Consider the following 72089-nt stretch of genomic DNA (forward strand, 5'->3'; position numbering starts at 1 on the left):
ATGGCACACACACATCAATAGCACTAAAATAGCTCTCTATGACACAGTTTACACACAGTGGTAATACACAGGGACAGCTTACACTGATAACATTCATACTGAGACAATACCCTGTCACACTAAGACCTCAGCGAGCATAAGAAGAACTCCTGTTGTTTAAACATGAACTAAGGCAAATATCCAGCTCATCCTCAGACTCCAGAGACCTCTCTCTCTGGGTGATTGCTGATTGTCTAGCTGGGAGACAGGACATGATATACTTGTACAGTACTTACAGTACCTTGTGTGTTTCCTTGCCACATTCAACAACAGAGATTTGACTACCAGTGTTGGGGAGTAGTGAACTACATGTAGTTCAACTAGTAATTTAATTTTACTGTAGTTTGGTGGTAGTTGAACTAAATTCAAATCTTGGTAGTGTTTTCAGTAGTTAATTACTTTTTTGCCATGCAGTGGTGTAGCTAACTACTGGATACACACAACTTTTTTGCAAAAAGAAGAGAAAATATGGTAAAGTAGGTAATCATTAAATTTTTCGGCATCAGACCTGCCTAATTATTTGCCTGATGACTTATTACGCTGCTCTACTGACAGCAACAAACATTTGGTCGGAGCGATGTGGATCAGTGGAGGCTCCTCAGAGGAGGAAGGGGAGGACCATCCTCCTCAGTGAATTTAATAAAAAATGAAATTGTAAAACAGCCTCAACAGCACTCTGTAGGGTAGCACCATGGTGTAGCAGATACTTCCGTCCTTCTCTGGGTACATTGGCTTCAACACAAAACCTAGGAGGCTCATGGTTCTCACCCTCTTCCATAGCCTTACACAGTAATTATGACAACTTCCGGAGGACGTCCTCCAGCCAGAGCTCTTGGAGCATGAACTGACATGTTTTCCACCCAATCAAAGGATCAGAGAATTAATCTAGAGCTGAAAGCATAAGCTACAGCTAGCTAGCACTGCAGTGTATAAAATGTGGTGAGTAGTTGACTCAAAGAGAGAGAAAGACAATAGTTGAACAGTTTTTAACAAACKAATTTCTTCCAAAATGAAGGAGAAGCAAGAGAGTACTTTTTTTCACTCAGTTTCACTTACTTAGCAAGCAAATGCAGCTAGCTAGTTAGCCTACTCAAACACTCTGCTCAAACAGAGGGATGCTATGTTAGCTAGCTGGCTATGACTTTCCAACACAACACTGGAACTCTTCCAAGACAAGGTAAGCTTTTGGAATTACTCATTTATTGCCACTCGGGACCTCCGGTGTCACTGCTTACACTGTAATGTTACTGCATGATTGTAGGGGGTTTACTAATGCATTAGATCTATTAGCTATACTGACTATGACGTTACTTTAACTAATATGGTGACAACAATGTAGGCTGTGTGTTTGGCTTGGAAAGTTTTTTTCGCCATATTACAGCTGATGTGTTGAGCATTGAAGTCCACAAGGGAAGGGAAGAGGTGACAGGAGGAGAGCGCATAGATGTGATAAGGAATACAACGTGGCTGCTATGAAACTGTAAACCGTGTTTACGCGTCAGGGGTGTATCAGGGGTGTATTAATTCCGCCGACTCTGTTGAAAGACATTTCTTAAACGGAAGCAAACGGAACAAAACGGGGATAAACATACCTGAATTTGTCCAATAGAAACTCTCGTTTGCAACTGTTAGATTAATGATTGCACCCTATATCAGCTAGATGCAGGCAAGAGTGTGCAAGGCGGTTTTGAATGTCACTGTCTGTCCATGTGTCCCTGTCTGTCATCTCAAATTTGTTTCTCGACCTGTGTGCACCTATGTTGTAAAATTTCATTCATAGGCTAGGTTGTAGCAACCTCATGATGGGTATAGGGAAAATTTGAGTATCATGTAGTAGCCTAAACCTATCGCTGTTACATTGAGCTGGGTGAATGGAATATGAATAAGAGTCATCCAATATGCTGTAATAGAAATAAGGCCATGCTCATGAAAATAAAATTGTCCTCCCTCATCTTAAACGGCACTGACCGCCACTGATGTGGATGGGTAGCCAGGCAACCTAATTCTCACTCACTTGATTTTTGTGTTTAATAGGCTAAATGACACATTCTGTTAATATCTGACTCTCGAGTGATCTGTTCTTGCAATTTGTAGTCTGACATTTCAGATTTAGATATGATAATTGTTCACAAACTAGTTTTTCAAAGTAACTTTAGTTAAGTAAACTATATTTTCCTTAAGTGTAGATTTAATGTAGCTTTAAAACTCTTCTAGTGTGACGTGCTTGGTAAACTTTATTTTCAGTGTAGCTTCCCCCAACACTGCTAACTACATCTCACTATGATGACAGAGACGGACACAGACACATCGCTCACAGAGGTTACTGGAGTGTGTGTGTGTGTTTGCAGCGACATCAGTCAACTGTCGTCAGCTATTTTTCCTGGCATCCGGGTGGCGTGGGTGTATGACAGTATGTCACAACAAGGTGGCAATGTGCTAAACATGTTGGTAGGAGGAGGCATCAGCTACAGTTGCAGCTGACGACACCACCAAGCTGTCTCCAATTAGCTAATTCGATCAGATAAGATAAGGAGTGCAATCAAAAAACGTTTATATCCATTTCCATTAAGGCCCAGAATCACACTGTGTGTGCAGATTGTCACACTGATTTAAGTTTCTCAGAACCACATTTCCTTTTTCAGATTCCCATCTCCATTAGAGGTGGAGTAATGCTGTTGCATTTTATGATGATTTTTGAGAACAATATCAGATCTTACAATTCCAGATCATCTTACTATAACAAGTGCTATAACCTAACCACAATGAACTGTCCAGTCCAAGTAGACTGTGGTTGGGCAGAACAGAGTATACTAACATGTTTGTGTGTGTTTTTAGCCTTGTGCTGTTTTGGGGATCTATTCTTTATCTGACTCATGACATGACCCAATTAGACTGATTAAATGAATGATCTTATCCAAATACCCAATGCCCACAGTGTCCCTATAGCACCCGCCTCATACCGGCTGCTCTTAGTGCAAAAGAGTTTACTCTCCATTTAGTCCAGATGAAATAACATGACAAGACAATGTTTGTGCATCAAAATATCTGTAGGCCAGATAAAAACCTTTTCTGCCTTCCAACAGACTACATAGTATGGTCATACTGTATCATATCTGCATAATAGAGTCACATAAGATAGTCTCCTTCCTGGCTTCTTTCTGGATCCTTTTCATTCATTTAAACAGTCATCTAATCATCCCGTACTCATATTTTATTCATCCTTCACTGAAAACGGACTCGCTGCTAATTACATGCTGTCTCTCCCTTCAACAGAATGAATAGAGATGGATGGAGGGATGGAGAGAGATGGTGAAAGAGGAGAAAGAGGAGAGCGAGGAGTGCATGTTTATCTGTGCATGGTGTTCCCAGAGGGATATGTGGAGCTGCAGCTCTGTGATCTGAAATCTAATAACCACAGGAAATGCCACAACGCCTTTCCTGGTAGAACATAAACACATAAACACATACACACACACACACACACACACACACACACACGCTCAACTCACAAATAGCGCAGGAAAATGGGGTGAAATTAGGATTGGTTTGTTTGACCTTATAGGTCGAGAGGTCAGCAATCACTGAGTGACTGCTGAATCCACTCAGAACGCTCTCAATGTTTACCGAACTGGGGAGAGTGGGAGTGATATGTTTATATTTCAGTCAATATGTCCTTCATCGGACGTGCATTACTCAACTAGGGTCAGCTCGATATATGGTCAATTCTGCTGACTCCATCATAACAAAAACATTGCTATAATAAATGCAAGGAAAGACATCAGAGCTATTTGAATAGCTTAGTGAAGAAATATTTAAAGCTTTTAAGCTTCAAAATCTTATCCACAAAATGGATTTTAACAAATAAAAAGTCAATACATGTTAGAATCACTTTTGTCAACAATTACAGCTGTGAGTCTTTCCAAGAGCTTTCCACACCTGGATTGTACAATACTTTCCCAATATTTTTTCCAAATTCTTCAAGCTCTGTCAAATTGGTTGTTGATCATTGCTAGACAACCATTTTCAAGTCTTGCCATAGATTTTCAAGCAGATTTATGTCAAAACTGTAACTCGGCCACTCAGGATTCATTCACTGTCTTCTTGGTAAGCAACACCAGTGTAGATTTGGCCTACGGTAATAGAGTACGGTCATGCTGAAAGGTGAATTAATCTCCCAGTGTCTGGTTACCGATTACAAGCATACCCATAACATGATGCAGTCACCACTATGCTTGAAAATATGGAGAGTGGTACTCAGTAATGTGTTGTATTGGATTTGCCCCAAACATAACAATTTGTATTCAGGACACAAAGTGAATTGCTTTGCAATTTTTTTTTGCACTATTACTTTAGTGCCTTGTAGGAATATGTTTTATTCTGTACAGGCTTCTTTCTTTTCAATCTATCAATTAGGTTAGTATTGTGGAGTAACTACAATGTTGTTGATCAAAACTTTCTTAGGAAGGACGCCTGTATCGCTGTAGTAACTGGGTGTATTGATACACCATCCAAAGTGTAATTAATAACTTCACCATGCTCAAAGAGATATTCAATGTCTGCTTTTTTTTACCCATTTACCAATAGGTGCCCTTTGCGAGACATTGGAAAACCTTCCTGGTCTTTGTGGTTAAATCTGTGTTTGATATTCATCGCATGACTGAGGGACCTTACATATAATTGTATGTGTGGGGTAGAGAGATGACGTAGTGATTCAAAAATAATGTTAAACACTATTATTGCACACACAGTGAATCCATGCAACTTATAATGTGACTTGTTAAAGGAAAATTCCACCCCAAAATGTTCTTTTGGTATTTYTCTGCAGCAAAGTGATGAAATCTGTTGGTGTCATCAGAGAGATTATTGGTTTAGTTCATCGGGCTTGCTTCCTAACTCGATACTATAGCTAAATTTACCAATATCTCATTTAATATAATATTGTCATACAGAGCATTCGGAAAGTATTCAGACCCCTTGACTTTTCGTTACAGCCTTATTCTAAAATTGATTAAATTGTTTTTTCCCTCATCAATCTGCACACAATACCCCATAATGACAAAGCAAAAACAGGTTTTTATAAATGTATGTTTTTAGAAAAACATATTTATATTTATTTWAAAAAATGAAATATTACATTTACATAAGTATTCAGTCCCTTTACTCAGTACTTTGTTGAAACACCTTTGGCAGCGATTACAGTCTTCTTGGGTATGACGCTACACGCTTGGCTACACCTTTATTTGGGAAGTTTCTCCCATTCCTCTCTGAAGATCCTCTCAAGCTCTGTCATGTTGGATGTGGAGCGTTGCTGCACAGCTATTTTTAGGTCTCTCCAGAGATGTTTGATCAGGTTCATGTCCGGGCTCTGTCTGGGCCACTCAAGGACATTCAGAGACTTGTCCCGAAGCCACTCCTGCGATGTATTGGCTGTGTGCTTAGGGTCGTTGTCCTGTTGGAAGGTGAACCTTCGCCCCAGTCTGAGCGCTCTGGAGCAGGTTTTCATCAAGGATCTCTCTGTACTTTGCTCTGTTCATCTTTGCCTCAATCCTGACTAATCTACTGCATGATGCTGCCAYCACCATGCTTCAGTGTAGGGATGGTGCCAGGTTTCCTCTAGACATGACACTTGGCATTCAGGCCAAATAGTTCAATCTTGGTTTAATCACACCAGATAATGTTGTTTCTCATGGTCTGAGAGTCTTCATGTTCCGTTTACTGAGGAGTGGCTTCCGTCTGGCCACTCTACCATAAAGGCCTGATTGGTGGAGTGCTGCAGAGATGGTTGTCCTTCTGGAAGGTTCTCCAATCTCCACAGAGGAATTCTTGGGTTCTGTCAGTGACCATCATGTTTTTGGTTACCTCCCTAACCAATACCCTTCTCCCCCGATTTCTCAGTTCGGCCTGGTGGCCAGCTCTAGGAAGAGTCTTGGTGGTTCCAAACTTCTTCCATTTAAAAATAATGGAGGCCACTGTGTTCTTGAGGACCTTTAATGCTGCAGATTTTTTTGGTACCCTTCCCCAGATCTGTCTCAACACAATCCTGTCTCGGAGCTCTACGGCCAATTCCTTCGACCTTATGGCTTGGTTTTTGCTCTGACATGCACTGTCAACTGTGGGACCTTATATATTTAAAAAATGTACGATAAAAAGATTGTGGGGGCTGTTTTGTTCAACTTCAGTGCGGCTTTTGACATTAACGATCATAGTCTGTTGCTGGCAAAACTTATGTGTTATGGATTTACACTCCCTGCTATATTGTGGATAAAGAGTTACCTGTCTAACAGAACACAGAGGATGTTCTTTAATGGAAGCCTCTCCAACCCAATCCAGGTAGAATAAGGAATTCCCCAAGGAAGCTGTCTAGGCCCAGTCATTTTTTCAATCTTTACTAATGAATTGCCACTGTCTTTGAGTAAAGCCAGAGTGTCTATGTATGAGGATGACTCAACATTATACATGTCAGCTAATACAGTGACTGAAATGACTGCAACACTTAACAGAGAGCTGCAGTTAGTTTCAGAGTGGGTGGCAAGGAATAAGTTAGTCCTAAATATTTCTAAAACTAAAAGCATTGTATTTGGGTCAAATCATTCACTAAACCTCAACTAAATCTTGTAATAAATAATGTGGCAATTGAGAAAGTTGAGGTGACTAAACTGCTTAGAGTTACCCTGAATTGTAAACTGTCATGGTCAAAACATATTGATACAACAGTAGCTAAGATGGGGAGAAGTATGTCCCTAATAAAGCGCTGATCTACCTTCTTAACAGCACTATCAACAAGGCAGGTCCTACAGGCCCTATTTTTGTCGCACCTGGACTAGAGGTTGACCGATTAAGATTTTTCAACGCCGATACCGATTATTGGAGGACCAAAATTAATCGGACGATTTTTTWAAATGTATTTATTTGTAATAATGAAAATTACAACAATACTGAATGAACACTTTTATTTTAACTTAATATAATATATCAATAAAATCAATTTAGCCTCAAATAAATAATGAAACGTGTTCAATATGGTTTAAATAATGCAAAAACAAAGTGTTGGAGAAGAAAGTAAAAGTGCAATAAGTGCCATGTAAAAAAGCTAACGTTTAAGTTCTTTGCTCAGAACATGAGAACATATGAAAGCTGGTGGTTCCTTTTAACATGAGTCTTCAATATTCCCAGGTAAGAAGTTKTAGGTTGTAGTTATAGGAATTATAGGACTGTTTCTCTCTATACCATTTGTATTTCATATACCTTTGACTATTGGATGTTCTTATAGGCACTTTAGTATTGCCAGTGTAACAGTATAGCTTCCGTCCCGCTCCTCGCCCCTACCTGGGCTCGAACCAGGAACACATAGACAACAGCCACCCTCGAAGCATCGTTACCCATCGCTCCACAAAAGCCGCGGTCCTTGCAGAGCAAGGGGAACAACTACTTCAAGGTATCAGAGCGAGTGACGTCACTGATTGAAACGCTATTAGCCCGCACCCCGCTAACTAGCTAGCCATTTCACATCAGTTACACCAGCCTAATCTTGGGAGTTGATAGACTTGACAGCTCAATGCTCAATGCATAAACAGCTCAATGCTTGAAGCACAGCGAAGAGCTGCTGGCAAATACAGGAAAGTGCTGTTTGAATGAATGCTTACRAGCCTGCTGACGCCCACCACCGCTCAGTCAGACTGCTCTATCAAATAYAAAATCCTAGACTTAATTATAACATAATAACACACAGAAATACGAGCCTTAGGTCATTAATATGGTCAAATCCGGAAACTATAATTTCGAAAACATTCATTCTTTCAGTGAAATAAGGAACCGTTCCGTATTTTATCTAACTGATTGCATCTATACGTCTAAATATTCCTGTTACATTGCACAACCTTCAATGTTATGTCATAATTACATAAAATTCTGGCAAATTAGTTCTCAACGAGCCAGGCGGCCCAAACTGTTGCATATACCCTGACTCTGCTTGCATTCATGTTAGCAGGCAATATTAACTAAATATGCAGGTTTAAAAATATATACTTGTGTATTGATTTTAAGAAAGGCGTTGATGTTTATGGTTAGGTACACATTGGTGCAACGACAGTGCTTTTTTCACGAATGCGCTTGTTAAATCACCCGTTTTGCGAAGTAGGCTATGAGTCAATGATAAATTAACAGGYACCGCATCGATTATATGCAACGCAGGACAAGCTAGATAAACTAGTAATATTATCAACCATGTGTAGTTAACTATTGATTATGTTAAGATTGATTAACATAATCAATAGTTAACTACACATGTTTTTATAAGATACGTTTAATGCTAGCTAGCACCTTACCTTGGCTCCTTGTTGCACTCGCATAACAGGTAGTCAGCYTGCCACGCAGTCTCCTCGTGGAGTCCAATGTAATCGGCCATGATCGGTGTCCAAAAATGCTGATTATCGATTGTTATGAAAACTTGAAATCGGCCCTAATTAATCGGTCATTCCGATTAATCGGTTGACCTCTAACCTGGACTACTGTTCAGTCGTGTGGTCAGGTGCCACAAAAAAATTACAATTGGTTCATAACAGGGCAGCACGGCTGGCCCTTGGATGTATACAGAGAGCTAATATTAATAATATGTATGTCAATTTCTCCTGACTCAAAGTGGAGGAGAGATTGACTTCATCACTACTTTTATTTATGAGTGGTATTGACATGTTGAATGCACCGAGCTGTTTGTTTGAACTACTGGCGCACAGCTTTGACACCCATGCATACCCCACAAGACATGCCACAAGAGGTCTCTTCACAGTCCCCAAATCCAGAACATACTATGGAAGGCGCACAGTACTACATAGAGCCATGACTACATGAAACTCTATTCCACATCAAGTAACTGATGCAAGCAGTAAAATTAGATTTAAAAAACAGATGAAAAAACACCTTATGGAACAACGGGGACTGTGAAGCAACACAAACATTGGCACAGACACATGCATACACACACACGATAACATTCACACTATACACACACACAACATGGATTTTGTACTGTAGATATGTGGAAGTTGTGGAGTAGGGTCCTGAGGGCACACAGTGTGTTGTATAATCTGTGAATGTATTGTAATGTTTTTAAAATTGTATAAACTGCCTTAATTTTGCTGGACCCCAGGAACTGCCTTGGCAGCAGCTAATGGGTTCCATAACAAATACACATATAAACAGGGTGTGCCTTTCCAACTCATGTCAAATCAATTGATTTTACCACAGGTGGGCTCCAAGTTGTATAAACATCTCAAGGATGATCAATGGAACCAGGATGCACCTGAGCTACATTTCAAGCCTCATAGCACTGTATGCTTTCTACCTACACAAAATACTCATCATACAAAATAAATTTGCAAGACTAGCCACCTCCTCTAATTACCTGGCTCCATCTGCACCTTTGCTTAAGAAATTCAATATCTTGTCTATTTATGACATTAATGTACGCCAATTATGCACTTTCATCTACAAATGCTCATACCTCCCAGACAGTTTACCTAAACCCTTCAATTGACTCTTAATTCTGAAATCCATCTATATAACACAAGACACTGCGAGAACCTTCACCCTCCCTACTTCCGCACCTCACATAGTCAATTCACTATCAGATATAGAGGTACCATACTCTGGAATTCTTATCTTCACATTGTCAAAATATCACAATCCCTCCATATTTCAAGCGAAGACTGGGGGTCAGCCTGATGAACCAAATGACTCAGTTATCTCCTTCATATAGCCTATCTCTTACACACTCACAACCACACACACATTTAAACTAAACAAATAATATATTTTTACGTGTTTACTGATCAATTAATTTATACATTTATAATTATTAGGTTTTGGTATCTGTTTTAACAAACCTATTATAATTTTTTTTTTTTTTTTCATTTTTTTTTTTACTTACAGTTGAAGTCGAAGTTTACATACACCTTAGCCAAATACATTTAAACTCAGTTTTCCACATTCCTGACATTTAATCCTAGTAAAGTAAAAATTCCCTTGTTTTAGGTCAGCTAGGATCACCACTTTATTTTAAGAATGTGAAATGTTAGAATAATAGTAGAGAGAAGGATTTATTTCAGCTTTAATTTCTTTCATCACATTCCCAGTGGGTCAGAAGTTTACGTACACTAAATTAGTATTTGGTAGCATTGCCTTTAAATTGTTTAACTTGGTTCAAACATTTCGGGTAGCCTTCCACAAGCTTCCCACATTGAGGTTTGAGGTCAGGGCTTTGTGATGGCCACTCCAATACATTTACATTTACATTTAAGTCATTTAGCTGACGCTCTTATCCAGAGCGACTTACAATTTTGAAAGTTCATACATATTCATCCTGGTCCCCCGTGGGGAATGAACCCACAACCCTGGCGTTGCAAGCGCCATGCTCTACCAACTGAGCCACACGGGACCTTGACTTTGTTGTCCTTAAGCCATTTTGCCACAACTTTGGAAGTATGCTTGGGGTCATTGTCCGTTTGAAGACCCATTTGCGACCAAGCTTTAACTTCCTGACTGATGTCTTGAGGTGTTGCTTCAATATATCCACATAATTATCCTCCCTCATGATGCCATCCATTTTGTGAAGTGCACCAGTCCCTCCTGCAGCAAAGCCCCCCACAACATGATTCTGCCACCCCCGTGCTTCACGGTTGGGATGGTGTTCTTCGGCTTGCAAGGCTCCACCTTTTTCCTCCAAACATAAGGATGGTCAACAGTTCTATTTTTGTTTCATCAGACCAGAGGACATTTCTCCAAAAAGTACAATCTTTGTCCCCATGTGCAGTTGCAAACCGTAGTCTGGCTTTTTTATGGTGGTTTTGGAGTAGTGGCTTCTTCCTTGCTGAGTGGCCTTTAAGGTTATGTCGATATAGGACTCTTTTACTGTGGATATAGATACTTTTGTACCTGTTTCTCCAGCATCTTCACAAGGTCCTTTGCTTTTCACACCAAAGTACGTTCATTCTAGGAGAACAGGAACGCATCTCCTTCCTGAGCGGTATGATGGCTGTGTGGTCCCATGGTGTTTATACTTGCGTACTATTGTTTGTACACATGAATTTGGTAGCTTTAGGCATTTGGACATTTGTGGAGGTCTACCATTTTTTTCTGAGGTCTTAGCTGATTTCTTTTGATTTTCCCATGATGTCAAGCAAAGAGGCACTGAGTTTGAAGGTAGGCCTTGAAATACATCCACAGGTACACCTCCAATTGACTCAAATTATGTAAATTAGCCTATCAGATGCTTCTAAAGCATTGACATAATTTTCTGGAATTTTAAAGGCACAGTCAACTTACTGAATGTGAACTTCTGACCCACTGGAATTGTGATACAGTGAATTATAAGTGAAATAATCTGTCTGTAAACAATTGTTGGAAAAATGACTTGTGTCATGCACAAAGTAGATGTCCTAACCGACTTGCCAAAACTATAGTTTGTTAACAAGAAATTTGTGGAGTGGTTGAAAAACGAGTTTTAATGACTCTAACCTAAGTATATGTAAACTTCTGACTTCAATTGTATATTGTTTTTTGTGGTGTGGCTGAAAGTAATGATGGACTGTCATTTCTCTTTGCTTATTTTAGCTGTTCTTGCCTTAATATGGATKTATAGGGCTATATTCTGTTGTCACAACACAACTGATTGGCTCAAACACATTAAGGAAAGAAATTCCACCAATTAACTTTAAACAAGGCACACCTGTTAATTGAAATGCATTCCAGGTGACTACCTCATGAAGCTGGTTGAGAGAATGCTAAGAATGTGCAAAGCTGTCATCAAGGTAAAGGGTGGCTATTTGAAGAATCTCAAATATAAAATATGTATATTTTTGTTTAACATGTTTTTGGTTACTACATGATTCCATAAGTGTTATTTCATAGATTTGATGTCTTCACTATTATTCTACAATATAGAAAATAGTAAAATAAAGAAAAACTCTTGAATGAGTAGGTGTTCTAAAACTTTTGACCGGTAGTGTATATAAAACACATTTAATTTTGTGTATATTTTTTTCATTATTATAATAACATTTTTATAGACCATCAAAATGTTCGAAACCAAAAACATCTGGGTCTGAAGCCTTGAAAGTTCAGGCTTAATGACGCCCCTGTGTCTTTTCATTATAGGATAGATACTTGTGGATTCTAGCTGCACCAATCAAAGCAGTGGAGCCAAGAGTGTAGTGAAGCAAAACTTTAGTGGTTAAAACCATTCATCTTGGGGCGACTAGGGGAGTGGGGTTTGCAAAATTCAATCGTATCACGCATTTATACCATTTATAAAATAGTCAGGTATACTGTATATATTTTTTATACAGCCTAGCTCAACAATAAGTGAAAAACATGTTTGGACCCCCTATTTGTATTTGCTCCATTGYTCAGGCGGCCAAGTGGACACAAGGCTGTTTGGTTCAGCTCAGTTGTGAAGAGGAAGAACATTGCAGCTGTTTCTGATTAATAAACAACGCTATGCAGGTGGGTGGTAACTGGTAACGATCAAATAAAACCTAGCCCTGAAATGAAACATGTGCAAATTCTTTTCAGCCTGTCATCTCATAGGAAAAGACACGGCATTGACACGGATTTCCACGAATGTCCCACTTCAGATTTCTCTCTTCAAGACCAAATATATCATACTTTGACTAAAATGATGACCTATTGATGTACATCGTTATACAACRTGATGGGTAAGCTCTGGCCATTGTCTTTCAGCTCAAAAAATTKGATTTCTGCTGGTGTGGGCTCTTAAATAGGGATGTGAAAACCACCGCTCTTGCTCTTGCTTTCTGAAGTTGTCTTGTATGGATCCGTTTGTTGATCATACATTGAAGTGCAAAAGCTAGAGAAAGCRAAATATTGATTCAAATAATTATTTGGTATTTTTAGGTATTTTCTTAACTGCATTGTTGGTTAAGTGCTTGAAAGGAAGCACATCACTATAAGGTCTACTACACCTGTTGTATTTGGCGCATGTGACAAATATCATTTGATTTGACGATGATGTTCAATGTGAATAAAAGTTAGTATGAGGGCTCAAGACATTGAATCAATGACCAGAAAAAGTGTGACAATCGCTGAAATGGTCTATCAGATTTATGTTCTCACACATGATGTCAGGTTGTTCTGACTTCATCTGATTTCTCCACCGAAGTCTGTGACCCTTTACCACTCAACAGTGCAACCTAACATGCCAGTACAATATCAACAAACAGGAGAAAAGCTGCACTCATCCTATCATGTCTGTCTCAAGCACAAGAATGATCCCACTTGTGCCTTGCAAGGTCCTTCAGTCTCAATGCATCAGCTCAGGTGGAAGCAGGCAGCTTTAAGAGATGAAACAGAATGTGATGAAGCACTGTCACTTCAAAGCTATCCTAGGAGAAGAAGGAAGGAAGCAGAAAGAGAGGAGAGAATGTTGACAGGTGGAGAGAGAACATAATCTCTGAACTGCACATAAATGTAATTTTATTGTGTGTGTGGCACACGTGCATGTTCTCTATATTGTGTGCTGGTAAGGTTATATATCATAGCTGTGTAGTGCTATTTTAGTCACAGATTACCAAGACATCACACATCCAGACAAAGTGGAATTAGGCCTATAATTTGACATCAAAATATTGCCAGACCCTAGATTTACTGTACACCTCAACATAACTCAAATCCAGTAGCCCGATACTGAGCCATATGCCACCAAACCTTTTCCAAGATCATTATGTAGATTCAGTGTAGGCTAGGTATTTGGATTCATGCGAGATTAGTTAATTTTAGAGGTCATTGACTCACTTCACCTTACATTGGACACTTTCTGACAAACACTGGAACTTCTAAAAAATGAGTGTCGAAAATGTTCGACATTCGACACTCAGTAAACCCTTTTATCCCTTGCCACGCCAACCTCACCCTTGCTTCGTAGTTTCCCACAGCGAGTTTCTTTTGTTCCCATCACAGCAGAACTCGAGCAGATGGTGAGGTCGTCTAGTTGGGCACCAGGCAGTGATGACATACACTGCCGCACGACCAATCTCGCGTTTGAAATCAGTTGACAGGACTCGCTGCTCTGGTCAGCGCCAGGTGCTCTCTGCATGTTTACTTGGAGGAGGGTACGAGCTCAGAGAAGCGCGAGCTCAAGGCAGGCGCTGTGCCCGGGTTACCAGTGGCGATGATAAAGCTATTCAGTCAGCCGCGGGCGAAGCACGGAGGACAGAAGAACGGCTGAAGAAATCAAAACTAAACCTCTATGAAGAGACCTCGCTTTTTGCTAAGTTAAATATTGTATTATTTATTTTTCATAGATATAGTAATATTATCTTTCAAGACTGAGCGCTCAAATTGCCTGCTTTTCCTGGAGCAGCTAAGTGTGTGTACAGGGGAGAGGCATTCTTGTGGTTGATAAAATGCTAAGGTGAGACCAATTGCTCATTTTCATATGTAGGACCTATGCTACAATTTACATATCTGGTTAACCATTGTGAAATAAGTCAATTAATGAGAATCGCATGCTTAGCTTTTGAATATTATTCACAGATATAAAATCATGAACTTAATTGGAAACGGTAATTACGGAATAATTAGGCATGGTCTGAATATTTTATTTTATTTCTGAAATTATCTGCGCCTTGCCAAAGGATTCAAACAAATATGCCTCCTATATTCACTGCACTCCTCACGTACTGAAGTGAATGCGACTGTCATTGAGGAGAGGAAAGATGTTGCATTATTCTTTCTAATGTGGTGGTGACAGCACAATTGGCATATCGTCCAAATAAAATATGTAGGCTATGGTCTTATATGTAGGCTAAGCTCTTTGTTTATTTAGGTCTACGGAACCCTTGCTGTTCATATTAATATTGTAGAAGCTGGCTGAATCTCACATCAAGTGGTAGGGCTAGCTACAGCATCAGTGCACCCATTGGATTTGCAAGGGCACTGTGATCCGCATTCAGTAGCCCACATGTGGCAAATAATATGGAGGATGTAGTCTGATATGTGTGTGCATATAATTAATTCATTACTATCAATTGAGAATGCGAATTCATATCGATTTTGTCTGAGGGATGACACACTGACACAGGAAATTGCACAGAGTTACCTAGTGTTGTTTTTTCAGTGTCACATTTCTAGTGTTGATTGAGGTGTTAAATTAACACTCATTGATGTAAATGAACCCCAGTGTTGGTGTTAATAACCAGTGTTAAACCAAAACCACACCAATTGTAATCAAATTTCCCAGCATGCTCTATTGGGGGTAGATTTTTTAAATTGTTTGTTTCAATATGTATGTTTTTGATTCATTCAATTCATGTTATGCTACTCAAATATACATACCATATATTTTTTTAGAAACGAATCTGTTATTTGTGCTTATTGCACCCGTATCTGAAATGGTTGTTCCAGTTTATAGCTTTAGGTATCTTAGTCTTCCCAACTGTAGCAGTCATTCTGAATAAAAATTCCAAACGTTGGATAGCCCCACTCCGGCTGGATTCTAATAGGAATTATACATCACTTTGCAAGCCAGCATAATGTGATTTGCAGGCCTGATTTTGCCTGTAAACCATGAGTTTCAGACCACTGTATTAGGGTAAAACTAAGCCCTTAAAATAAGGCCTTATGACAGGGTTCACCAACTGGCATCCTGCAGGCTGAATTTGGCCCGCAAGTGGTTTTATTTTGCCCTCCCCCCAGTAAAAAAAAAAAAGATCCACTGTCACGCAATAGCTGCAACAACAGAGGATGAGGAATCAATTTACAAAGGTGATTTATGTTATTTTAATGGACAAAAAATTAGCTTTTCTTTCAAAAACAAGGACATTTCTAAGTGACCCTCCCCCAAAAAATATACACTATCGTTCAAAAGTTTGGGGTCACTTAGAAAAGTCCTTGTTTTTGAAAGAAAAGCTATAAAAAAAATAGTGCATTTAAAATAACATCAAATTGATCAGAAATACAGTGTAGACATTGTTAATGTTGTAAATGACTATTGTAGCTGGAAACGGCTGATTTTTTTGTGGAATATCTACATAGGCGTACAGAGGCCCATTATCAGCAACCATCACTCCTGTGTTCCAATGGCACGTTGTGTTAGCTAATCCAAGTTTATCATTTTAAAAGGCTAATTGATCATTGGAAAACCCTTTTGCAATTATGTTAGCACAGCTGGAAACTTGTTGTGCTGATTAAAGAAGCTGTCCTTCTTTAGACTAGTTGAGTATCTGGAGCATCAGCATTTGCGGATTCGATTACAGGCTCAAAATGGCCAGAAACAAAGACCTTTCTTCTGAAACTCGTCAGTCTGTTCTTGTTCTGAGAAATTAAGGCTATTCCATGTAAGAAATTGGCAAGAAACTGACTCCCTTCACAGAACAGCGCAAACTGGCTCTAACCAGAGTAGAAATAGGAGTGGGAGACCCCAGTGCACAACTGAGCAAGAGGACAGGTACATTAGTGTCTAGTTTGAGAAACAGATGCCTCACAAGTCCTCAACTGGCAGCTTCATTAAATAGTACCCGCAAAACACCAGTCTCAACGTTAACAGTGAAGAGGCGACTCCGGGATGCTGGCATTCTAGGCAGAGTTGCAAAGAAAAAGCCATATCTCAGACTGGCCAATTAAAAGAAAAGATTAAGATGGGCAAAAGAACACAGACACTGGACAAAGTAAGATTGGAATAAAGTGTTATGGACAGACAAAAAAGGGATCTTGAAGAAGGAAGGCTATCACTCCATTTTGCAACACCATGCCATACACTGTGGACGACGTTTAATTGGAGCCAATTTCCTCCTACAACAGGACAATAACTCAAAGCACAGCTCCAAACTATGCAAGAACAGCTGGTATTCTGTCTATATTGGAGTGGCTGGCACAGTCACCGAATCTCAACCCTATTGAGCTGTTGTGGGAGCAGCTTGACCGTATGTACCATACGGTAAGAAGTGCCCATCAAGCCAGTCTATCTTGTGGGAGGTTCTTCAGGAAGCATGGGTTGAAATCTCTTCAGATTACCTCCACAAATTGACAACTAGAATGCCAAAGGTTTGCAAGACTGTAATTGCAAATTATTTGTAATTATGTTCCAGCCCCCAACCATCTGTGGCCGAATCTAGTTGATGATCCCTACCTTATGAAATATGTATTGTATTGTGTTTCAAGTAATCTAACTTTAAAGATAACATGAACATGGCTGAATGCAACAACCATGTCTCTGTCACTAACAAATACAGTCATGGGTGGTAACTAATTCACAAGAAAGGTACTGGGAAATATGGGAATAAGGCTTTACACTAAGCAGTGTGTTAATTTAACACTGAAAAGTGTGGACCTGTATAGACACTGAACCAGTGTTAAATGTAACACTCTCAGTGTTGATTTAACCCTGTGGACAAACGTGCACTCACAGTAAAATAACCCACTATAAACCGCTTTATAAACAAGAGCAGAAAAAAATGCTAAACAGATAATCTGCCATAATGTCGCCTATATTATTGCAACACACAACACGATCACAGGGAAAGCAGCTGAAACAGCTGACTGGCAGCTAAGGTCTCTCATGCCCTATCACATTAATTTGCATACGAAAGTGTGAGGATCCTGGCAGATGTCTCGACTGCTCTGTGGAGAAATTCGACAAGGAGTCTTTGGAGGAAAAGAAAAAGACAATGGGTTGCTCAAGATAAATTGGGGGCAGAGCTGGTAGGGGCGGTGACAAAAAATGTTGGGTCACCTTTGTAAATTGATTCCTCATCCTCATCGGGTCTGTTGCAGCTATTGCGTGACAGTGGCACCTGTTACTACTCTCTCTGAAGCTGAAGCCACAGAGCTAAATATGCTTTGAGTGACTCAGGGCCACATTCAATCAAACCTTCACAAGTTAAGTCTTGGTAATGTGGAGGATTGGATTAAAAGCTGGATCATAAGTTGTAATATTTGGTTTGATGAACAGTCCTACAGTTAGAGGCAATCAACATAAAAGTTAAGCAGGGTTTCGTTTTTCAGTTTAAGGCATTTGTTTTCAAGGAATTGCAGTTTCTGTCATTTTTATTCAATTGAGCCTGATTTGGCAATGTGCGAAATTCATTGGCCGAGGCTCAGTTGATTTAAATGATCCTGTTATTCACTTCTGTCCTCTTTAGGCTTGCCAACTGAACCAGGGTTTTGTCTTGGGAAAACTTTGAGAATGCTGACATAAATGGATGTACTCTAGCCAGAGTGGTGAGGGAGGAGGGGGGAAGAAGCTATTAGGTATAACCCGCTTTAGGAAGAAGGCCTGGCACAGGCAGTGAGTATGCCGTGCCCCACCCACACGCGCAAAGCAGTATTCTCCGCCAGCAGTTCAGGAGTCGTGAGAACCAGCCAACTCAAAGACGTGTTTTACACGGTATGTGTGTGTGCACACTCGCATGTGTGCATGTGTTCACCACACAAGTCGTTGAGACCCATTGAGAGAGCCTGGGACTGACTCTGCACTGTGGGCTCTAGTTTTGGGGTTCAGTGGGGTGTTTGAGGGTGGATGGCTGGGGATGACTTAGGTGCTCCAGCTCAACCCTCTCCCATTGTGACTGCAAGTTGAGGGGTGAGGGAAATATGTCACGCCATTGTGAGGTTTTTGTAAAGATGTTTCTGACTGAGGCAGCTGTTTATCAAACTCTACCCATCTAATGTCTGGGTAGGGAATTAATTAATGGGCATTATTCTGAGACAAGTAGCTGCTATGACTCAAATCTCAGAGAGAGAGAATGGGCATTCAGAGATGCTGACTGCTTGGTTTTGCTCTCATACCACTGTATGTGGATTGGTAATGGATCCTAGCATCTCTGTACTATATTTCTGGTTACAAAGAGCACTTACTGTTATTGGGGTACTCAGAATCAGAATATGGACTGAGAAGTTATGATTGGACTAGTATATTAATGCGTAAAGTGTTATTGGTCCACCAAACTATTTGAAAATGCTTACTTAGTAGAATTTTATTGTGTAATCTACATGCATGACTGTGCTGTGGTGATATTTTTAGGCTTTGTCCCACATGGGTATCCTTTGAGATATTGGACTTGCGTCTCTCTATTGGTGCAATGTTGAAGGACTTTGCCAAAGTCACCATGATTGATCCATGCTCAGAGGACATATTGGCTTTTTGCCGTTGCAGATAGAATGAGGGGGAAAAAGGAGACAGAAGATATATATATATATATATATACATATTGTGATATCTCTCTCTCATATATATATATATATATACATATAGAGAGAGAGAAAGATTGTGTGAGAGAGAGAGAAATTGTTACTGTCAGCACCATCTCTGTTCCATAGGGAATTAGGCATTTGTGAAACGCCCATGTTGGATCTGAATAGCTTCAGCTACTGAAACATACAAGACTGCCTCACATTAGCCTACCTAACCTTGTCACATTAGATGCTGTTAGCATAATTATATTTGTTTTATCTGTATCTTGTTAAAAGTGATATCACCATTACAAATCAAATGTTATTTGTCAAATGCTTCATAAACAACAGGTGTGGACTAACTTACTTACAGGCCCTTCCCAACAATACAGAAAAAAGAAATTGAGAAATAATAGAAAAATAAAACACGTAATAATAAAAGTAGTAATAGATACACAATGAGTGACAATAACTTGGCTGTATACAAGGGGTGCCAGTACCGAGTCAATGTGTAGGGGTACGAGGTAATTGAGGTAGATTTGTACATATAACTAGGAATAAAGTGATAGATAGTAAACAGTAGTAGCAGCGTATGTGAAGAGTCAAAGTTAATGCAAAAAGGGTTAATGCAGTCCGGGTAGCTATTTGGTGAAATATTTAACTAACTATTTTGCAGTCTTATGGCTTAGGGTTAGAAGCTGTTCAGGGTCCTGTTGGTTCCAGACTTGGTGCCGTGCGGTAGCAGATTGTCTTTGACAATTTTTTAGGTACTTCCTCTGTGTCACGACTCCTACCAAAGGTGGCTCCTCTTCCTGTTCGGGCGGCGCTCGGCGGTCGTCGTCACCGGTCTACTAGCTGCCACCGATCCCTTTTCCCTTTTCTGTTGATTTTGTCTTATTGGTTTCACCTGTTTCTTGTTTAGGTTTTTAGTTGGGCTATTTAAGCCGGTAGGCCTGCCTGCTCTTTGCGCGGGCTTATTTTTCCACTGTGTTTATGTGTGGCAGTGTGTTTCATGTTGGGTTTTTCTCCGGACTAGTTAGGTCCTGTTTTTGGGCAATGGTGGTTGTGCGCCCGGCATTTTGGCGTATACGATTTTCCTTGTGCCGTAAATAAAGCACTATTCTGTACCTTCAGCCTCCTGCGCCTGACTCCGCACCCACTACGCCTGAGTGCGTCACACTCTAACACCGCCTGGTATAGAGGTCCTGGATGGCAGGGAGCTCAGCCCCAGTGATGTACTGGGCTGTGCACAGTACCATCTGTAGCACCTTGCAGTCGGATGCCAAGCAGTTGCCATACCAAGTGGTGATGCAGCCAGTCAAGATGCTCCCAATGGTGCAGCTGTTGAACTTTTGGAGGATCTGGGGACCCATGGCAATTTGTTTTCATCTCCTGGGGGGAGGAGGCATTGCTGTGCCCTCTTCACAACTGTGTTGGTGTGTTTGGACCGTGATAGATCCTTAGTGATGTGGACACCGAGGAACTTGATGCTCTCAACCCGCTTAGCTGCAGCCCCGTCGATGTGAATGGGGGAGTGCTCGGCCCTCCATTTCCTGTTGTCCACGATCAGCTCCTTTGTCTTGCTGACGTTGAGGGAGAGGTTGTTGTCCTGGCACCACACTGCCAGGTCTCTGACCTCCTCCCTATAGGCTGTCTCACCGTTGTCGGTGATCAGGCCTTCCACTGTTGTGTCGTTGGCAAACTTAATGATGGTGTTGGAGTCATGGATGAGCCAGACAGTCATAGATGAACAGGGAGTACAGGAGAGGACTAAGCACGCACCCCTGAGAGGCCACCAATTGCTTTATGGAAGAGCAGAGCAGAGAAGGATTCCTATTGGCTCAGAAGCAGTAGTGCTCCTCAGAAGGAGAATTGCTCCTCAGTCCCCTCCCCCTCCTTCCTCTCTCTTCCTCCTCCTCTTCTCAGCTCCACACCTCTGCTCTGCCTCCACCAGCTGCACCAAAGCCCTGTGTGATGTGGAGCGGGACGCCTGCATACTAATGGTGCCCGAACAGGGTGCTTCACAGGCAGACCAATGCAGGAGGAGCAGCATGCCTCTCAGGTAGGCCAATGCAGCAGGAACAGGGTGCCTCTCACTCAGACTAATGAAAATGCACTTAGCCAGGCTACTTGCTTGTACATTTCCCTAGCTATTTGCTGTTGTTTTTTAATATTTGATTTTGTTTGTATGTTTTATGACTGCTGCAAAATGAACCTATGAGCACCTTCAAGTGAAGTTCATAGGAGCATGTCAAATTGGGTATCAAATGAAAGCTAAGAGTCTATATTTTTGAGATTTGAAGGCATACAGTATATACATTTTTCAACCATTTTCCAGGAATAAGTAAAGGCTTTGATTTCTGGTCAAACAGATGGAAAAGGGGTCTTAGACAACATCTAACAGAAAAAGTCTTAAAAGGTATTAGAAAAACATCAAAACACAATAATGTTGGATCAAAGACCCCTGCCAACTAATATCAACACATATTTCATTTTGGATGAATTAAGTTTAAGACACAATGCCTTTTACTTTGTAATTCTGTTACCAAAAACCCACATATCTAAGATATTTTCTTATTTCTCTCCCTCATGATGATGAAGGATAATGAACGTTCACAGAAGCAGCAAGTAAAGGAAGACCCTTTTTATATCAAGTTTGTTTATGAATAATTAAAACTCGTAATTCTGTTACCAAATCGGTAACATAATTACTGACAAATCGGGAACAGAATTACCGAAAAATCGTTAACGGAATTACTGCAGTTGAATTGGCTACAATGGGAAATCATAGTAGTCACAAACCACAGTTGGGTCACCTGCTACTGTACACCCTTCCACTGGCATACTGTTACTGTATGTTCAGCTCATAATAGTCTTGGACAGTATCCAGATTGTCATACCTTCATACTAACCTTGTGCCATACCAGGATATCCAGTCATACCAGCACTGAACACAAGGGGTGCTATTTTCAAACCCCACATAGCCTCTGTAATGCGAAGGTTAGCAATGCTAACAAGTACATGTAAAATCCCATAGAGAAAGCATTTGCAAACATTTTATACAGTCTCTGACCGAAACTATTTGCAAGACAGACATCCTAGCTCATAAAGGTATACATGTAACTCAGAAATGCTACTCACAGTTTGCTGCACAAAACAAATATTAGACAGCAAGGCTCTTGATCCAGGACTGGATTCTTTGGTGTTACCAAGCGAAGATTGATTTTGGAAGAAGCCAACTACTTAGCTAGCTAGATAGCTAGCTAGCTACTAAATTAGCAAATCAAATGTACAACGGCAGAGCTTTTAGCACATTTTAGACAATTAACTTAATAGTTAGAAGATATCTAGCTGGCAAACATTTAGTTGTGAATTCAATACTGTAACTAGATCACCTTGTGAGTGACTCACAAGACTCTGGTCTCGTGTCGTTGTGTGCTTGTAAACAAACTTTGCGCCTGGGCACTACCGGTAATAATACTTAATAATACAAAATTATGTGACAGGTGAAATGAAGAACGCAATCTTCTTCATCTCATAACGTATATCACAAGTTGACTGCAGGTATTTACTTAAAAACTAGCTACAAATATTAACATTTATGAAAACACTTCATATATTATCAACGGTATTGACGATATTGAAAAACCCTCCCATGGCTATTTCCAACTACCCTGGTGGTATACGGTATATATTATATACGGTTTACTGCCCAAGCCTAGCTCATAACAGTTTTTTTTTCTCATTCTGTTATCTGGTGGTCAAACCAAGACTGTGACAACAGTATAGACGTCTCGCTCGCTCTCTCACTCTCTCCAGTTAATGTCACCTCTCCCGGCTCTTACTGACACCTACCCTCTTTCCATTTACTGTTACAAGCATCCTCACTCACTGAGCACCGACCGACACCGGGTGAAAAGTAGTTTAAAATTGGCCAGCCTGCACTGGCAGCCTGCAACAGCATCTATGTTTCACAGATTTGGAAAGCACAGTACTATACAGTAGAGCATAGTAGAGAACAGAACAGTAAAGTGCAGTAGAATAGAGTACAGTACGTTATAGGGCATTAACGTAGACTACAGTATAATGTACTGTATTTAACTACTTTACTGAACTGTACTCTGCTGTGCTGTACTGTACTCTACTGGGCTGTACTGGGGTGTCCAAACTTGTGAAGCATAGACATCTATGATTGTTTCAGATTAGGTCTGGTCCGGACCAACCAAATGTGGTGTTGTTTGGGGGCCGAGCTCATTACAATACTAGCCAGTGTGTAGAACAATACTCAAATATGCAAAAGAAGGATATTGCATATTTCTACTTTTGTGTACCTATTCAGGATACATAACCATGAAGAGAATGATATTCATATCCATAATTATGCATTTCTATATATTACAGATCAGGGACCCATGGTGTAATTCTGTTACCGTAATTTCATTACCGGATGTAAATCCACTTCACCTACTGTAGTTCAATAACCGCAAAAAGTATTTCTTAACTCAAGGTGTCATATCATAGCACAGCTGACACCCCATTGTTTCTGCAGACATCTTTGAATCTTAATCTTACCAAACTTTGCATCAGCATAGTTCTTCCAGTCAATGTGTTTTTGTGACATTTTCGGTGTAAATTGCTCAAAGTAGTCCTGTTGCATAAAGTTGTATGGTTTGTTAAACTTTGAAATCAATGGATTTGGTTGGCATACATTTTAAAGTGAAAAATCTGAGTCAAAGTCTAATTCTGTTTTTCCGTGGAATTGCCCAGCAAGGACATGCAGTGCCCATCAGCTACACACGCCTGGCAGGCCGGCTGTYAGCAGCACATGGCGGAGCTGGGGACTCGTGTATGGAGCTGTAATATAGGAGTATTGTGACTGAAAACTAATAATAGTGATGGAATGGTAGGTTTGGCTGTGCTTGCTGTATTGTGATATGCTGTGTTTCATCAGTAATGGTTGTTGTTTGGGAAGGAGACATGCTGCGGTGCGTTTGTAGATGTAGTCAGTAGAATCTACTAGGTAACAGCAGTCCCTTGTTTCTTTGTTGTGGTAGTGGGAGACTGAACGTAGCCACGCTATAGTGGGAGCCATTGTCTGCTGGTATAGCAATTATCAGCCTTTTCGTTTGGTGTCTGTTGTTTAATCCGGTCATTGCATATGGATGTTTATGGTTGTGATCTCGTGCTAGCGGCAGTTCTTGTTCGCTTTTCGCTCTACGATGCCTAATGGCACACACAGCTGTCTCCTCATTTGGGTATGAAACAGACATGTGGCATAGCCGGTTACCATGGTGACGGCATGAATGTGAGGGAGCCTGTTGTGTGGTTGCTGATTGGGGAACACTGCTCACATTTTAGGCCCAATGAAAAGGGCCGAATGAATGAGGAGAAACACATTATTCTTCCCTGTGAAAAGTGCTATCATGTTCTCATTAGACCCAGTTTCCTCTTGGCAGTACCAGCCAGCATCTGAAAGCCGAAGGTTAAGTCACTGAGCAAAACGGATACTGAAGCCAGCACTCTGTATACACGGTCTCCTCCCCAATGGATAAAAAGCAATTTGGCTCATTTTTATTCATATGCGTGTCTTTGTGTACTTTGGTGTCCAGATTCGGCGATTGAGAAGGTTTTATCTATTGATGTCTTTGTGGAGCAGTGAGTGCTTATGTTGGCAGAGTGGACTCAGCCCAAGGAAACCTAATGCTGTGACGAAAGCTCAGCAGGACAGGAAAAAGAGCATCCATCTTTGGTCTAAGACTTCCAGACCTCTGTTCAGAGCTCTAAACAGGGTGTCTGTTAGCTTCTTACCCCCAGAACCAATGAGCTCTATGTGGGTACAGAGAGAGACCCACACAGCCTAACCCTGGATAAGGGACCAGATCTGTCTTCTCCTGGTTGTGTGCTGCTGCTGTGGCTTTGATGAGCTTCATTAGTACCTGTGCTGTTTGGAGACTCGGGTAATAAATGCATTTATGAGGCCTTGGAATCAAATAGACAGGGCTGATGATACCTAAATGACATCTCGTCCAACTTGCCTGCCTTATCCTTTCTGGAAGGCACTAAGCTGGGTGAACATATTTACAGGGGTATGAGGTGTGTATGTGTGTGTGTTTGGTGTATGATTTTGTGTACAGTATGGTTGTGTGTTTGTGTTGAATGTTTGTTTGTTTGTTTGTGTGTGTGTGTTTTGTGAGTTTTTAAGCTTTTGTGTATGGTGTGCGTGATCATGCATGTGTGTTTTAAGGAAGCTAAAACACATAAAGGCTGTGACAGAATGAAGAGGCAGAGTAAATCCCCCCTGCATGCCTGAGGCCTGCTCTGAACCAGCTGGATAATGCCTGGATGATGAGGGATTTCTGCCCTTTCAGTGTACTACTGGTTTGTGGAGGTGTGAGTAGGAGTGTGTGTGAAAGAAACTGTTTGTGCACCAGTACTAGGACCAGGACTATGTATGCAATTTAAGTACAACCACAGCATGTACAGTATGAGTGGGTGGTGGTGTTCATGATTCGCAGGCACTGGTTTGCTGATGAGGTGCCTGTGTTCATGTTGTGGTATACGTCTTTATGTGTGTTTGTATGTATAGCTCTTAAACTCTTTGTGTGTGTGTGTATTGTTGAGCGAGTTATGTGTGTGTATGCGGGCCTTTGTGAGCTTGTGTGAGAGCATAATCGGCGTGTGTGTGTGTCTGTGCGTGCCTGTGTGTGTACCTCGGTGTAAACTGTAAATGAGTGTGCTGTTCTGTGCTTCCCCAGGCTGTGAGATTAGCTTCATGGTTCAGGCACTCAGGCAGTGGCGACCCATCATTCATGGAAGGTTGGGCAGAGCTTCACCTGTTTTGAGCCCCACAATTTTAGCATTTTGTTTTTTAGCATTTTATTTTGGCATTAATATGTGTCACATATCAGCTTTCAAACAATGTAAAAAAAATCTAAAATCATTGAGTTAATAAAGTGGCATACAAACCTCGTCTCCTTTTTGCTTTCTTGAGGATGGCAGCTCCAAAATGCAGGTGTTTCAGCCCAGCTCAGTGCTTTCTGTGGTGGTGGAGCAGCCAGCAGAAAATACAGAGTGTAGGGGTTGGAAATGTTCTCTAGTTACGCCATGATTAGCTCAGTGTTCTGTCACTCATGGGGACACTACGTCACCGCCAAATCTAAGGGTAGAGCTCGAAAATTCAAGTCCCTTGGGTGCTGCTATAGAGTTACATTAGAAGTGCCCATCCAAGAAGGCTCAAGGTCATTGGTCACAGATAAAATGACGAGAAATCACTTTATATCTACAGTAGCTTTGATTGGACTGATCATATCAACATCATACTTTCAAAATCTTAGCTAATAGACATCATCATGAATCAAGTCGACAATCTACTGGCAAATCCTTTTTAATCCTTGTCATATGAAGAGAAATAATGAAAATAAATTATAAATACAACGTATTGGACATAAACATTACACAACAAGTTGGAAATCGCAAACTCAACAATGAGTGGTTTGGAAGGAATCAGTGGCTAACTGCAAGCATTGCAAAGCAATCACCAGCCTGCTATTCAGTGGAGTGGCTGTGTGGTCCCAAGTCTGGGTTTAAGGGTCTCTTTCCAAGTTTAAAATGTTAAACATTCAACATTGGCCATGCTGTCAATCCAGCATGATTTCTACCTCGCTCAAAGCAACTGTTAACTCGGAACAGGGAAATCTGACTTCAGTGAGTTGAAGACAACTGGGAACTTGGGAAAAAATTTGCTTTGACTGGGAAAATATGTTTTGGTCATCCAACTCAGAATTGCAAGTCAGGAACTCAGGCCTCTTTCTAAAGCTACGACCTGAAGATCACTGACGTCATCATGATTCGCCCTTGTTTTTTTCAGAGTTCTCTTGAAAGCACCATAAATCCAGATAATGCCAGACTTTGATGACAAAATTAGCCACTGAAGGACCGCCGCGCCACCTTCCTGTTCAAGAGAGCACAGCACAAGGTGAGCCCAAAAATGTATTGTATGCTGCTGCATAAATGATCTAATATGCCAGGGAGATATGTATCCTGTAGCTAAGAAAGTAATACTAAGTGTATGTTGTGTAGTAAGCTGTTAGTAGCCCATGTACCTCACCCTAATAATTTGATATATTTCCCCCTCTTAATTTCGCCTAATGTTCTGACTTGGTGGTGCACATGTAGCCTATAACCTGTTTTAGAGATATGTAGTCATCGAATATTGTAAGAGCTTTCATCGTCTGCTTATATGCCCCTTTTATTTATCCTACGGTTCTGACTTGGTGTACAGGGATAACACTGTAAGAACGGCCCATGTTCTGAATTCTGTCGCTGTACATTTCAAGAGTGCTGAACAAATAGTTATATTGACTATATCCGTCCTAGCTCGATCATGAATGTCTTAATCGAAATTACGGATTGCCTCTTATTTGCTTGTCGTCCCCTTATGCCATAGTTTGTACATCTCAATTGTCAATAGAAACCACATTTGTTTAAGCAAGTCAGCCTTATCAGCTATGTTTATTTTAAAGGCAGTAAATGAGGCTGAATGAACTGTTTCGTTGCCAGACAAGGCTCCGCTGATAGCCAGGTGTAGCAGTGGGAAGGTTTTGGGACTGCTGTTGGGACTCTGCTGTTGGGACAGCTTTATGTAGGCCCTAACAGTTTGTGGGCACTGTTTGTCACTGTTATAGTGCAATTAATATATTGTTTAGTGTTGTGTAGTGGCTTTGCTGGCATGCATCCCCAAATGTTTTTGTTTTGTTTGCCCCACCAGATGATGATCGATGCTTGGCTGCCGTTTGACAAATAAAAATAATCTTGCTCTTATCCATAATAATCTCATCATGTAGGTAGCCTTCCCACACTGTCTGCGAGCTGTTGGCTAGAGCACATGTTCCAAGACCAGAGTGGGCACATTCGCCATGTAACACAACATTTGTTGTGACAAAATCATCAGTAGAATTGAAAATGCGATGGAAACCCATTTAACTTGTATTTTTTATTTGGTACATGGGAATTTAACCGCAAAACTTATTTTTAAGTGCACTACGTCATCACACTCAGCCTTCTATCCGCAACAAGTCAATTTGATGGAAGCATCTCTGGTGGGAAAATGGGCATATTGTTTTTATGAGGATTTTTGAATATTCCCATGAAAATCTGTCACCAATTGGATTGAAACCTAGCTACTGAGAGTGTTAAATCAACACTGAAAGTGTTGAGTCTGTGGACCCATATAGACACCAGAAGAGTGTTAAATTAACACACTGCTTAGTGTAAAGCCTTATTCACATATTTCCCAGTGCCTTGCCTTTCAAATACATTGTAGAGTTACCAGCCATGACTGTATTTGTTAGTGACAGAGGCATGGTTGTTGCGTTCCTCCGTTTTCAGTCTTATGGACTTCACTAAGTGAGATCCCAAGCAGATATGTTATTATTTTTTATTATTATTTAACCCAATACCGTATGTATTTCATAAGGCTATATTTTGAGGCCCAGTTTTACTCCAGTACAGGGGCCTGAAACTCATACACATCACTTTGAACCAAAACCACACCCATCATATTTCTCAGCATGCTCTATTGCAGGTTGAGTTTTAGAATTGTTTGTTTCAATATCTATGTTTGTGCATTGATTGATTGATTAATCTTATGCTACACAAAGATAAATAGAATGCATTTTTCTAAACTAATCCAATCAGTTAGTTACACTTTTTGCACCCATTACTGAATTGTTTATTCCAGTTTAATCTCGTAGGTAGTTTCCTCTCAATGATCCAAAACCTGGTGGTCATTCTGAGTGCAGGTTGCAGGTGAATACAAGTTCCAACCCTGGCTGGATTCTAATAGGAATAACACTTAATTTTGCACCCCAGCAAAAAATGTTGAACACTGGACGATTTGCTGTACCCAAATGCCTCAAGCTCTCACACAAAATGCCAGGGCCCCCGAAGACACTCACTATAGGAATATAGTTGAACTAGGTTTAAAGCAGGGCTGGGGTCTCCTTCTATGACGAAGGCATTTGTTTGTGTAGTGAGATATGATAGGTGAGTGTAAATTCAAGTCAATTTTTTTTATTTTCACATACACCAGATAGGCACAGAGAAATGTGTTGTTTTACAGCGTAAACCATAGTAGTAGAGCACCCCTGGAGCAAATTAGCGTTAAGTACCTTGCTCAAGGGCACATCGGCACATTTTTCACCTTGTCAGCTCGGGTATTCAAACCAGCTACCTTTCGGTTACTGGCCCAACGCTCTAACCACTCTAGCCGCCCTACATTGCTCTGCATCTCTGCACTCTCTCCTTTATCCCTCACCTCTACCTGTTTTTCCTCCTTTGGGCTGTTCTGGGTTAAGTTCAAAGAATGTGTGAACACTGAATCTCTGTGTATCTGGTTTAAGCAGTTTGGCCTCTTCAGCATTTAGCCACCACATCTGAAAGCAGCAAAGCTGAGAGGAAAGGGTCCTGTCAACAGTGCCTAGTGCTGCTGTGTCAGTGTGAGCAACGTCTGTTCCCCTCATTCAGACCACTCTGTGGGTTGGGGAGATGTAATTTTGCTTAGTGTGACAACTTTCATTACACTTACCACTGACAGTCAGAGTGTTCTGTTTTCAGGCCCCAATGGACAGCTTGGTAGTCTCTCAGGGCTATGATGATTAGAGAGGGCACCTCTGGCCTTGTTTGCCTCCAGTTTCCATGGGAGGTGTCTAGGGCTGTGGCGGTCATGACATTTTGTGAGCCGGTGATTGTCAAGCAAATAACTGCTGGTCTCACAGTAATTGACCGGAAATTAACATAAACACGTTCTCCTGGCTTTCACACATAGCCTACTAGCCACTGATGCAGACCTTTGGAACATCCTACATTTTAAAAATCAATTTAATATAGCCTACACCATCACAATAAATCAATTATTTGTTTCAGACAGGTCTAAAGAAACATGATATGAAGAAAATGTAGTCTATTTCAGAAGAGCAGAATAGCATACTCTGAGTTTTCCTTATGTTAGGCCCTGATATGGCTATGGGCTACACTAGTTCATTTAGCAGACAAGATTTGCTTAGAATTCCGTGGCATTATTTTTTATTATTTTATATTATAAAGAATACAATTGAACATAGCTGAATGAAATAGAAATAATATATTCTCCAAATGATTTCCAAGGAAGTGCACACATGTGGTTATTCTGTGATAAGCAGTTAACAAAGAAACAGGTCCACCTATATGCTTGATTTAGAGCTATTTATTCAACTTTAGTTGTGACACAAAAGTTGGGCTATATGTTTTGATTTTTAATCCATTCTAAGGCTGCATGATGCAACTCTAATTATGATTTGAAAAAAGTTGCATGAAAGGCATGAGTTCTGATTTTGTTTCTTGTGCAGGCTGCACACACTTCATCAGTCTCTCATTCACAATTTGACAAGCACTTGATAATATACTCACCAGGCCTCGAATTTACCGGCATCATCCCCCTTGTGTGGCCGTATTGCCCCCTAAAAAATCCATTCCTTTTGCGGCCAAAGTGGCCGTTGTGTCCTTGGGCTGAATATAATAATTATAATTCCCTTCTATCCCCGGCTGCTGTGCTCCGAAGCACACTCACTCACATTGCAAAATTGAAGATGTTAGAAGAATGTTCCACATTTTGCCAACTTTTCGTCAGCCAACAAGATGAGTAGGCCTAACGAACAGCAAAAGCACTAGCCTATGTCAATCTACTATCCCCCATAGTACAAAAGTTGACCTATTCTATTGGTCAACTTGTCCTTCTGTGCAATAAATAAATATTCCAAACATTCTCTGGGACACTTGTGAGATGCTACAGTTGAAGTCGGAAGATTACATACACTTAGGTTGGAGTCATTAAAACTCGTTTTTCAACCACTCCACAAATTTCTTGTTAACAAACTATAGTTTTGGCATGTTGGTTAGGACATTTACTTTGTGCATGACACAAGTCATTTTTCCAACAATTGTTTACAGACAGATTATTCCACTTATAATTCACTGTATCACAATTCCTGTGGGTCAGAGGTTTACATACACTAAGTTGATTGTGCCTTTAAACAGCTTGGAAAATTCCAGAAAATGATGTCATGGCTTTAGACGTTTCTGATAAGCTAATTGACATCATTTGAGTCAGTTGGAGGTGTACCTGTGGATGTATTTCAAGGCCTACCTTCAAACTCAGTGCCTCTTTGCTTGACATCATGGGAAAATCAAAATAAATCAGCCAAGACCTGAAAAACTTGTAGACCTCCAGCCAAAAACTTGTAGACCTCCACAAGTCTGGTTCATCCTTGGGAGCAATTTCCAAATGCCTGAAGGTACCACGTTCATCTGTACAAACAATAGTACGCAAGTACAAACACCATGGGACCACGCAGCCGTCATACCGCTCAGGAAAGATGCGTTTTGTCTCCTAGAGATGAACGTACTTTGGTGCGAAAAGTGCAAATCAATCCCAGAACAACAGCAAAGGACCTTGTGAAGATGCTGGAGGAAACAGGTACAAAAGTATCTATATCCACAGTAAAACGAGTCCTATATCGACACAACCTGAAAGGCCACTCAGCAAGGAAGAAGTCACTGCACCAAAACCTCCATAAAAAAGACAGACTACGGTTTGCAACTGCACATGGGGACAAAGATTGTACTTTTTGGAGAAATGTCCTCTCGTCTGATGAAACAAAAATATAACTGTTTGGCTATAATGACCATCGTTATGTTTGGAGGAAAAAGGGGGCGGCTTGCAAGCCGAAGACCACCATCCCAACCGTGAAGCACAGGGGTGGCAGCATCATGTTGTGGGGGTGCTTCGCAAAATAGATGGCATCATGAGGGAGGAAAATTACGTAGATACGTTGAAGCAACATCTCAAGACATCAGTCAGGAAGTTAAAGCTTGGTCGCACATGGGTCTTCCAAATGGACAATGACCCCAAGCATCCAAAGTTGTGGCAAAATGACTTAAGGACAACAAAGTCAAGGTATTGGAGTGGCCATCACAAAGCCCTGACTTTAATCCCATAGAGAATTTGTGGGCAGAACTGAAAAAGCGTGTGCGGGCAAATGAGGCCTACAAACCTGACTCAGTTACACCAGCTCTGTCAGGAGGAATGGGACAAAATTCACCCAACATATTGTGGGAAGCTTGTGGAAGGCTACCCRAAACATTTGACACAAGTTAAACAATTTACAGGCAATGATACCAAATGCTAATTCAGTGTATGTAAACTTCTTACCCACTGGGAATGTGATGAAAGAAATTAAAGCTGAAATAAATCCTTTTCTCTGCTATTATTCTGCTATTTCACATTCTTAAAATAAAGTGGTTTTCCTAACTGACCTAAGACAGGGAATGTTTACTAGGATTAAATGTCAGGAATTGTGTAAAACTGAGTTTGGCTAAGGTGTATGTAAACTTCCGACTTCAACTGTATATATCCCAAATGAATACAACCACTCGCATCAAAAAAACTTTTAAAAGCAATGAGGCTGATGCAACAGATCAGAACGTTTAGCTTAAAATGTTGATAAACTATTAGGCTATTTGTTCACATTATACATGCAGCAATGTGCACACAACAGTAGGCTATAAGCGTGAACGTTCCCAAATGCAATCAATTATCGGGAAAACACTGTTCTCAAAAGTGACCGCAAATGCGATTATACATGTAATGCTTTATTATAAAGGTGCATTTTTATGGTGAAAATGATCTTCCCCAAACTTGAAACTCACGCGCCGCCTATGATTGCCAGTTAGGCTCTACAACGGTTGTAAAGCGGAAGTTCTTTGGCCACTTTAGTTGTGATACAAACCTTATCAAAACATATTGGCCTATGGACTAAGCTACATGAGGTGTGTGACTGATTTGAAAAAATCGCAAAAAAAGTAATGCACTGTTTCTTGTCTTACTGCACATGCTGGGCGTCATTCACAAGTGATAATACATCAGTCACAACTGATAGGCTAATATTGGCACCCATCAGACTATTCTTAATTTAATGTTGTCTTTACATATACTAAATAATATATGTGTGAAATTAGTTTTGATTTAGAATGGAACATTATCAGTCACCTGTCTCGGTAACAGGGGCATGGGTAAAAAAAATACATGTCATCTATGCACCTAAATTGTGAATGGAGGTTACTTTTCCCATTGTTCATTTTCATGCCAGCCAGGTAGGCAAGTCTCCTGTTGTAAGGCAAAGCAATGTGATTCATGTTAAGAAAGTTGATAAATAAATATAGTAGGCCTAGCCTATAGAAAGCTGATTGGATCCTTCTTTTTTAATAGAGGCCATCAAAACTCTGTTTTCTCAAGCAATTGCATAGACTATAGAAATAGGGCGCAGTGCACGCTGACACGGTTTGCTAGGTGCATGGTGTTTCCTCTGACGCATTGGTGCGGCTGGCTTCCGGGTTAAGTGGGCATTGTGTCAAGAAGCAGTGTGGCTTGGTTGGGTTGTGTTTCGGAGGACGCACGGCTCTCGACCTTCGCCTCTCCCGAGTCCGTATGGGAGTTGCAGCGATGAGACAAGACTGTAGCTACCAATTGGATATCATGAAATTGGGGAGAAAAAGGGGTAAAAGTAACAACAACAAAAATAAGCCCAAAAAATGTAAATAGAAATATGGCACAACATGAGCTCATGGGCTCTCATGAAGTGTTTGATTAGATTTTCGAAAACATTTGCATTGATGTCAGAGTGATTCGAGGGACAATAGAGTGCCGAGTACCAGGCAGTTAGCAAGTTTGGTAGGCTACGAATGACCATCAGCAGCATCAGAGCTTGGAGAAGCCCAGTTACCAGTTACCGTGACTAAACGGTCACATGGAATTTGACTGCGGTCATGACTCATGACTGCCGGTGTGGCGGCAAAACGGTCACCGAAACAGCCCTAGAGGTGACCTGTCATTATCAATCCCCCCCACACACACACGCACACGCATGAACACACACACTGTGGTAGCGTTCGGTCAGACCGGATACAACCCCCCCACAGAGCTGCCAGCCCTCCAGGAGCCTGGTGCCAGGTGTCTGAGTTTTATGGCCTCAGCGTGAAAACAGCGATTACCTCGCCTGTCTCCTCCAATTTAAGCGAAGAGAGAGGGAAGGAGCGAGGAAGAGAGATGAGGGGAGAGAGAGACAAAAAAAGAGAGACCAAAAAGTAGATTGCCTGATAGATGGCCGGATATAAAAGATGCAGTGTATGGACAGACCGATAGATACAGTTGAAGTCGGAAGTTTACATACACCTTAGCCAAATACATTTAAACTCAGTTTTTCACAATTCCTGACGTTTAATCCGAGTAAAATTTCCCTGTTTTAGGTCAGTTAGGATCTCCACTTTATTTTAAGAATGTGAAATGTCAGAACAATAGTAGAGAGAATGATTTATGTCAGCTTTTATTTCTTTCATCACATTCCCAATGGGCCAGAAGTTAACATACACTCAATTACTATTTGGTAGCATTGCCTTTAAATTGTTTAACTTGGGTCAAACGTTTTGGGTAGCCTTCCACAAGCTTCCCACAATATGTTGGGTGACTTTTGGCCCATTCCTCCTGACAGAGCTGGTGTAACTGAGTCAGGTTTGTAGGCCTCCTTGCTCGCACACGCTTTTTCAGTTCTGCCCACAAATTTTCTATACGATTGAGGTCAGGGCTTTCTGATCGCCACTCCAATACCCTGATTTTGTTGTCCTTAAGCCATTTTCCCACAACTTTGGAAGTATGCTTGGGGTCATTGTCCATTTGGTAGACCCATTTGTGACCAAGCTTTAACTTCCTGACTGATGTCTTGAGATGTTGCTTCAATATATCCACATAATTTTCCTCCCTCATGATGCCATCTATTTTGTGAAGTGCACTAGTCCCTCCTGCAGCAAAGCACCCCCACAACATGATGCTGCCACCCCCGTGCTTCACGGTTGGGATGGTGTTCTTCGGCTTGCAAGCCTCCCCCTTTTTCCTCCAAACATAACGATGGTCATTATAGCCAAACAGTTCTATTTTTGTTTCATCAGACGAGAGGACATTTCTCCAAAAAGTACAATCTTTGTCCCCAATATGCAGTTGCAAACCGTAGTCTGGCTTTTCGAGCAGTGTCGATATAGGACTCGTTTTACTGTGGATATAGATACTTTTGTAGCTGTTTCCTCCAGCATCTTCACAAAGTCCTTTGCTTGTTCTGGGATTGATTTGCACTCTTCGCACCAAAGTACGTTCATCTCTAGGAGACAGAACGCGTCTCCTTCCTGAGCAGTATGACAGCTACGTGGTCCCATGGTTTTTATACTTGGGTACTATTGTTTGTACAGATGAACGTGGTACCTTCAGGCATTTGGAAATTGCTCCCAAGGTTGAACCAGACTTGTGGAGGTCTACAAATAAAAATTCTGAGGTCTTGGCTGATTTCTTTTGATTTTCCTATGATGTCAAGCAAAGAGGCATTGAATTTGAAGGTAGGCCTTGAAATACATCCACAGGTACACCTCCAATTGACTCAAATGATGTCAATTAGCCTATCAGAAGCTTCTAAAGCCATGACATAATTTTCTGGAATTTTCAAAGCTGTTTAAAGGCACAGTCAACTTAGTGTATGTAAACATCTGGCCCACTGGAATTGTGATACAGTATAATAATCTGTCTGTAAGCAATTGTTTGAAAAATGACTTGTGTCATGCACAAAGTAGATGTCCTAACCAACTTGCCAAAACTATAGTTTGTTAACAAGAAATTTGTGGAGTGGTTGAAAAACAAGTTTTTTTAATGACTCCAGCCTAAGTGTATGTAAACTTCGTGTCACGATTCTCTAAAGTAGAACCCAGAAGCAGACCAGGACAAGGAGAGTAAGACGAAGGTGAGTATTTATTTACAAGTGTAAATGTAGTGATAGAAAAATCCAAGTAGCGGAGCGGGCAGCGGAGGTGAGTTGATGGAATTGAGTAAGCAGATCCAAGGAAGTAACTGAAGTCACCGACGACCAGGTAGGGATGGGATGAGTGTTCCGGGTGAATGACTGTAGACAGAAAAAACAGAGGTAAGTAAGACGTACAAAACAACAAAACAAACTCTATCAAACTGGAGGCTGATCCGCTGGCACAACATACTGTTCATGGCTAACGATCCAGCAGGGAATGGATGTCAGGTCAGAGCTTATGAAGTGGAGGGGTGATGATCAGGACCAGGTGTGCAGATAGCTGATGGGATACAGGTGCGGGTAATCAGAGATCTCCCAACTAGCTACGTCGCCCGGCAACCAGACAGGGTGCGTTCCAGGACACCGGAAAAACACTCCAGGACAGAACACAGGCAAAAACAGACTCAGGAAGCGGGATTCGTGACACTTCGGACTTCAACTGTAGGTGCATAGATAGATAGATGGGTAGGTAGATAGGTAGATGAATAGATGGTTAGATAGGTTGATGGATGGATAGAGGGGGAGAGATGACTTTCAGATCTCTATATTGTCCATTCCCAGGCCCTGAGCCTGGATATAAAGGATATAAAGCCCCGATGTTCCAGTTCAGTCACAGTATATGAATCACTGAGATGGCTCTCTGTATGCCCGGGGCATTTTACTTGAATAATGATATGGATCATCATGGCTATTGGAACAGTATCTAAGAGGTATGGGAGTTTCTCACGGTAACAGCCATAAAAATAGGATACTCACCAGATAATGGATACTCTAATGGACTTCACATCGTATATTGTATCCAGTATACAGTACTGAACCTTGTTTCTCCCACACTGACTAGAACTACGAATTGAGAATTTGTACTGGCAGATAGGCCTTTGATCAGGCGTTTGGTTATGGATATGTAGATTCCATGTTGTGATCATTGTTAAAATATGCAGACATGAAACACTGGGACTGACATTCTGTTATATTTTTTGTATTACTACATTTTTTTTTGTCAGTATAAATACCACACCTGCAATATGCTGAATCAAAGCTGTGAGTTCCTGTCAGTCACACATCCTTGTGCTCTGTGTTTCTGCCAGATTTGCGCTGAATGTAGATGAGAAATCACACATGAAAGAAAAGAGTGAAATCAAACAAAACCTGTTCTATGTTAATATTGAAACTCAGAGACATGGTTTTGATGTGTAAACACACAGACACACCATTTCAGGCCGTGCGGAGTGTGTTTTTGAGGATTAATGTGTTATTTTATGAGTATCTGACTTAGACTGGAGGCTGAGGAACACTGGGGTTTATTCTCAGTGTAGGGGCTGCAGGACCCAGAGAACACAGGACCAGGAGAGTTATGGAAGACTGATTATTCCTCCAGGTTGAAGAGATATATTGCCGTCCTCAGCTGTAATATCTTCACACACGCACACCCACTTGAATCCTGCCTGAACAGATACAAAGTGTTTCACCTTGCCTAAAAGGCTGGGATTTAATCATCCTTTTCCCCCAGTATTGAAAATAAATTAGCCTGGATAGAGATGGATTTGGTTTCATTTGTGAGAAAAATTCTGATATGCTCAAATGGATAGGAGTTACTAGGGCCTGCTCTGTGCTCATCACTGTCATATCTGTTTATGATAATTGTGGAAGGACCACCAGAGGGCAGGCTGGGCTCACGGATGGTAGCCCAACAAGGCATGGGAGACAAGGTAACCAGAGGCAATTAAGCACAGCTGACACTACTAATGAGATATTCTCCTTCCCCTATAAGAGAGAGTATGGAACCAGCAGAGGGGGGAACTATCTCTGGAAGATGGCCACCGAGACAGAGGAGCGATCTATGAAGAACCATTAAGACGGTGACAATGCCGTGACTTTTTGTTGTAGTTTAAAGACAATCATATTGTGTTCCTGTTTTGATCTGAAGAAGAAGATATGTTTTCTTTTTTCCTTTGGGAGATTTTCGTTGATTACATTGGAGTGTTTGTGTTGACCAAATGCCCTCAATATAGAACTATGTTCAATCAAGAAAACCTACTCCTGACTCGTTTGTTCCACCTTCCCACTTTAGAGTGACGCCCAATTAGTTGGTCTGCTCACATAATGCAGTGTTATTTTCCACTGTCACTGATTTGAATATCCCCAGGCAGGGCAGACAGAGAAGAGGCATAGTCATAGATCATGTGCAGATCATACTGTACATGGTAGTTCTTCCCCATCATACCTACATTGACCTGTCACCTGTTGAGAACACTAATCTCACAGCAGCACAGAGGATTTCACCACTACAGTGGAAATACCCTTATCACTGACAGCACCAAACTGATATAGGAAAAACATATTTCCCCCTTGACAGGCCTTACGATCCCATATTGACTGTTTAAATGGAGAGGAAGAATAAACTGCTGTGTTTCATTTGCATAATTGGGCCTCATAAATGTGTTGGGGAAAGGGGAGGCCGCAGCAGTGCCAGTGGCTCATCTGAAATAGATGTGAGGCGCTAGCACGGTGGCGGTGAAGGGCTCCTGAATGCTTCCTGTCCTCTGGGGCTAGACCTGTCAAACCAGCCCTGCCAGTACCAACACGCTGGCCTCAGCCCTGCCCGTCCACCCACATCCATCCCACCACCCTGGGCCCAGCCCGGTGCTGGCAAAGTCATAGCCTAGAGGTTCCAGGCCTCTAATTGATTTCTACCCACCTGTGTTGTCGGTGCTTTCCAGAGACATGTCTCGAAAATTGAGTCTCCCTTTAAAACGATGCCAAGCATTTTTCCTCTCTCTACCCGCCCTGGTTGTGTAAGTAATGTGCCCACAGTCAGATCAACGAGCACTGGCTGCTGCTGCCACACCAAAAGGATCTTCCTCTGTCACTGTGCCGGCCCGGTAGCATAGGCAGATATTCCCCTGGGAGAGAGTAACATGCAGGTAATCTCTGAAGAGACAGACACAGAATACTGTTCATCAGAGTGGCCGAGTTCATATCCACAATACACCTCTGATAGGAACAAATATACATATCAAATATGCATCATACATTTAGGCTACCACTCTCTAATCTACTAATATACATTCAGTGCCTTCAGAAAGTATTCATACCCCTTGACTTATTGCACATCTTGTTATGTTACAACTTGAATTCAAAATGGATTAATCCGATTTTTTTCTCAACCACCTACACACAATACCTAATAATGACAAAATGAAAACAAAACATTTGAGCAATTAAAAAAAAAATTACAATACAGAAATATCCCCACACCCCTGAGTCAATACTTTGTAGAATCACCTTTGGCAGCAATTACAGCTGTGAGTCTTTCTGGGTAAGTCTCTAAGAGCTTTCCACACCTGGAATGTGCAACATTTGCCATAATGTTTTCAAAATTGTTTAAGCTCTGTCAAATTGGTTGTCCATCATTGCTAGACAACCATTTACAGGTCTTGCCATTGTTAGGTGCCTCCTAAGAAGAGGTATGTGCAGGAGTCAGGAGCAGGAGAGCAAGGAATTCCAGTTGGCACAGTCGTTTATTATAAGTCCCAACACAACAACAACAGGTGGGGAAAATCACGAAACACACGGAGGAGAAACCTCTACTCCTAATACAGTACCAACGGTACAATGACTGTGAGGGAAAAAAAACCTGTTGCGCAAACACGCACCCCTAACAGAGCTAACACAGCAAAATAATCCCGCACAAAGACTAGCAGGCAGCGGAGGTTAATAAACCCACTGAAATTAACTAATCAGACACAGTTGATAACAAAAACAGACACAAATGAAAAGGAAAAATGGATCGGTGGCAGCTAGTAGGTCGGCAACGACGACCGCCGAGCACCGCCCGAACAGGGAGAGGAGCCACCTTCGGTGGAAGTCGTGACAGCCATAGATTTCCTATGAGATTTAAGTCAAAACTGTAACTCAGCCACTCAGGAACATGCAGTATCTTCTTGGTAAGCAACTCCAGTATAGATTTGGCCTTGTGTTTTAGGTTATTGTCCTGCTGAAAGATGAATTCATCTCCTAGTGTCTGGTGGAAAGCAGGATTTTGCCTGTACTTAGCTCCTTTCCATTTATTTTTTATCCTGAAAAACTCCCCAGTCCTTAACGATTACAAGCATACCCATAACGTGATGCAGCCACCACTATGCTTGAAAATATGGAGAGTGGTACTTTGTGGAGAGTGCCCCAAACATAACACTTTGTATTCAGGACAAAAAGTGAATTGCATTGCCACATGTTTTGCAGTGTTACTTTAGTGACTTGTTGCAAACAGGATGCATGTTTTGGAGTATTTGTATTCTGTACAGGCTTCCTTCTTTTTACTCGGTCTACTAGGTTAGTATTGTGGCATAACTACAATGTTGTTGTAGTTACTCCTATCACAGCCATCAAACTCTGAAACTGTTTTAAAGTCACCATTGGCCTCATGGTGAAATCCCTGAGCGATTTCTTCCTCTCCAACAACTGAGTTAGGAAGGATGCCTGTATCTTTGTAGTGACTGGGTGTATTGATACACCATTCAAAGTGTAATTAATAACTCCCCCATGCACAAAGGGATATTCAATGTCTGCTTTTTTTGCCCATCTACCAATAGGTGCCCGTCTTTGCGAGGCATTGGAAAACCTTCCTGGTCTTTGTGGTTGAATCTGTGTTTGAAATTCACTGCTCGGCAAAGGGACCTTACAGATAAGTGTATGTGTGGGGTACAGAGATGTGAGAGTCCTTCAAATATCATGTAAAAAAAATAGTCGATGCAACTTATTATGTTACTTGCTAAGCACATTTTTACTCCTGAACATATTTAGGCTTGCCATAACAAAATCAATACTTATTGACTCAAGACATTCCAGCCTTTCATTTTTTATTAATTTGTAAAAATTTCGAAAAACATAGTTACACTTTGACATTATGGGATATTGTGTGTAGGCGAGTGATAAAAAAATCTAAATGTAATCAATTTTACATTCAGGCTGTAACACAACAAATGTGTAAAAAGTCAAGGGGTGTGAATACTTTCTGAAGGCACTGGATACATTGATATGCATTACAATTCTGGACCATAATCTTATACATTTTCTGAACAACAAGACAGGTCTTCTGTACACAAATATAGTGAGCCATATGCACACAATGTGTATTCAATACAAATTCAATACAATGTGAACTCAGATTTTATAGGCTTATTGTTGGATGTGTAGTATGATTTATAACATACTCGTGTTCTTTCACCCTTCACTCACCCAGCTGTTTAAACAGCAGGACTAGTACATGTCACAGTTAATGTATGTAGTATGCTCCTTATTTGATATAAAAAGGAGGAGAATTAGGAGGACACCGATATGACTAATTACTTTACTGAAATCTCTGACTCACTTTCATTTTTTCTAGCTTTTGTTCATCAGAGGTAACCTGCCACCAACAGGCCAGAGCAGTCAGGTTGATTGACATTCTGACTGATTAACTTGAAAACTAAGTGTTTGCTTTTTTCACCTGTTTTTGGCTGAGTAAAAGCTCATTAAAAGACAGAAACTAACCTCTGCACAATAGCACAGCAACAATAATAATTTCACAGATGTATTCGACCCTGTTAGGCATATCAAATTAGTCCCCAAGAAGTCTGCAGGCTGGTGCTGTGTAGGCTGGGTGATATCTCCAGTCTAACCCTCTGCTGAGAAACTATACAGAATGTCAGGTATTTCAGTCCAAACATAGAACCAGACCTGGGCTCAAATACTATTTTAAATCTTTCAAATATTTTAAACATTTGCTGTTTGGGTGGGATTTTTACTTTTGGGACTTGTCTATTGTTTCCATTGAAACAGGCAAGGTCAATCAAACACAGCTAAAATATTCAAAATGATTTCAAATAGTATTTGAAACCAGGTCTGCACAAAACCTGATGTGCATGTATTTGACTTGCTCATAAATGTATTCTAACATACCGGTGTGACTGTTTATTTTCACTTTGTCAGCAGCAAACTAAATATATTACTCTCAGTTTCACAGAAATGTTGCGCTGTCAGTAGCCTGTTTAGCAGATATGAATTTGTTATTCATGCTGTTATTTAGGTTAAAACCCAGCTAGCACATTTGGTTCCTTGGAAGTTGTGGGAACTTATGTTTTTGGTTTCCTATGGTGTGGGAATGAAGCCATATATTTCCTGACCGGTAAAACGGAACGTTTTTTAAACCTCCTGAGAACAGACGTTAAAATTCCGCCTGGACACGCCATCATGAGGCCTCAAATAGTGACCCGAGTTACTTCCCTGACGACACAGACGGCTTCATCAACAACAACAGGTAATGTGTGTTACATGGAAAGTTGTATTAAAAAATACCCGGCTTGATAAACTACACTGAACAAAAAATATGAACGCAACATGTAAAGTGTTGTTTCATGAGCTGAAATAAAAGATCCCAGAAATGTTCCATATGCACAAAAAGCTTAATTCTCTCAAATTTGTGCATAAACTTGTTTACATCCCTGACAGGCATATCAAGAAGCAGATTAAACAGCATGTTCAGAACACAGGGGCACCTTATGCTGGGGACAATAAAAGGCCACTCTAAAATGTGCAGTTTTGTCACACAACACAATGCCACAGATGTCTCAAGATTTGAGGGAGCATGCAATTTGCATGCTGACAGCAGGAATGTCCACCAGAGCTGTTGCCGGAGAATTGAATGTTCATTTCTCTACCATACGCCTCCAACGTTGTTTTAGAGAATTTGGCAGTGCGTCCAACCAGCCTAATAACCGCAGCTCACGTATAACCACCCGAGCCCAGGACCTCCACATCCGGCTTCTTCAGCTGCGGGATCGTCTGAGACCAGCCACTCAGACAGCTGATGAAACTGTGGGGTTGACTTCAGTGGGCCAATGCTCATCTTCTATGGTCACTGGCACGCTGGAGAAGTGTGCTCTTCACGGATTAATCTCGGTTACAACTGTACCGGCCAGATGGCAGACAACGTGTATGGCATCGTGTGGACGAGCGGTTTTCTGATGTCAACGTTGTGAACAGAGTGCCCCATGGTGGTGGTGGGGTTATGGTATGGGCAGGCATAAGCTACGGACARTGAACACAATTGCATTTTATCGATGGCAATTTGAATGCACAGAGATACCGTGACGAGATCCCAAAGCCCATTGTCGTTCCAGTCATCCACCACCATCACCTCATGTTTCAGCATGATAATGCACAGCCCCATGTCGCAAGGATCTGTACACCATTCCTAGAAGCTGAAAATGTCCCAGTTCTTCCATGGCCTGCATATTTACCAAACATGTCACCCATTGAGTGTGTTTGGGATGTTCTGGATTGACGTATACAACAGCGTGTTCCAGTTCTCGTCAATATCCAGCAACTTCGTACAGCCATTAAAGAGGAGTGTGACAACATTCCACAGGCCACAATTTACAGCCTGATCAACTCTATACGAAGGAGATGTGTCGCGTTGCATTAGGCAAATGGTGATCACACCAGATACTGACTGGTTTTCTGATCCACCCCCCCTACTTTTTTTTAAGGTATCTGTGACCAACAGATGCATATCTATATTCCCAGTCATGTGAAATCCATAGATTAGGGCCTAATTTATTTATTTAAATTGACTGATTTCCTTAAATGAACTGTAACTCAGTAAAATCTTTGAAATTGTTGCATGTTGTGTTTATATTTTTGTTCAGTACAGTAGGCTAATTCCCCAGCCAAGCAGATACAACTGGTAGTCGTTTTTGTTGTGAAGTGCATTAGCAAAAAGCTTGGTCCTTTCTTTAGAACAAAATGCAATTTACCACTTGACTGTCTATTATATCACCCTGTCACAGGCCCTCCCAGTCAACACCACCTCATAAGATGGCCTGCTGCAGTTGTCCAGTTTGCAGCCGAACATGCATCATAGAGAAGACCAGCAAGAGAGCCCTCATCAGCATCATGCAGACATGCCCTTGCTGTGAGCATCACTATGAATGGAACAGTCAGTCACATGTTGGCAAGTATCCGGCCAGCAACCTTCACCTGTCAGCGGCAACGGCTTTCCCCAGCTCATCATTTGTACAAATACAGAAGGTAGCCCACTTCATTACTTTTATACATTTTATAACCCAATTATGAAACCTAATTGATATAAACTGACATTATTTGTTGCTTATTTTCTACTTCTTAAATGCATGTAGTGTCCAGAGCATAACCTAGCCTGGTGGAACCAGCCTGATCGGTGCGTTCACCATTCTATTTGAATTCACATATTATGATATCTGAAGTGAAATAGAAAGGTGAATGCAGCAATCAGGTTGGTTCCACCAGGCTATTCATAACCACCATTGATAATGTAATCAATGTTCTGTGTGTGTGTGTGTGTGTGTTTTGTGTGTGACCGACCAGTATCTTTGATGAGGGGCCAGGAGCTGATGATCTACTCTCCCATGCCTGACGACCATCATTGGGGCTCTGGCAAAGACCTCACCTCCAGCCTCACCTCTTACCTGCTCACCAATGGTCGTCGATGGGGAGACCAGAATTAGGTAGGTTTAGTCTGACCTGTTCAAACTTCAACATAGTATATTTTTGTTTGTCAGATATCACCTATGCTAACTGCCATTGGTAGTAGAACAGGGACTGTACTGTGTATGTGTTCACAGATGCATCTATGGAGCCAGCACTGGAGTCCTGCCCAAATGACAGGCTTGATACTGACGTCTCTTAATGGAGAGAGACCTGGTGCTCAACACATCCACAACATTACAGCAGAAATGTCCAGTATTTGTAACACACTTTTCATTCCATGTGTCAATGATTAACTCTGCCTATTTCTACAGATGGAGAGGACTGTATATGTTTTTGCAGATGCCAGTCTTGGTTGTTTGATGGGGAGGACCATAATTGGGTAGGTTTTATCTGACCTGTTCAAACTTCAACATATGACCTGTTTGTATGTTAGATATTACCTCTCCTAACTGCCATTGGTATTATAACAGTGACTATATGTGTATGTGTTCACAGAAACACATATGGAGCCAGCATGTGGAGACTTGCAAGATGATTTGATGAAGTCCACGCTGACAGACGGGCTTGATACTGATGGCTCTGAATGGCGAGAGACCTGGCACTCGGCATAAATGTTTAACTTGTCACAACATTTACTTGTATTGTCTTTTTTAATTATTGAATGGTATCAGTCAATATGGGGAGGGAGAAACCCTGTGTATTCTGCACCAAAATCAGGAAAATCCTGTTGTATACGGAACACAACATTGGAAGGTATGACCACTCTGACATGTTTGCCAAGGTAGCCCCATTACCACCAGACAACATGTTGATTGGCACTGTATCTGTATCGGCTGGGCATGACAAGGAAAGGTGAAAGGTGCGCATTGTTATATTAGCAGAACATTGCTTCTATGGTATGATGTAAGTGGTTGTTTATTCAACACGGACCTGTTGCTACATTTGAAAGTTAGCAAAACACTTAGTTTAGAATATCTACATAAATTCAGCCATTGCATTCTTTTCATATTACTCTGTAGGCTACTGACCTATTCAAAGCTTCCTCCGTCATCTCACCATACATCTCTGCCTGTAGTTATTGAAGTCAACCTGCAGGAGGTTTGTTTGTTATGATTGAGTGGAGGGAAACAGCTGCCGGAAAGGTCTGACAGATAGGTGTGTCTTGGTGATGGCAAGGACACACCCCCAAGAAACACAGACATCAAACCACACCCCCAAGCCAACTCACATTTGGCTTCTGTCATGGCCGCCAGCATTTCTTGAGAAGCAATCCAAGAAATGAGGCCAAATCAGCAGGTGCAGTTACCCTTTAAATACCCAGTACAACACCCCATGGCAAAATGGATAGAATTTCAGGAAATTACCTTCCAGACCAGAGTCCGGAATATAAATATACATTCAGTGGACAGTTTATTAGGTACACCACCCAGTTCACGAAAATGGTTCACTCCTACAGACAGTGAGTCACGTGGCTGTGGCTTGCTATATAAAGCAGGCAGAGAGGCATCAAGGCATTCAGTTACTGTTCAATTGAATGTTAGATTGGGCAAAACAAGTGACCTAAGCGACTTTGAGCGTGGCATGATCGTCGGTGCCTGCCAGGCACGCTGGTTCCAGTACCTCAGAAATGGCCGGCCTCCGTGGCTTTTCACGCACAATAGGGTGTAGGGTTTACCGAAAATGGTTTGACAAACACAAAACATCCAGTCAGTGGTAGGGTGAAAACATTTAGTTGATGAGAGGTCGAAGGAGAATGGCAAAAATCATGCAAGCTAACAGACGGGACGCAAACAGGCAAATAACGGCTCTGTATAACAGTGGTATGCAGAACGGCATCTCGCAATGCACAACTCGTCGGTCCTTGTAAAGGATGGGTTATTATAGCAGACGACTACAACGGGTTCCTCTTCTATCAGCTAAAAACAAGAAGTTGATCCTGTGGGCACGTGATCACCAACTCTGGACAATTAAGGAGTGGAAAAACAAAGCCTGGTCCGATGAAATCCGGTTCCTGTTTCGTAATGCTGTAGGCAGTGTCAGGATTTGGCTTAAGAGTCCATGGCCCCATCCTGCCTGGTGTAAACGGTACAGGCTGGTGGCGGTGGTGTAATGGTGTGGGGAAGGTTTTCCTGGCACACGTTGGGTTCCTTGAGTATATACATAGTGTTCAATGACTATGTACATAGGGCAGCAGTCTAATAGGCTGATCACAACGCCCGCGTCGCGTGCGCGAGCGTTGCAAAATAAATGTAGAAATCTATGTTATTCAATTATTGCACCCACACTGCTCGCGCGCGTCAACGAGCGTCTGCGTTGCCAAGTGCTAAAATAGAACTCCTTTCTATTTCTGACGCAGATCACGCTGCAAGTCCTGCCTCTCCCATCTCCTCATTGGTTTATAGAAGCAGGTACCCACGTGCCATCTCCTCATTGGTTATACCTACGTGGGTGATTGAAAAACGAACTGTGTTGCCGGTCAGTGTACTATGAAAGTTTAGATGCCAATCACCATTTAAGTTCAAAGATGAAAAAGCCTGGGAGGAGGAGATGACTAGAAACGATTCGGTTGACCGTTTTATGTGTGGATTAATTGTCGGAGTAGGGGACCTTGTGCATTTCAGGTAAAATAACAAATCAATGTTTATATCCCAGGACAAATTTGCTAAGCAACAGCAAGCTAGCTAAATAGGACAAATTAGCTAGCAAGTGCAAGCTAACTAGCTAAATTGCCATACATGTTTAATGCTTTTCGACCTGTACCCAAATGAATGTAATTGGTTCAGAGTTTGTTTTGATATTTGAACCTGCGTGTCGTGATCGCATTTGGTGTAGGGGGACAAAATAAATGTATGCAAGAGACGCACGTGCGCAGCCGGTTTGGGTTCCGTGTAAGGTTCAGAGTACYKGGCGGAGGCCGGCTAGTGATGACTGTTTTAACAGTCAAATCTGTTCTATGTGTGTTATTTATATGCTTGCCGTGCTTATGTTAAATTTTTGCAKCTTTTTCTTTCGGTTTTGTACACCAGCTTCAAACAGCTGAAAATGCTACATTTTTGGTTATGAAAAATATATTTCACAGTGGTTTAGATGGTACAAGGATTCTCTACACTATACTTGCTGGTTGTCACAAACTGAAATTAGGAGAACTATTAGAATTTTAGCAACCAGGAAATGGTGGAGCAATTTTTGCATAGTGCATCTTTAAAAAGATAATAGAAAGAGTTTTGTTGATGCTGAGAATGGTATATGTTTTTAAATAACATTCTCTGAACATAACTGAAGTTYTCTTGTGGTTTTTATGGAATATTTTCTTAACGTCAAATTTGAGAACATGACTTTAAATAGAACCATGAGGAAACGTTATGCTGAAATAATACAATTCCCACAGTGTTACGATTTTCTTCCTGGGGTGAAAGAGAGGACCAAAATGCAGCGTAGCCAGTGCTCAACATGTTTAATATAACAACAAGTGAACACTACAAACAACAAACAAAATAACAAACCGTGAAAACCGAGACAGTCCTATCTGGTGAGAACAAACACAGACAGGAACAAACACCTCAAAATCCCAACACAAAACAGCCTCCTATATATGATTCTCAATCAGGGACAACGATTACCATCTGCCTCTGATTGAGAACCATATTAGGCTGGACATAGAAACAGACAAACTAGACACACAACATAGAATTCCCACCCAGCTCACGTCCTGACCAACACTAAACAAGCAAAACACATAATACTCTGGTCAGGACGTTACAGTACCCCCTCCTGAGGTGCGGACTCCGAACGCACCCCTACAACTCAAGAGGAGGGTCTGGGTGGGCATCTGTCCGCGGTGGCGCTCCGGCGGTGGACGAGGAACACATCCACCACTGTCTTTGTCCCCTCAGCGTCCTTTGAGTGGCGACCCTCGCCCACGACCTTGGCTAAGAATCCTCCCAAGCCCCCACATGATTTTGGAGGTAGCTCAGGACAGAGAGGTAGCTCAGGACAGAGTGGACTCCGACTGTGCAGCTCCGGACTGTGAGACTGAGTGCAGCTATGCTGAGTGGCAGCTCATGACTGTGGCAGCTCATGACTGTAGGCAGCTCATGACTGTAGGGCAGCTCATGACTGTAGGAGCCGGTATGATGTAGGGCAGCTCATGACTGTAGGGCAGCTCATGACTGGCTGACGGCTCTGGACGCTCATGGTGACTGACGGCTCCGGCAGATCCTGTCTGGTTGGGGCTCTGGCAGATCTGTCTGGTTGGCGGCTCTGGCAGATCCTGTCTGGTTGGTGGCCCTGGAGATCCTGTCTGGTTGGTGGCCTGGCAGATCCTGTCTGGTTGGTGGCCTGGCAGATCCTGACTGACGAATGGTTCTGACGGCTCGGAACAGACGGGCGCTCTAACGGCTCGGGACAGACGGATGGCTCAGACGGCGCTGGGAGACGGGCAGTTCAGGCGCCGCTGGGCAGACGGGCAGTTCAGGCGCCGTGGCAGACGGCAGACTCTGGCGGCTGAGACGCACTATAGGCCTGATGCGTGGTGCCGGAACTGGATGTACGGGCTGAGGGCACGCACCTCAGGGCGAGTGCGGGGACAGGAACAGGGACACTGGACTCTCGAGGAGCATACAGGCCTGATGCGTGGTGCGGACTGGATGTCGGGCTGAGGGCACGCACTCTAGGCGAGTGCGGGGAGAAGGAACAGTGCGTACAGGGCTCTGGAGACACACAGGAGGCTTGATGCGTGGTGCGGAACTGGAGGCATTGGATGGAGACACGCACCACAGGGAGAGTGCGTGGAGGAGGAACAGGGCTCTGGAGACGCACTGGAAGCCTGGTGCGTGGTGTAGGCACTGGTGGTACTGGGCTGGGCGGTGAAGGAGGACACGCGCTCTTGAGCACCGAGCCTCCCCAACCTTACCAGGTGAATGGTCCCCGTACCTGCGTGCGGCGAGGTGGATAGCCCGCACTGGGCTATGCAGGCGAACCGGGGACACACCTGTAAGGCTGGTGCCATGCACGCCGGGCGAGGAGAGTACTGGAGGCCAGATATGTTGGGCGGCTTATGGCACCCGGCTCGATGCCCAACCTAGCCCTCCCAGTGCGCAAGGTGGAATAGCCGCACTGGCTAAGTACGCATACTGGGACACCGTGCGCTCCACCGCATAACACGGTGTCTGACCAGTACGACGCCCTCTCACTCCACGGTAAGCCGGGGAGTTGGCTCGGTTTCCAACCCGGCTTCGCCACCCTCCCTTTAGTTCCCCCCAAGAAATTTTTGTGTGAGCCTCTCGGGCTTCCGTGCTAGTCGCGTACCCTCATACCATCCGGTTCCTCTCTCCGGTTGCCTTTGCTCTCCTCGCTGCCTCCAGCTGTTCCCATGGGGCGATCCTTTCCAGCCAGGATCTCCTCCCATTGTGAGCAACCCTTGCCGTTTAAGACCTCTTCCCATGTCCATTCCTCTGTCTGTCTCTGCTGCCCGTTGCCACGCTGCTTGGTCCTGGTTTGGTGGGTGTTTCTGTTACGATTTTCTTCCTGGGGTGAAAGAGAGGACAAATGCAGCGTAGCCAGTGCTCAACATTGTTAATATAATAACAAGTGAACACTACAAACAACAAACAAAATAACAAACCGTGAAAACCGAGACAGTCCTATCTGGTGCAGAACAAACACAGAGACAGGAAACAAACACCCACAAAATCCCAACACAAAGCTACTATTATATGATTCTCAATCAGGGACAACGATTACCATCTGCCTCTGATTGAGAACCATATTAGGCTGGACATAGAAACAGACAAACTAGACACACAACATAGAATTCCCACCCAGCTCACGTCCTGACCAACACTAAACAAGCAAAACACATAATAACTCTGGTCAGGACGTTACACACAGAAGAACATTGTTTCTTAATGTTTTTTTTTTAGAACATTCCCAATGTCAAACCAGTTGGCGAACGTTCCTGGAACATAACCTACATTTATTTTAAATGTAACCATGTTTGAACTTTTAAGAAACGTTCTGTTAAAGTAATGAAATTCCAAGAAAATAAAGTTTTTTGAAAAGTACCTAAATGGGCTAAGGATGTTCCAAAGCCAAGCAACTATCTTGTACCATTCCCAGAAAGTTGTGGGAAGATTGTATGCAAAATAACCATAGAACAACCGCGCTCTCACCAAGATGTAAGAGGTTCTCAGAATGTTATGTGCTAGCTGGGAAGCCTTGTCAGTATCAGCTGTGTTAAATTAAATGCAAATCACTGTCTGATATGTTTTATGGCTTTTATCTCTCACCGGGAACTCTCAATCCCTCTCCGCCCCCTCTATCTCGCAGTTTCCCTCTCCCTCTCTATATCTATTCTTTATCTAAATCACCATCTGTTTCTGGGATGATAATGGAACAATGTAATGCATTCACCATTGTTGCAGACTTCTAATACCTCTCCTGGTTTCTGTGTGTTGCAGACTTATTCAGCTGAATTGTGAGAAGAGAGAAAAACACGTGAGTGGAGGAAGAGGACAACCCTGAACATCCCCTGGCCCCCTTCTGAAACGCACACACACTCGCAATCATCGCGGACTGCTCGCACTCTCACACTAACTGTGGATGGACCGCAGCTCTAGAAAAAAAACACTACAAGCCTGAAAAGGGAGGACACTGATGCCCATGACCCCACACCTATCCTCCAGTCTGTCCTCAGGAACCCTGCCTCTCCTCTAAGTTCAGTGTGACCAGACAGAGAGAGCAGACAACATGGCTCCAAGCCCCCTCCTCTGGCCCCCGCTGGGATGGCTGTGTGTGGGGCTGCTTTTGCCCCTGGTGCGGGGCGGGGAGTGCCCGCGGCTGTGTGTGTGTGAGGTGCGCCCCTGGTTCACCCCCCAGTCCACCTACAGGGAGGCGGCCACGGTGGACTGCAACGACCTGCGGCTGACACACATCCCCTCTAACCTGTCTTCTGACACCCAGGTGCTGCTGCTCCAGAGCAACTCCATCGCCCACACCAGCGGGGAGCTAGAAGCCCTGTTCAACCTGACGGAGCTGGACCTGTCCCAGAACAACTTCAGCACAATGGAGGCTGTGGGCCTGGCCAACATGAACCAGCTTACCACCCTTCACCTGGAGGAGAACCAGATTAGCCAGCTTCCTGACCACTGCCTGCAGGACCTCAGCAACTTACAGGAGCTCTACATCAACCACAACCAGATCAGCACCATCGCCCCTGGGGCGTTCTCCGGTCTGCATAGCCTGCTGCGCCTCCACCTCAACTCCAACAGGCTCCGGGTTATCGACAACCGCTGGTTCGAGGCAACGCCCAACCTGGAGATCCTGATGATCGGAGAGAACCCTCTCATTGGCATCCTGGACATGAACTTCAAGCCCCTGGGGAGCCTGAGGAGCCTGGTCCTGGCCTGCATGGACCTCACTGACATTCCTGGGAATGCTCTGGTGGGCCTGGATAACCTGGAGAGCCTATCCTTCTACGACAACAAGCTGGTCCGGGTGCCCCAGCTGGCCCTGCAGAAAGTGCCCAACCTGAAGTTCCTGGACCTGAACAAGAACCCAGTGCACAAGATCCATGAGGGAGACTTCAGGAACATGCTGCGTCTGAAGGAGCTTGGTATCAACAACATGGCTGACCTGGTATCCATCGACCGTTACGCCCTGGACAACCTGCCTGAGCTGACCAAGCTGGAGGCCACTAACAACCCCAAGCTGTCCTACGTGCACCGGACGGCCTTCAGGGACGTGTCCTCCCTGGAGAGCCTGATGCTAAACAACAATGCCCTCAACTCTGTCTACCAGCACACCGTGGAGGCGCTGCCCAACCTCCGCGAGATCAGCCTGCACAGCAACCCACTGCGCTGCGACTGTGTCATCCAGTGGATGAGCTCCAACAGGACCAGCGTGCGCTTCATGGAGCCCCTGGCTATGCTGTGTACCTCGCCGCCCGAGCTCCGGGGCCAGCGAGTCAGAGAGGTGAAGCTGCAGGACTCCCCAGAGCAGTGCCTGCCCTTCATCTCCCACGACACCTTCCCCAGCCACCTGAGCCTTGAGCTGGGCATGAGTGTCAGCCTGGACTGCAGGGCTATGGCTGAGCCTGAGCCAGAGATATACTGGGTGTCTCCTATGGGGAGCAAGATAACGGTGGACACGGTGTCGGAGCGTTACCACCTGAGCAGTGAGGGCACCCTGCGACTGTCCCACGTCCAGGTGGAGGACTCAGGTCGCTACACCTGCGTAGCCCAGAACACAGAGGGCGCCGACACACGCGTCACCACCATCCGCGTCAATGGCACCCTGGTGGACAGCGCCGAGGTGATGAAGATCTACGTCAAGCAGACCGAGTCCCACTCCATTCTGGTCTCCTGGAAGATCAACTCCAACGTCATGACCTCCAACCTCAAGTGGGCATCGGCCACCATGAAGATTGACAACCCCCACATCACCTACACTGCACGCGTGCCCGTCGACGTGCACGAGTACAACCTGACCCACCTGCAGCCGGCCACCGAGTACGAGGTGTGCCTCACTGTGTCCAACATTCACCTGCAGACCCACAAGTCGTGCGTCAACGTGACCACGCGCAGCGTCACCTTCACCCTGGACGTGTTGGACCAGAGACCTAGCGCCGCCCTGCTAGCCGTCATGGCCACCATGCTGGCCTTCCTCAGCCTGGCTACTGTGGGGGTGTACGTGGCCCGGCGCTGGAAGAGGAAGAACTACCACCACTCCCTGAAGAAGTACATGCAGAAGACCTCCTCCATCCCCCTCAATGAGCTCTACCCGCCCCTCATCAACCTATGGGAGGCAGACAGTGAGAAGGACAAGGAGGGCGGTACAGAGAGCAAGCCCTCCCCCGTGGACACCACACGCAGCTACTACATGTGGTGAAGCGGGCCTGGCACAGGCCACCCCTCCACCAGCACACACAGACACACTTTTGCCATTTTGGTGCAAAAGTCGTATAAAAGTCATAAAACATTTTTTTTTGTATTTTTCAGCTTTGCTAACACATGGCAGAGTGATAAAGGACAGGATTTTTATTAGTATAGCGTATGCCCTTTGTTTGACTCTCTCTTTTTCTCTTTTATCGTTTGGACTAGTCCAAGATGGCAGCTGTGTCTAGCTTCCGGATTGTCTTAGTTGCTGCATTTTATTTCTGTGATGCGTTTTTGAAGGACAGCTTTTTGTCTTGTTGATGCAGCAGCAGGTACTATTAGTCGAGGTAAAGGTTCCTCTGGCAATGTTGTTAGGGATTGCACTGCTCATTCTCTCTTTTTGTAAAACAGGTGATCTGTTGTGCACTGAGTTGTAAAGGAGTTTGTATGGACTTCAATTAAAGCTGACTAAGGGGATTAGACTTCGTATACTGTCTACTGAATAACTCTAGCGATTGTACGGTAATGTTGTATCAACTATCATTTTAAACTCTTTTTTGGAATTAGTTTGCTGATAAATGTGCTGTAAAGCTAGAAATGTGAATGTTTGATAACATAACTAGGTACAGTAGAAGCTTTTTTATTTACTCTGAATTATTTATTTCTTATTTGCTCAAATCTGTTGCTGACCACTAACTTTTGTTGTGATTTTAACATGCAAAATGTTGTATATGAGGAAGAAGTTTAAATAAATAACATGTTTGTTTGTTTTATATAAATGTCTCTCAATCAGTTGTTKCATATTTATTTCAACTGTTATAGTAATTTCTCAGTAGAAATTATATTGTGCAGCCCATGACCTGTTACTATACCTCTGTTTGACCTCTGATCACTTGGCTCTGGTTATTTTTCCGTGAGGACATGGTTCCACTTCACCTCCAATGTGCTTCAGCAGAATATTAGCAGTATCTTAGCATGGAGCTCACGGCTCAGACTCAMACTGTGCAGCAGAGCCCACTCCCCTGAGTCTAATCAGCCGTACAGAGCGCACTGTCAGCTTAACCCCCCTCTCAGTCTGCTCTACGTGTGTGTGCGTGAGTGAGTGCATGTGTGCACACTATATCAGAGTGAGAGAGAATAAACATGTTATTCCACTATATTACCCCATTACACATCATCAATCAGTGTTTCACTAGTGAAGGAACTGGGCTAATATCATACAACATGCCACCTTCACTCCACTACTGTTCCCTCCTGGTCTGACTAAATCACTCCTCTCACAACGCCCACATTATGAACATGCTGAGAGAAACAGCTATTAATATGCCAGGGGAGATCTCAGAGAGAATAGTAGTTTACCTGTAGAGAGGATGTGAGGGGGAGGTGAGGAAGGGTCTGAAGATGGATATGATCAGATTGAGGGTAGCAGGAGGTTGTAGATGTGGTGGGTTGTTGATGTAGGCCTGTGTCCTGTGTACTATGCACTAGTGGCACACCATCAATCCCCTTCTGTCTGTTTATAGGTGTCTTATTGCTCTGTGAGTTTCATACAAGCAGTAGATGAGGAGGCAATGTGTTAAGCGAGGGGTCATTACTTGACGGTGCAAGAAGAATAGCCAACACTGCTCTGATCTAAATGAAAGAGACCAGTGCAGCTCTTGATAATATCTTTCATACACCGTATCAAATAGACTTCTGAGTCTGTGCTGCCCTCTAGTGGGTGTTACAAGACAGCTCTAGTGGGCACTAAGAATTGACCATGAGAACTAATGTGCGACTGGGGATGTTTTAAGGCCTCAGAAATCCCTAAAATGGAAAACTTGACTAGGAGTGATTTTTCAGAACAACAATGAAGATTATTCAATAAATACAAATGATATTTAACAGCAGATATAAAGTTCTTACATGTTTATTTTTTTGGAATGGTTCCATCTGGGACGGTATGAGTAGGAGTCTGTTGATAACTCTGCTCTACTGATACATTAAGTTTTCTGTTTGTTTTTGTCACAGAATGGTGTAATAAAAGTTTTCCACACAGAAGAGGGAAACATATGACAGGAAAATATTGTGATGACGTTTACATAATTTATTCCCAAAGAAGGCAAACAGTGTGGATTTGATGTGTAAATTTGCACACAAACAACAGGTAATAGAACAGTTCATATCTTGCCCTTCTCATTTAAAACATCCTTTTTGTGTTCAATTAGATTAGAGAAAATATTACATGATACTCATAGTTATATAGCAATACAGAGACTCAAGGAGTGTAAACAAAAAGCTGTAATATACACACATCATGCAAAAATGTATAGAGGAAAGTGGGAATGAGTGGTAAATACTGCCACTGCAGTCCCATCACACTAAATCTATTAGTGACCATAAATGGCCCCAATATGACACAGTAACCTAAAAATACATAACACAACATCATTTTGGCCCCACAAAAATAACAAGTTAAAAAAGCTTTATAAGGCATTCATCATTTCTTCATAAGAACTGCATAGATGCTTAAATTATTTAAACTGTCACACTACATAGGGTGATATTAAGTCCTGACATCTGGTGCTTTTACAAATATGGCATAAGCGTTTTAAATTGTATTGCATTTGCTTGACATTTGATTATGAATGAGACAAATATTGAATGAGACAAATATTGAATGAGACAAATCTTTCCCCCCTAAAATAGTTAATTTGAGTTCAAAAAAGAAAAAAAGGAAAATGGTTAATGGTTTGTTAATTGAGTATCCTTAAACATCTAATGTAACCTGCCTGACTGATTTTGTTAATCAGTTCCAGAGTTGTTTAAGCTCTGAACTTTTTTCTGAGCATCTAAGAAGGACAGGCGATGATCCCCAAGAAACGGTTCATCAGCCTCACAAGCAGTGAGGTTTTTGATCAGATTCTCTCTATCAACATTTAGGAGCAGGCCTTCTGGCAGGTGGAGCGCCAGGGTCACATGGTCCCACATGTACCATGTATTGTAAACATGACCATCTGTTTCTACTATTTTGTCCATGGCGTTTATGGTTAACCCAACTTTTTGTGTTGCTGACATGGCTTGTGCTCGCCAGACAATGTGTCCTTTTCCTTCCCCCTCTACATCGTTTTCCTTGTAACCACAGACAGCGTCATCACTACCATCACCAAGACATGGGTACTCCTCAAACTCATCCACACTTGGAGAGTGAACAAGCACAGAGTACATTATCTCCTGTTTGTAGACAGAGGTTTCATACACTTTCAGGACAGGCTTTTCTCCACCACATATCTGCTCTCTGTACATCTTCAGGAGATCAGACAGACTGAGAGTGAACCTGAAGTTCCCATAACGCGATTCCTGCTTAAAGGCAGGTGGCGTGGTGAACTGATTCAGGAAGGAACCTATCTTTCTTTGCATCTCTCTCTGCTCTGGTGTTCTGTCTGGGAAGATCTTCTCCAGGTAACGGTCTTCTGCTGCTCTGATATCATCATGCTCGATGGCTAGGCTCCACCACAGGAGACTCCTATCCCCACCCCTAAATCCATTTGAATCCAAGATTTCATCGATTTTAGATTCATTGGTGACATGGGCCACTTTGGATATGTGAAACTCGGGTTCTTCTGGGTACCGTGGAATGGGATTATGAAGGTACCCATTTCTATTGAGGATCGCCTCATTTTTCAGTGTGGTGATATTCTTATGCTCTCCACTGAAAATAATCTATTTTTTATTTCTTCGATTAGTACGCTCCATTTCCCTAAGAAAGAAATAACACATTTATAAAAATTACATTCTGTACTCTCTTCTCTGAGGCTACAAATAAGGCCTCTCTCACACACACATGCACACTCATACATGCACACACACACTCACTCTTGAATTCGATTTTCATTGCTACCATGATACCATGATCTATGTTCTTACTGTCATCTAGACCCCTTGCAAGCTGGTGTAGGATTGGTATGGCACATTGACAATCTGTGCAAACCGCTTCAATTTCATCTAGGCAACAAGACCTGCCCGTATGCAGAAGTTGCTGGCGTACTTATCACCCTGCAAACTGCGGTGAAACACGACTTGTCAGAACATGCAATCTGCATTGACTCAAACTATGCCAGACTCACCTTCTTATGCCACTTGCCATTTTGGAAACAAAAGCACTTGACTACTTCAAGGGGCAAAGAAGTGAAGAACAAAGAGCTCATTCTAGCTTGTGACGACCTAGTAACCAAACATGACATACAGGTGTATTGGAAGAAAGTCGTGGAGACAAACTTGGCAACGACCATGCCGATAGCATGGCGAAATCTGATCGCTGGTGACCCCATGGTGTCTGTGGTCACGTGTAGCCATGTAGCAACGTGGGAAACGTCTTCGCGCTAACATAACGTGTCGCTAACCCATTCATTCCAGAATGGTGATCTGGTAGCAATGCAACACCAAGATGAGACCCTCGCCACTTTGGTGGCCTTCTTGTCTGATCACACAGTGACCGAGCTGGCTTTGGAAGGCTCACAGACTTGTGTTCACTGTACGCAACTAAACAACACCTCGCACTTGTAGATGACCTATTGGTATTTGTTTCGGAAACCGATGCCACACAAAGATGGGTGGTTCCCAAAACACATAGGGGGATAATGATAGCTCATGCCCACGATGAGCCATGCGGAGGCCAAATGGGGGTCAAGGCGACATGCGAAGCATTGCGACAGGTGGAACAAGACGTGGTCAGAACCACACGAGATTGTGTTCAAGCTGTCACCTGTGGCTTTTCAAATCAGAATCAGCAAAGGTCGACAAAACATCACATTCAACTAGGTCCAAAGGAACCAAATCAAGTTGTACACTCCCCCCATGGCAATAGAAGGGGGCCAGTCAGTCCCAAATATTGAAGCCTAGCAAATCCGAGGTACTAAATTAAAAAAATATAATAATAATTTTCAAGTACCCTCAGCTGATCCCTTCCAGGAGATCAGTATGTTGCACCTAATCATCTTTTATTTTCTTCCCAGCTACAAGACATACGTTCGTTGTCACTGTTGATATTGTCCTGCGTTTTGCTGTTCGAAATAGGAAAATCTGCTAAATTARTTCTGTGAAAACATTTTTATTTAACAAAAAAAATGACTGAAAAAAACAATATCTCTAATTATGTGTTTTTGTAGGATGGCGTTCCTTTGGCTGATCCTGACACTCTGCACCYTGGTCAAAACCAACCCAGCAGATGTACTCACGAGCGGACCCATACGGGAATCTCCACGATGATCCAGGACTTCTTATAACCAACTGCAGGGTACACACGCAGAGGGTCTACGCCCGCCTAGATGCAGAGAACGTGTACTGCCAACACATTTTGCCGTCAACGCAGTCAGCCTAGCCACAGTAAAAATAAACATTAGGGAGATTACTGAAGAGATGTAATTTATCCAGCAACAGATGAAATCACAGGCACTCAGGTTGCAGCATGTCTCTCCAGGACACTTTTCTGGTTGTAAACACACATGCTACTCTCCTGAACAAAAACCTCCTGCTGGTAGGAAAACTAGTAGAGGTCATGAACCATGACTATGCCCATGTCCAATTGGTTTGATTATTGTTGGAGGATTTTCTCTGTGAAGTTAGCTCTTCTATGGACCACTTGGCAATGAATAGAATCCCCTCATATCTAGTGCCCCTCTCCATGGTGGACAACATATTAACCTCAGCTACCACAACCACGATAAGGCCATTACAGTGACACCTGGCCTATAGTCTGGGGTCTGCAATTCCAATACACGTTGATGTTAATCGTAATGAAGTGGGATTTTTACTGACGCTGCCGATTGTTGAACTGGAGAATATCTATAGGTTGAAAACGGTTCTAAACATAGGATTTTGGTGCAACAACACCCATGTGAAAATCACCACACCCCAAGTTATAGCTTATCAGGAACACAATCCAGATTTCTATCTCACCCCTAACCTGTTAATGTGTACTCTAACCAAAGACGTCCACCACCTTTGCCCTAGCAAATCATTCGTCAGGGATAACACTGAGCACCTTTGTGGCCTTAAGCCTATCACCAGCGAAGAACTCTGTAGAGCCAAACTAACAGCAAGAGATGAGGTCACCACCACACAAGTGAAGGTATTAGGGAATCAATGGCTGGTTAACATCCCGTTTACGTTCGCTAGGTCCCGAGTGGAGGTTTTCCTCTGCGAGATCCAGGAGTGACAATACAGGGGAGGATAGGTTCCATATTAGGATAGGTCCCTAGTGGGGGTATTGCCCTGCGAGATCTGTAGAATGGACAAAAGTCCCAGTGAGTTTTTGTAAGAGGAGAGTTCTAGAAGCTAGTGAGTTAAAAAAACAAAAATAAATCTAAAATACCCTGAACACAGTCGGGAAAGTTTAGGGAATAATAACTATTGATATGGCGACAAACGGCACCGTTTCTTCCTGTAATATGGAGCTAGAGGATTTTAATAAAGCCATGGAGGCGTTGAAAGAAGCGCACCAGCATTCTACCAATTCGGCTCGAATATGAGGAAAAAAATTGCAAATGGGATAAAATTGGGCAACATTTTCCTGCTGACGGAGAATTCAAATCAAATAAAGAATTCAGGGAGGCAATTACGACTTGGCACAAAGACATAAAACCAGAATCAAAAGCTCAATATACCAGCGTTTTGATTTCAGCATTCTATCAGCAACATCACGATAAACCTGGAATGAGTACCAGTACCCTGCCACAAAAAGACTGGGAACGGGAGTGTATTGATAGAATTTGCACTTCTGCTTTAATGGCAGGTTTGAACCCTGTGATCATAATGGTAATTGCGGGGGTAGTGGATTTAATTCAAGAGGATGTTTTGAGAGTGGAATATAACACCGCTCACTTCGCAGACGTGCGATGGCTTAATAAGGCCACAGGGAAAAGCACTAACTATAGTTTCAATGACCAAGATAAGACAAAGAAACGTAGCGGAAAAGCATCAAAGCATAGAGAGACAGAGTCCTGTTTTAGGTGTGGGGCTATTGGTCATTGGAAAAGGGAGTGTAAAGTGGGTATGGAGCCTGCTGTATTCGGAGAAAATGCTGCCAGGCAAGCATTTGCATCGATTTCAAAAGAGCAACAACAAATCCTCCAGAAAGTGCAGGAATGGAACTTTCACCTAGCGGTGTATAGTCTCTGTTCGATCGATAAGAGGTTCATAGAGATTACAGTTTATGTGTGAAGGAAGACATATGAGATCACGTCTTACCTAACTTTTTAATAGAGGCCAGGGATCAAATATTGCGGATTCCTTACGATGAGAAATTGGCTAAATTTGCCACAGGAATACATATTTTGGGTTGAAGAATCTAGGCGAAATGCCAGGGGAATGGATTCTAAAGGTAACACATTTAAATTATATGGCCAAACACTCCTTGCAAACCTGAAGGCATAGAGTCAGGTGAAGAGAGAGCGGGAATTGTCATGGTCTTAGACTTTGGTTTTCATGCATATATAATTATACATAGCTTATCACATTGTTAACACTGTTATGTTTTGTGTGTCATTTTGTTGCTTTCCAAGTCTTATGCTATCACTCTCTTAGGAACCAGAAGGAGGTGGAGAAACAAAAAGCGCTCCAGCTGACACGGAACAAGATAGCAGATTCAGCTGGAATGCCATTTTGTTGTGTGATGAGAGATGTAAATAAAATTGTGTATTGTGTGATCATAGAACAGAGGCCATAAGTCTCTGAGTTTGTAAACCTCACGGTGAATGTTTGTTATCATTGTTTGTTCGTTTCTAATCATACATTTTTTTTACTTTTTATTAATGTGTTATTATCATTGTTTGTTCATATATAATCATGTTTTATTATTTTTTGTTCATGTTTTGTTATCATTGTTTGTTAATTTATAAGTAATTTCATAGCTTATGTAAATTGAACATTAGGAAGCTATTGTTCAACAGGGTTCTGAGAATTGGGTTCTGAGAATATGAAATGTTACTCATTCATGTCACTGATGGAGTGCTAAGGTTGAGGGTCTACACCAGAAGCTAAGGGTTATAGGAGGAAGGTATATAGTGGGTGCAACTAAGCTTGGAATGCGTTGAGTGCAGGGAAGCGATTACAAGTGGCAGGCATCGATAAGGGGAGATGCGTGGAGATCTTAGAAACAAACAAATGTCACTGAGGGAGAGAGGGTAATGTATAACGTTTACATTATGTCAGGATATATTGTTGTTAGCCATCAGGGTTCCTCTGGGAGGAGAAGAGACACAGTGTGGTATCAATAACATGACAGCCTTGAGTTGCAGAGGAGTGAGCACTTTGGGGTAGAGGTCAGGTCAGATGAAGTGAGGAAGAACAGATATCACTAAGGTTCTGTCTAGCAACATGGATGCATTGACTGTTCGGTTGGGTAGGAGGAGACTCAGCATAGGAGAAAGGGTTAAATATCAGTGCACGTGTGAAATGGTTTTTTTTGTCTGAATTACAGCTGTGTCGACCCTTTGGGAAGAATTAAACTTGGTTAAGCTTCTCTAGTGTCCGCGAGCTATTTACTCTGAAAAATTAGAACCTAACAATAAAAAGTAGAAGATGATAAATAACATTAATCGCAATGGTTAGCCTATGCAAATTAATAGGAATACATTTAGCTTAATTGGTAATAAATACGACGTGGGGGAAAATTGAGATCCTAGTCAGGCTTTGTTTGTCAATTCCAGATTAAATATAGGTCTTCATGTGTATCAAATCTGTAGGCAATTGTGGGCTAAATCAATGAGAAACAGCTTAAATGTTCAGGCTTCATCATGATCAGTGCTCAAAACAGGCTGGGGTGTTTTCGGTTCCGTTTAGTCTAAGCATATGCGTAAGAATGCAACTGCACTGAAATTAATAGTCTGATTCAATGGGATTCTCCTGAATAATAAATGTTTTATCTGTTAAGGTGTTTGTTTGGTCGACGCATAGATCCATACCGATTCTAACTTAGGTATTTTGCATTAGACATAGCTCTATATTGCAGAGCATTTAATAAACCAACCACATTTTCCTGTGATGTTTAGTCTGCGGAAGACCTTCGATAGGCTAGTAGACTGCGAAATAATCGTGGAGTTTATCATTGTTATAGCCTAGATCGCTTTATAAAATCTGGACCGTTGCTTTTCCAATGGCTAAGCAAACAAGTGGTAGCATATGCTTTTGGCACGTCTCTATAATAAGGTCTATATCCTCACATACCCCTAAATTCGAACCCTACTTTTAACCATGACTCATCTCCACAGAAATGGGTGGCAGGTAGCCTAGTGGTTAGAAATTGGACTAGTAACCAAAAGTGGGTTTTTTCGGTTCCGTTTAGTCTAAGCATATGCGTAAGAATGCAACTGCACTGAAATTAATAGTCTGATTCAATGGGATTCTCCTGAATAATAAATGTTTTTATCTGTTAAGGTGTTTGTTTGGTCGACGCATAGATCCATACCGATTCTAACTTAGGTATTTTGCATTAGACATAGCTCTATATTGCAGAGCATTTATAAACCCAACCACATTTTCCTGTGATGTTTAGTCTGCGCAAGACTTCGATAGGCTAGTAGACTGCGAAATAATCGTGGAGTTTATCATTGTTATAGCCTAGATCGCTTATAAAATCTGGACCGTTGCTTTTCCAATGGCTAAGCAAACAAGTGGTAGCATATGCTTTTGGCACGTCTCTATAATAAGGTCTATATCCTCACATACCCCCTAAATTCGAACCCTACTTTTAACCATGACTCATCTCCACAGAAATGGGGTGGCAGGTAGCCTAGTGGTTTAGAACATTGGACTAGTAACCAAAAGGTTGCAAGATCGAATATATTATTAACATATTATAATCTGTTGTGGTTTGAGCCCTGAATACGGATTGGCTGAAAACTGTGGTATATCAGATCGTATACCACGGGTATGACAAAACAAATATTTTTACTGTTTTAATTAGTGGGGCGGGAGGTAACCTAGTGGTTAGAGCATTGGAGTAGTGACCGAAAGGTTGCAAGATCGAATCCTTGAGCTGACAAGGTAAAAATGTGTTGTTCTGCCCCTGAACAAGGCAGTTAACCCACTGTTAACTTGCTATTTTATAATAGCAATAAGGCACCTCAGGGTTTTGTGGTATATGGCCAATATACCATGGCTCATGGCTCATGGCTGTATCCAGGCACTCCATGTCGCGCCATGAGTAAGAACAGCCTTTAGCAGTGGTATATTGGCACGGGTAAAAATCTGTCGTTCTGCCCCTGAACAAGGCAGTTAACCCACTGTTCCTAGGCCGTCATTGAAAATAAGAATTTGTTCTTTAACTGACTTGCCTAGTTAAATAAAGGTACATTTTTTTTTACAAATAAATGTATAGACGAAGGATTGCATGGCAGTGATTGTGTCTGTTTATCCGGTAAACTGGGAATTGGGGTGAAAACGAGGTCAAATCATGACATCAGTGATTTTTCAGGTCAGAGAAAGATACCAGAGATTCCGAGTTGGATGACTGTTCAAAGAAAACTAAAATCCCAGTCTGAGCTCGCTTTTTCAGAATTCTCAGTTGTCTTGAACGCACTAAAGTCAGAGATTGCCGACTTCCGAGTTGTTTTGAATGAGCCACTAGAGACCTAGGCTACCTCCAACAAAGAAAAGGAAAGGGGGATACCTAGTCAGTTGTACAATTGAATGCATTCAACTGAAATGTGTCTTCCGCATTTAACCCAACCCCTCTGAATCAGAGAGGTGCGGGGGGCTGCTTTAATCGAAATCCACTTATTCGTCGCCTGGGGAACAGTGGGTTAAATGCCTGGCTCCGGCAAAACAACAAAAAAAGTTTATATTGTCAGCTTTGGGATTCAATCTAGCAACCTTTCGATTTCCGGCCCAACGCTCTAACCACTATGCTACCAAGAAACCCTTGTGTTTGTATTGATGCGAGAAATAGGCATATCTACGCAGTAATGGTGGCTGTGATATCAACTAGCCTAATAATTTTTTGCATTGAGGTGATATGCCTATTTGAGCTAAATAGACAAATGAAATTGATGATCTAAACAGACACTTAAACTAACACGTAACACATGTAGACGTTTTTAAGGCGTTCATGGTAAGATCATTCATAATAAACTTACACGCAAACTGACACGTTACGTGACCACCATGTGAACACTACGTGTACCTGCGTCGGCAGTTTGACGCCTTAGAAACAAACTTGTCTCCATTGACAGTCCATGTTAATTCATGTCGTTATTTTATGGCGCTAGGAAGATGTTAGGTGACTTGGTGAGAGGTATCAGTAGCTTCACGAGGCTTAATGGATCACCCCCCATATGTCCTCCTGGCGGATGCACCACAACCCAGCTCCGACAGCAGTGGAGGATCATCGGCACTGTCAAGCAGGAACATCAGAGTCTACCAACAACAAACCATGGAACGAATGACAATGAGGAGGAGGATCACTATACTTCTCAGGGATCACGCCATTACAGACTTCCACAAAGACCCGGACCAGGTGAGGGTAGTGATGTGGAAACAAAGCTTCCTGAAGCATTGAGCATTTCCTTTGATGAACACAGTGTACACTAGTGGCACCCACTGGTCAAAATAATTTAGAACAGCCAAATTATTATAGATAACGTTGCACATGCGATAGCATGTGCACAGGGTAGCCTTTTGTCTTCTACCGAAACCAACACCAAACCAATCAGGTGGTTGTTCGACAAAACAAAACTTTGATCATGTGCTTCTGATAAAGTGATACAAGCATCGGCACACTGTTTCGAAGCAAACTTCTGAGTGATTTTGACGCATGACTCAGAGCTCAGATATAAAACATAACATCACTAGGCGAGGGTGGTATGGGGGGTGGCACGATGTAAGGACATCAACATCTAAACCACCCTCTGATCCGCCCAGACCAAGACCATCCCCAGACCCGTCCTACAGCCTTCAGCATCCAGCCTCACCGCCGCATCGCGCCTCCTCCATGCCACCGCCCACGCCTCCAGCACCAGCCAAGGCCGATGGACACATTCACTACCCCCACCCCCCCCTTTCTCTCTCCATTTCTCGTGTAAGTGCCCTTGTGTACCTGATTGTAAGTCAGTGTCCAACCTTATCAGTGCAGCCCAGACCAGCGCAGCACAGACCCCACCCCACCCCAGACCAGCGCAGCCCAGACCCCACCCCGTGCTCAGAATTTACAAATGCCAAGAGCGGTCTGACACTCCAGATTGAATTAACAAACACACCCAATTGTATATTTAAATACTCCATATTTAGGCGAATTTCGTACGACATCCGGGAACTTTTGGCATACTAACTATATCCATACTATGACCAATAAGCATACTACATACTCAAATTACATCACAAATAGTATGATTAGAATGAGTATTCGAACACAGCTAGTGTCTTTTGGGACCGTCTCTCGGGCACTACTTTCCAGCAGTTTTGTTAACAACGGTGAGGGCAGGCGGGAGCGAAGGACACTGGAATTCGGTACACATCAGGCGGGAGGCGGGATACGTAGCTAGCTAGCTAGGACATCAGTAGACAGTGTTCTTCTGATATAGAAATTATATAAGTTAAGGGCTAAAAGTTAAAACAACCACTCAATGTATTGTGACATCTGTGAAACTGAGATCAGGAAGGGGGTCTCCTCACCTAGGGAGGGAAAGAGCCGTTAGGCTTGTGGTAGATTAGGAAACATGTTGAAGAATATGATAAGCAATGACCAGTTAGAGAATACTTGTACAAAAGCATTAATTTATTGAGTTAACGCCATATAATAGAAATGGACATTTAACATGTGTGTGTGTGTGTGTATTCAAAGTAAATTAGAGAAATATTAACAATTCTAGGATGGAACATGTCTGTAAGGATTTGACCTTATAGACTAGACTGTGTCCCGAGAAGAGAAGTAAGTCAGGCACTGGGTACATGTAGAGGAACCCGGTTAGACCGAAGGAGCTATCGAAGTTGAACATTGTGACAGAGTTAGATGAGAGGGGCATTTATAACGTGTATGTCATGACCAAATGTGAGGTATAAAAGGCTATGTGCATTGTATGATTTTTAGAACTCTCGTGAATAAACATTTGGACTATTGTAAGCTGGGACTCTGTCTGTTTCATTTAACCAGAATCTTACAAACTCTGGGTTGCAGACCGAGTAGTTTAATTGAAGTTCAGTTTTAAGAACATTGAGAACAAAATTCTCGTAACATCTTCGCACCGGCCTGTCGGGCACTGCTTTCCCACAGTTCTGTTAATGCAGAGGGCAGGTGTTCGGCAGGCGGAAGCGAAGGACACTGCGTGCTAGCTAGCTATCATGAAGGACTCCGGTACACAGCAGGCGGGAGTGACACCGGTAGCTAGCTAGCTAGGACACAGGTAGATAGTGTCCTTCACCCCTGAAAAACTTGGATAATACTATTTCCCTTTTGACCCACATTTTAATTGCTTAGACAATCAAGGGAAATCCAGAATATCAAAAGTCTCACACAAGCATGAAGATGGCGCGCTCGAGTGGGGGTGTTCATGCAGGAACCAATGCGATGCTTGAGGAGGGCGTTCTTGCAGGAACCAATGGGATGCTCGAAGGGGGGCCTGAATGTGAATGCCCACATTCAGGAGCGCCCCGAATTGCGGGCCGCAATCACACACTATTGGAGAGTTTTGCATCTGCATAGCACACGTGTACATGGAGTTAAATATAAATGAATCCCATTTCATTCTGAAATAAAACATAATTTTTTTWAAAAGAGGATGTTCAATTCCATTGATCACAGAAAGGCACAGACACAACAATTGAGAACTATTTAAATAGTGGCAAACTTCTACTGTCTAACAGAGTGGCTACGTAATGAGAGCATAATAAACAACAGTGTATTTTCACAATAGGTAATGGCAATTTTTGACGAATAATGTTAAATGCATTTGGTTCATTTGAATTATAATTGTACCAGATATTCTGTTCACTTGGATATAAAGAGCATAGGAAATATGTGAGTTTTTGTCTTTATTTCATAGCAAGAACAGGGGACTTGACTAAAGTTTACATAATAAGAGTTCTACTAAATCAATCTGTGAAATGTCTTCATACCAAAACAATGTCACCTCACACATGTTCCTTTTGAATATTTATTCATTCACATTTTTTAAATATTTTACAACAAAATATATTCCATAAATCTCCAATTGTCACGCGGTAATCCTGCATTTCATGAACAACACTGACATCACTGGCTGTATGAAGAGGTGCACTTGATTTGTTTCGCCTGGCGGGCAAGGTAGGCAGAGTTAGCACCCTAGACTAGAGCCAATGGGGAATGGTACAAAAAGGGAAAAGTCAGACTACCCATGTCAGGGTCAAGGGTGAAAGGTTACGGCTGCTCCTGGGAGACACAGCGGAACCCTAGGTTAGAGGCAGAGCTGTCAGGGGTGTTCTGACTCCGTGCTGCACACCTGTACCTGTAACAGTATGACTGGAGTGGTAGAGATAGAGAGAGAGAAACAGAAACAGAAAATCATACGTCAATGTACATTAGATTGATAGCAATGTGCATTAGATTGAAAGCATCCAAGACACAAAGAATACATATTTTTAAAGTGCTCATTTTGGAAAGTAGTGTTTCCTTTAGCATTCACCAATCCAGAGTTACGGCAAATCAGTGAATACTCCATAGAATATAGAACATAGGATGGGAAGGATGTACAGTACCAATCAAAAGTTTGGACACACCTACTCATTTGAGAATTTTTCTTTTCTTTTTACTATTTTCTACATTGTAGAATAATAGTGAAGACATCAAAACTTTTAAATAACTCATATGGAATCATGTAGTAACCAAAAAAGTGTTACACAAATCAAAATATATTTTACATTTGAGATTCTTCAAAGTAGCCACCCTTTGCCTTGATGACAGCTTTGCGCACACTTCAAATCAAATCAAATCAAATTGTATTTGTCACATACACATGGTTAGCAGATGTTAATGCGAGTGTAGCGAAATGCTTGTGCTTCTAGTTCCGACAATGCAGTAATAACCAACAAGTAATCTAACCTAACAATTCCACAACTACTACTTTATACACACAAGTGTAAAGGGATAAAGAATATGTACATAAAGATATATGAATGAGTGATGGTACAGAACGGCATAGGCAAGATGCAGTAGATGTATAGAGTACAGTATTACATATGAGATGAGTAATGTAGGGTATGTAAACATAAAGTGGCATAGTTTAAAGTGGCTAGTGATACATGTATTACATAAAGATGGCAAGATGCAGTAGATGATATAGAGTACAGTATATACATATGAGATGAGTAATGTACGGGTTTGTAACATTATATTAAGTGGCATTGTTTAAAGTGGCTAGTGGTACATTTTTACATAATTTCCATCAATTCCTATTATAAAAGTGGCTGGAGTTGAGTCAGTATGTTGGCAGCGGCCGCTAAATGTTAGTGGTGGCTGTTTAACAGTCTGATGGCCTTGAGATAGAAGCTGTTTTTCAGTCTCTCGGTCCCTGCTTTGATGCACCTGTACTGACCTCGCATTCTCTCAACCAGTTTCATGAGGTAGTCACCTGGAATGCATTTCAATTAACAGGTGTGCCTTGTTAAAAGTTAATTTGTGGATTTTCTTTTCTTCTTAATGCGTTTGACCCAATCAGTTGTGTTGTGACAAGGTAGGGGTGGTATTTAAGAACAGCTCAAATAAGCAAAGAGAAACGACAGTCCATCATTACTTTAAGACATGAAGGTCAGTCAATCCGGAAAATGTCAAGAACTTTGAACGTTTCTTCAAGTGCAGTCGCAAAAAACATCAAGCGCTATGATGAAACGGTCTCTCATGAGGACCGCCACAGGAAAGGAAGACCCAGAGTTACCTCTGCTGCAGAGGATGAGTTCATTAGAGTTGCCAGCCTCAAAAATTGCAACCCAAATAAATTCTTAACAGAGTTCAAGTAACAGACACATGTCAAGACTGTGTGAATCAGGCCTTCATGGTCGAATTGCTGCAAAGAAACCACTACTAAAGGACAGCAATAATAAGAAGAGACTTGCTTTGGCCAAGAAACACGAGCAATAGACATTAGACTGGTGGAAATTTGTCCTTTGGTCTGATGAGTCCATATTTGAGATTTTTGGTTCCAACCTCTGTGTATTTGTGAGACGCAGAGTAGGTGAACGGATGATCTCCTTGAAGCATGGAAGAGGAGGTGTGATGGTGCTTTGCTGGTGGCACGGTCTGTGATTTATTTAGAATTCAAGGCACACTTGACCAGCATGGCTACCACAGCACTCTGCAGCGATACGCCATACCATCTGGTTTGCGCTTGGTAGGACTATCATTTGTTTTTCAACAGGACAATGTGACCCAACACACCTCCAGGGTGTGTAAGGGCTATTTGACCAAGAAGGAAAGTGATGGGGTGCTGCATCAGATGACCTGGCCTCCACAATCACCCGACCTCAACCCAATTGAGATGGTTTGGGATGAGTTTGACCGGCAGAGTGAAGAAAAAGCAGCCAACAAGTGCCCAGCATATGTGGGAACTCCTTCAAGACTGTTGGAAAAACATTCCAGGTGAAGCTGGTTGAGAGAATGCCAAGTGTTCAAAGCTGTCATCAAGACAAAAGGCTACTTAAAGCATCAAAATTATAAAATATATTTTGATTTGTTTAACACTTTTTTTGTTACTACATGATTCCATATGTGCTATTTCATAGTTTTGATGTCTTCACTATTATTCTACAATGTAGAAAATTTTAAAAATTAAGAAAAACCTTTGAATGAGAAGGTGTCCAAACTTTTGACTGGTACTGTATTTTGAAGTATTTAAACAGGGCCAACGTTTGTTTTACAATCACAAAGCCCGTTAGATTGAAGTCCTTTCCTCCTTCACATGACCCCCTCAGGTGAAACAAACGCAGGTTGGTGCTTGGGAATCGTTTTGCATGCTGTCAATCGCAACACCAAGGCAACCAGAGGAGGCGGGGCTAATAGCTCAGTATACTGTGGAAGACAGCATATTGGGCCTCCCAGAGGATCACCTAGCAACTGTACTAGGAAAAGTAGAAGTATGTTTTTCCCCTTAAATAATTTCCCCCTTTGCTGTTAAGCAGGCGGAGGTTGTATACAGCTCCCTTTTGTTACAAATTACAACAGTACGTTGTGTAATTCAAGCTGCAAGACTCTCTCTCTAGCTGTGGTATCCGAGTCAGGCTATTCTACATGGGCATAGAAGTCAAACACACACCTACACACCAGAGCCGGTCTCTGAACCACCCACACACAGACAACACACCCCTCCATACAGAAAGGCCCACTGTACTTTTTTTGTGTGTGGGTAGATCAGCTTTAATATTGCAAATAGATTGTGGTTTCCATCAATGTAATTGTCTGCATCATTTCCAAACACCCATACATTTTTTTTGTAAATATATATATTTTTTGGTATATATCTTATTTATCATTTCCCCTAACCCTACCACCCCTCCCCTAATTGGAGTAAACAAATGGACAAAAAAACTTAGGCTTCTACTTCCAGCTTATACATACTATATACATTTTACAGACACAGTATATTTTACAATAGTAATCTTATTCCCACTCCCATCTCTGAAGACCATCCAGTTTTGATTTCAATTTGCCATATGTTTTTCAACTATGCTTCGATATTTCACAACATTTCTGAACCTTTCTATTCTCATAGTTTTTACATATTGTAAATGAAAGATTTTTTTTTGATATGAGTATTATTATATTATTGATCGATTGACTATGACTTTTTAAAACCCCCCAGCAGTGCTATTTATAGAGTTACCTCTAGATAAATGTTGTAATTCTTCAGCCATTCCTTAACCTGCAACCAAAAACAAGCTACATATTGAACGAACCAAAACAAATGATTTAAGGATTCGGTCTCTTTGCAGCAAAATCTGCAGAGCTGGGATGGTTGTATCCCACTGTACTTGATTGCACTAGGCTAAAGCAGTGGTTCCCAAACTGTGGGAGGTGCGAGGTGTCRGCAAGTGGGGCTTGCCCCACAGTTTGGGAACCACTGCTTTTTTCCGAGACCGGCTAGGCTCTAGTATGTAGGTGTGTGTTTGACTTCTATAGGTGTAATTTTGAAATTGGTTAGTGCACCATTAGTTTTCCTCTTGTCATGTCAGTCATTGGATACCTTAGAGAGCAATTTATAACTTGTCAGAAATGTACAGATCAACTAGCCCATGTCAGCTAATTATTTTTAGTTATGTTTTTTAGCCAGTAGATTTTGTTATAATGTTTGAGTCACTCAAATATCACATGAATACACATTAGACATGGGAAAATGTATAGAATTGCAAGAAAATGAGCTTTAAACCTGCTAAATGTTCTATCCGCCATCAAAAGGGGTGTGAACAGTTTGTGTCATGAACAGTGCTTGTGGCCATAGAAATAGTAATTGCATGAAGGTTACTTTATGGCACATGTAGGAGCCTCCTTTCTTCACTCGGTCTGTGCCTGATGGTGGACCTGCCTGCAAAAGGGAGGAGAGAAAATATCAAAACATCA

The 72089-nt window shown here is 42.2% G+C and overlaps 2 protein-coding genes and 1 long non-coding RNA gene across 6 annotated transcripts in view; 1 reads left to right on the forward strand and 2 right to left on the reverse strand.

Moving 5' to 3' along the window:
* Window positions 1-13127: 13127 nt before the first annotated feature.
* Window positions 13128-14052, reverse strand: LOC111966183 (uncharacterized). Its single transcript, XR_002877630.2, has 2 exons — window positions 13963-14052; window positions 13128-13436 (listed from the first exon to the last, which is right to left on the reverse strand). It is a non-coding gene; the product is annotated as an uncharacterized lncRNA (long non-coding RNA).
* A 120-nt stretch (window positions 14053-14172) lies between these two features.
* On the forward strand, window positions 14173-54325 carry LOC111966172 (leucine-rich repeat neuronal protein 1-like). 4 transcript variants are annotated; one of them, XR_002877628.2, is made up of 7 exons: window positions 14195-14464; window positions 27089-27196; window positions 43982-44222; window positions 44538-44677; window positions 44795-45039; window positions 45156-48047; window positions 50550-51112. XR_002877628.2 is itself a non-coding variant. In XM_070444419.1 (4 exons), exon 4 carries the CDS (start codon window positions 51408-51410, stop codon window positions 53544-53546), a length of 2139 nt encoding a protein of 712 aa, XP_070300520.1. In that variant the 5' UTR covers window positions 14173-14464; window positions 21176-21283; window positions 27089-27196; window positions 51119-51407; the 3' UTR covers window positions 53547-54325. The 4 variants fall into 4 exon arrangements, 3 of the variants coding, with proteins under 3 accessions (XP_070300520.1, XP_070300517.1, XP_023846372.1); XM_070444419.1 differs by lacking the exons at window positions 43982-44222; window positions 44538-44677; window positions 44795-45039; window positions 45156-48047; window positions 50550-51112 and adding exons at window positions 21176-21283; window positions 51119-54325 and having other exon boundaries at window positions 14173-14464; XM_070444416.1 differs by lacking the exons at window positions 43982-44222; window positions 44538-44677; window positions 44795-45039; window positions 45156-48047; window positions 50550-51112 and adding an exon at window positions 51119-54325 and having other exon boundaries at window positions 14173-14464.
* Window positions 54326-67520: 13195 nt separating this feature from the next.
* Window positions 67521-72089, reverse strand: part of sumf1 (sulfatase modifying factor 1) — a 25393-nt gene continuing 20824 nt past the window's right edge. Inside the window, exons 8-9 of the mRNA XM_023990635.2 lie at window positions 71995-72054; window positions 67521-68003 (exon numbers count right to left, since the gene is read on the reverse strand). Coding sequence (XP_023846403.1) covers window positions 67902-68003; window positions 71995-72054 — 162 coding nt within the window. The 3' untranslated portion in view covers window positions 67521-67901. The remainder of the gene's footprint in view (window positions 68004-71994; window positions 72055-72089) is intronic.

Source organism: Salvelinus sp. IW2-2015, linkage group LG1 (assembly GCF_002910315.2).
Source record: "Salvelinus sp. IW2-2015 linkage group LG1, ASM291031v2, whole genome shotgun sequence".
NCBI classification, from domain to species: Eukaryota; Metazoa; Chordata; class Actinopteri; order Salmoniformes; family Salmonidae; genus Salvelinus; species Salvelinus sp. IW2-2015.

Excerpts from the sequence above, each read along its gene's own strand:
- LOC111966172 (XM_070444419.1), top strand. The coding sequence starts at position 51,408 with ATGGCTCCAAGCCCCCTCCTCTGGCCCCCGCTGGGATGGCTGTGTGTG.